We start from the raw sequence: 72089 nt of genomic DNA on the forward strand, positions 1-72089 counted from the left end.
TGTATCCACACATGTATCTAAGTCTTCATTCAACACAATTATAGCATGGATAATAAATGATTATCTTGACACAGGAATTATAATAATAACTATATTTATCATTGCCTCTAGGGCATAATTCCAACAGTCTCCCACTTGCACTAGAGTCAATAATCTAGCCCTCACATCACCATGTGAATTACATTGTAATAAATCTAACACCCATACAGTTCTGGTGTTGATCATGCTTTGCCCGTGGAAGAGGTTTAGTCAGCGGGTCTGCTACATTCAGATCCGTGTGCACTTTGCATATATTTACGTCCTCCCCTTCGACGTAGTCGCGGATGAGGTTGAAGCGTTGTTTGATGTGTGTGGTCTTCTTGTGAAACCGTGGTTCCTTTGCTAAGGCAATGGCACCCGTGTTGTCACAGAACAAGATTATTGGATTGAGTGCGCTTGGCACCACTCCAAGATACGTCATGAACTGCTTTATCCATACACCCTCCTTAGCCGCCTATGAGGCAGCCATGTACTCCGCTTCACATGTAGAATCAGCTACGACGCTTTGCTTGGAACTGCACCAGCTTACCGCACCCCCGTTAAGAATAAATACGTATCCGGTCTGCAACTTAGAGTCGTCCGGATCTATGTCAAAGCTTACATTGACGTAACCTTTTACGGCGAGCTCTTCGTCACCTCCATACACGAGGAACATCTCCTTAGTCCTTTTCAGGTACTTCAGGATATTCTTGACCGCCATCCAGTAATCCACTCCTGGATTACTCTGGAACCTGCCTGCCATACTTATGGCCAGGCTAACGTCCGGTATAATGCACATCATTGCATACATGATAGAACCTATGGCTGAAGCATAGGGGACGGTGCTCATATGCTCTCTATCTTTATCAGTTGCTGGGCACTGAGTCTTACTCAATCTCGTACCTTGTAAAACTGGCAAGAACCCCTTCTTGGATTGTTCCATTTTGAACCTCTTCAAAACTTTATCAAGGTATGTACATTGTGAAAGTCCTATCAGGCGTTTCGATCTATCCCTATAGATCTTAATGCCTAGAATGTAAGCAGCTTCTCCTAGGTCCTTCATAGAGAAACTTTTATTCAAGTAATCCTTTATGCTCTCCAAAAACTCCATGTTGTTTCCAATCAGCAATATGTCATCCACATATAATATTAGAAACGCCACAGAGCTCCCACTCACTTTCTTGTAAATACAAGATTCTCCAACCACTTGTATAAACCCAAATCCTTTGATCACCTCATCAAAGCGTTTATTCCAACTCCGAGATGCTTGCACCAGTCCATAAATGGATCGCTGGAGCTTGCACACTTTGTTAGCATTTTTAGGATCGACAAAACCTTCGGGTTGCATCATATACAACTCTTCCTTACGGAAACCGTTAAGGAACGCCGTTTTGACATCCATCTGCCAAATTTCATAATCAAAAAATGCAGCTATTGCTAACATGATTCTGACGGACTTAAGCATCGCTACGGGTGAGAACGTCTCATTGTAGTCAACTCCTTGAACTTGTGAAAAACCCTTTGCCACAAGTCGAGCTTTATAAACGGTCACATTACCGTCAGCGTCCGTCTTCTTCTTAAAGATCCATTTGTTCTAAATAGCCTTGCGGCCTTCAGGTAGTACTCCCAAAGTCCATACTTCGTTTTCATACATAGATCCTATTTCGGACTTCATGGCCTCCAGCCATTTGTTGGAATCCGGGCCCACCATTGCGTATTCATAATTCGCAGGCTCATTGTTGTCTAACAACATAATTGATAAGACGGGATTACCGTACCACTCTGGAGTAGTACGCGGTCTCGTCGACCTGCGAGGTTCGACATGAACTTGATCCGGAGTTTCATGATCATCAACATTAACTTCCTCCTCAACCGGCGTCGCAACGACAGGGGTTTCCCCTTGCCCTGCGCCACCATCCAGAGGGATGAGAGGTTCGACAACCTCATCAAGTTCTATCTTCCTCCCACTCAATTCTCTCGAGAGAAACTCCTTCTCGAGAAAAGCTCCGTTCTTAACAACAAACACTTTGCCCTCGGATTTGAGATAGAAGGTGTACCCAACTGTCTCTTTCGGGTAACCTATGAAGATGCACTTTTCCGCTTTGGGTTCCAACTTTTCAGGCTGAAGATTTTTGACATAAGCATCACATCCCCAAACTTTAAGAAACGACAACTTTGGTCTTTTGCCATACCACAGTTCGTATGGTGTCGTCTCAATGGATTTTGATGGTGCCCTATTTAAAGTGAATGCAGCTGTTTCTAATGCATAACCCCAAAACGATAATGGTAAATCGGTAAGAGACATCATAGATCGCACCATCTCTAATAAAGTACGATTACGATGTTCGGACACACCATTACGCTGTGGTGTTCCAGGTGGTGTCAACTGTGAAACAATTCCACATTGTCTTAAGTGAGCACCAAACTCGAAACTCAGATATTCACCCCCACGATCATACCGTAGGAATTTGATCTTCTTGTTACGATGATTTTCAACTTCACTCTGAAATTCCTTGAACTTTTCAAATATTTCAGACTTGTGCTTCATTAAGTAGACATAACCATATCTACTCAAATCGTTAGTGAAGGTGAGAAAATAACGATATACGCCGCGTGCCTCCACGCTCATCAGACCACACACATCGGTATGTATGATTTCCAACAAGTCACTTGCACACTCCATTGTTCCGGAGAACGGAGTTTTAGTCATCTTGCCCATGAGGCATGGTTCGCATGTGTCAAGTGAATCAAAGACAAGTGACTCCAAAAGTCCATCGGTATGGAGTTTCTTCATGCGCTTTACACCAATATGACCTAAGCGGCAGTGCCACAAAAACATGGCGTTATCATTGTTAACTCTAATTCTTTTGGTCTCAATGTTATGTATGTGTGTATTATCACTATCAAGATTCAATATGAACAATCCTCTCACATTGGGTGCATGACCATAAAAGATATTACTCATAGAAATAGAACAACCATTATTCTCTGACTTAAACGATTAACGGTCTCGCAATAAACAAGATCCAGATATAATTTTCATGCTTAACGCATGCACTAAATAACAATTATTCGAGTTCATAACTAATCCTGATGGTAACTGAAGTGAAACTGTGCCGACGGCGGTTGCATCAACCTTGGAACCATTTCCCACGCGCATCGTCACTTCATCTTTCGCCAGCCTTCGCCTATTCCGCAGTTCCTGTTTCGAGTTGCAAATATGAGCAACAGAACCGGTATCGAATACCCAGGCACTACTACGAGAGCTGGTTAAGTACACATCAATAACATGTATAACAAATATACCTGATTTTTCTTTGGCCGCCTTCTTATCAGCCAGATACTTGGGGCAGTTGCGCTTCCAGTGACCCATACCCTTGCAATAACAGCACTCTGTTTCAGGCTTAGGTACAACTTTGGGTTTCGTCGTCAGATTGGCAACAGGTTAGCCGCTCTTCTTTGAATTTCCCTTCTTTCCTTTGTCGTTTCTCTTGAAACTAGTGGTCTTATTCACCATCAACACTTGATGTTCTTTACGGAGTTCTGACTCTGCGACTTTCAGCATCGTAAACAACTCACCGGATGACTTGTTCATCCCTTGCATGTTGTAGTTCAACACAAAGCCCTTATAGCTTGGCGGCAGTGATTGAAGAATTCTGTCAGTGATAGCCTCTTGCGGGAGTTCAATTCCCAGCTCAGCTAGACGGTTTGAGTACCCAGACATTTTGAGCACGTGTTCACTGACAGACGAATTCTCCTCCATCTTGCAAGCATAGAATTTATCGGAGGTCTCATACCTCTCGATCCGGGCGTTCTTCTGAAAGATAAACATCAACTCCTGGAACATCTCATATGCTCCATGACGCTCAAAGCGACGTTGAAGTCCCGGTTCTAAGCCATACAATACTGCACATTGAACTATTGAGTAGTCCTCCTTACGTGTTAACCAATCATTCTTAACATCTTGGTCAGCCGTAGCGGGTGGTTCATCTCCTAGCGCAACATCAAGGACATAATCCTTCTTCCCAGCTTGTAGGATCAACTTAAGATTACGAGCCCAGTCTACAAAGTTGCTTCCATCATATTTCAACCTAGCTTTCTCTAGGAACGTATTAAAATTCAGGGTGACTGTCGCGTGAGCCATGATCTACAACACAAATATATTCAAAGTGGACTTAGACTATGTTCAAGATAATTAGAGTTTAACTTAATCAAATTACTTGCTAAACTCCAACTCAAAAAGTACATCTCTCTAGTCATTTGAGTGGTTCATGATCCAATTCCACTAGCTCAAGTCCGATCATCACGTGAGTTGAGGATAGTTTCAGTGGTAAGCATCCCTATGCTAATCATATCAACTATATGCTTCATGATCGACCTTTCGGTCTCATGTGTTCCGAGGCCATGTCTGCACATGCTAGGCTCATCAAGCTTAACCCGAGTGTTCCGCGTGTGCAACTGTTTTACACCCGTTGTATGTGAACGTTGAGTCTATCACACCCGATCATCACGTCGTGTCTCGAAACGACGAACTGTAGCAACGGTGCACAGTCGGGGGGGACACAATTTCGTCTTGAAATTTTAGTGAGAGATCACCTCATAATGCTACCGTCGTTCTAAGCAAAATACGGTGCATAAAAGGATTAACATCACATGCAATTCATAAGTGACATGATATGGCCATCATCACGTGCTTCTTGATCTCCATCACCAAAGCACCGGCACGATCTTCTGTCACCGGCGCCACACCATGATCTCCATCAATGTGTCGCCATCGGGGTTGTCATGCTACTCATGCTATTACTACTAAAGCTACATCCTAGCAATATAGTAAACGCATCTGCAAGCACAAACGTTAGTTTAAAGACAACCCTATGGCTCCTGCCGGTTGTCGTACCATCGACGTGCAAGTCGATATTAACTATTACAACATGATCATCTCATACATCCAATATATCACATCACATCGTTGGCCATATCACATCACAAGCATACCCTGCAAAAACAAGTTAGACGTCCTCTAATTGTTGTTGCATGTTTTACGTGGTGACCATGGGTATCTAGTAGGATCGCATCTTACTTACGCAAACACCACAACGGAGATATATGAATTGCTATTTAACCTCATCCAAGGACCTCCTCGGTCAAATCCGTTTCAACTAAAGTTGGAGAAACTGATACTCGCCAGTCATCTATGAGCAACGGAGTTACTCGTAGCGATGAAACCAGTCTCTTGTAAGCGTACGAGTAATGTCGGTCCGAGCCGCTTCGATCCAACAATACCGCGGAATCAAGAAAAGACTAAGCAGGGCAGCAAATCGCACATCACCGCCCACAAAAAAATTTTGTGTTCTACTCGAGAAGACATCTACGCATGAACCTAGCTCTAATACCACTCTTGGGGAACATCGCATGGGAAACAAAAAATTTCCTACGCGCACGAAAACCTATCATGGTGATGTTCATCTACGAGGGGGATTTCAGTTCTACGTACCCTTGTAGATCGCACAGCAGAAGCGTTAATAAACGCGGTTGATGTAGTGGAACGTCCTCACGTCCCTCAATCCGCCCCGCGAACCGTCCCACGAACCGTCCCGCGATCCGTCCCACAATACGCTCCGATCTACTGTCGAATGGACGGCACCTCCGCGTTCAGCACACGTACAGCTCGACGATGATCTCGGCCTTCTTGATCCAGCAAAAGAGACGGAGAAGTAGATGAGTTCTCCGACAGCGTGACGGCGCTCCGGAGGTTGGTGGTGATCTAATCTCAGCAGGGCTCCGCCCGAGCTCCGCAGAAACGCGATCTAGAGGAAAAACTGTGGAGGTATGTGGTCGGGCTGCCGTGGAAAAGTTGTCTCAAATCAGCCCTAAAACCTTCGTATATATAGGAGGGAGGGGAGGGGCCTTGCCTTGGGGCTCAAGGAGCCCCAAGGGGTTCGGCCAATCCTAGTCCAACTAGGATTGGAAGGTGGAGTCCTTCCCTTCCTTCCCACTTCCCCTTTTTTCTCCTTTGATTTTCTATCTCCCTGCGCAGGGGCCTCTCTCGGATTGCCCACCAGCCCACTAAGGGCTGGTGCGGCACCCCTAAGGCCTATGGGCTTCCCCGGGGTGGGTTGCCCCCCGGTGAACATCCAGAACCCATTCGTCATTCCCGGTACATTCCTGGTAATTCCGAAAACCTTCCGGTAATCAAATGAGGTCATCCTATATATCAATCTTCGTCTCCGGACCATTCCGGAAACCCTCATGACGTCTGTGATCTCATCCGGGACTCCGAACAACATTCGGTAACCAACCATATAACTCAAATACACATAAAACAATGTCGAACCTTAAGTGTGCAGACCCTGCGGGTTCGAGAACTGTGTAGACATGACCCGAGGGACTCCTCGGTCAATATTCAATAGCGGGACCTGCATGTCCATATTGGATCCTACATATTCTATGAAGATCTTATCGTTTGAACCTCAGTGCCAAGGATTCATATAATCCCGTATGTCATTCCCTTTGTCCTTCGGTATGTTACTTGCCCAAGATTTGATCGTCAGTATTCGCATACCTATTTCAATCTCGTTTACCGGCAAGTCTCTTTTCTCATTCCGTAATACAAGATCCCGCAACTTACGCTAAGTCACATTGCTTGCAAGGCTTGTGTGTGATGTTGTATTACCGAGTGGGCCCCGAGATACCTCTCCGTCACACGGAGTGACAAATCCCAGTCTTGATCCATACTAACTCAACAGACACCTTCGGAGATACCTGTAGAGCATCTTTATAGTCACCCAGTTACGTTGCGACGTTTGATACACACAAAGTATTCCTCCGGTGTCAGTGAGTTATATGATCTCATGGTCATAGGAATAAATACTTGACACGCAGAAAACAGTAGCAACAAAATGACACGATCAACATGCTACGTCTATTAGTTTGGGTCTACTCCATCACATGATTCTCCCAATGATGTGATCCAGTTATCAAGTAACAACACCTTGTACATAGTCAGAAGACCCTGACTATCCTTGATCAACTGGCTAGCCAACTAGAGGCTTGCTAGGGACAGTGTTGTGTCTATGTATCCACACATGTATCTAAGTCTTCATTCAACACAATTATAGCATGGATAATAAACGATTATCTTGACACAGGAATTATAATAATAACTTATTTATAATTGCCTCTAGGGCATAATTCCAACAAAATCTCTGTGCAAATGGCCGACAAATCAACTGCTTTCCCTATCGGCATTTGCGAGGATGTGCCTGTTGTGGTTGCTAATGTCACTATCTTAACATACTTTGTTATCTTGGATATTCCTGAGGACGATGCCATGGCGGTCATCCTCGGAAGACCCTTTTTAAACACTGTAGGGGCTGTTCTTGATTGCAACAAAGGCAATGTCAATTTCCATGTTAACGGTAATGAGCATACGGTGCACTTTCCGAAGAAACAATATCGAGTACATTGCATCAATGCTATCGAAAAAACTTCATCGATACTTATTGGGAGCTTTGAATGCCCTATTCCTTGTGTCAAGATGAAGTATGATTTGCTTGTTGGGGAGATACATATCCCCATTGAGGTAACTTAGTGACTATTCGGAAATTCTCTGTTCCCTTTTGCGATTCGAAAAGGTTTGTCGAGGAGACTTGATCAACATCATTGACGGATTTCTTTCGATGACCATGAGATGGATGAATCGAGGAGTCACAAACCTCTGTTCCAAGCTTTCACCTTCGGTTGCCTAGAAGAAAATGATAGGTTTAGTTTAGTTTTCCCTGTTTTCTGTTTTAGTGTCCGGTAGAAAAGTACCCCGAAAATAAAAGTTCTCCGAACGCCCTGAAAATCAAGTATGATTTTTTCTGGAATTTTTGAAAAATACTGAGATAAAGAGCTTGTCTGGGGGCTGCACCAGTGGGCCACAAGCCGTGACGGCGCGGGCACCCCCTGGTCACGCCACCCAGGCTTGTGGGGCCCACAAGCACCCCCTCCACTCATTCTTGCTCTCATTTGGTTCTCCTACCTCGAGAAAAAAAAATCGTTTCGTAGCTCAAACCCGTGTTCTTGCTCCTCTTGCTGGGATTTTCGATCTCTTTGCTCAAATCACCATTCTCCGGACTGTTTTGGGGAAATTACTCCTTGGTAAGTGACTCCTCCATTGGTCCAATTAGTTTTTGCTCTAGTGCCTTATACTCCGCGTATTATTGCTGCCTTGGTGACCATGTTCTTGATCTTTGCATGCTGATTTTAGCTGGTCCCAAGTAGTTTTGATGCGTAATATGGCCTCTAGGCACTTGTGGGAGTAGTCGCTACGAGTTTCGTTGAGCCTTGTTCACTTTTCCTTAGGGTCACTAAAAATTTCAGAAATTTTCAGAGATAGAAAAGGGAAAAGATGAGGAGGTTCTTAAGAGGCTCTTCAAGCCGTGACCCCAAGGATGATGGAAGTGAGAAGAAGCCCAAGTATCAGGTCCCTCGAGTCGCAGAAGTTCGAGCATGCGAGTGGCCAAGCGACGTGTTCTTACGCGTCGCTGGAATTTATGAGGACTTTTATCACTTGGTGGAAAACGCACGCCTTACCTCCTTCGTTGAAGATAAGTGTCCGCAATACCTCCTCCTCACTAATATCTTCGTACAAAGCTTTAACTTCTATCCGAGGAAGAATCCTCCTATGGTTGAGTTTAAAGTTTAAGATATCCCCCAGCGCATGTCACTCCAGGATTTTTGCAATGTTTGCAAATTACCTTACGTTGGGGATATTCATGAACCTCGTCCACGGGACTTGGAAGCTTTCATCGATACAATTGATGTAGGAGAGGAGAGAGGAGTGTCTTGCGCTAGAGCTGCTAGCATTCATTTTCCCGTGCTTCGGTACTTCTCACTTTTTGTGGGAAAATGTTTGATTGGCCGTGGGAAAGCTGGGTCACTTAGTTCCCCAGATCTTGCGGTCTTGCGGGAAGCCCTTTATAACGATAAAACTTATAGCTTGGGCGTCATAGTAGCTCAACGGTTGAACCTGAACCGTTCTAAAGGTGTTGTCTATGGAGGTATCTATGCTACCCGTCTTGCCAAACACTTTGAGATACCCATTAGACTGGAGGAAGAAGAAGAGGTTCTTCTTCCTAAGAGATATCTAGATTACGATAGCATGGTTCGCCATGACTTTCTTGATAGAGATATAAATAGAAGGATGATTTATAACCTGGTATTTAGTCAGGGTACTCGTGAGACTATTACTTTGCGTGCTCCTTCTTTGTTCAATCTTCATGCAGGCAGATACATCATTATGCCCTCGGACATCTACGCATATTGGGGCTTAGCCCAACCACAGGTGCCCGTGCCCGAGCCACCAGTCGAGTACCAGACGCCGGTTTATCAGTGGGAGCCAGAGGAGCTCACACAGCAGTGGCATCCTCAGTCCAATCCGGAGTACCTCGGAGCTGGTTATTTCCCTCCTTGGGAGTAGACCAACTTAGGCCAAAAGCCTAAGCTTGGGGGATTACGTGTTCTCACCGACTTTACATTCTTGCTTATGCTTTCACTTTGTTAGCCGGTGTTCACACTTTGCCACTGTATCATCCATGTTAGTTTATTTTCTTTTTCTCATTTTCTTTTCGTGTGTCTGTCTAGTTTGAGAAAGCCCAAAAAGATTTTATTTTTCTTCTTTTGCTTGTTGGGAGCTTCCCCATGTAAATAGTTTCCTTTTTCTTTGGGTCAAGGTAGAAGATAATGGTTACAATGTTTAGTGGCTCTCGCATGCATACCTGTTTAGTTGTCAAAGATCCATATTACTTTGTCTTCTCCTTTGTGTTCGCCTGCAAATTCTAGCTTTAGTCCAATGCACGGGAACGCTTATTATTGTTCACATCGTTCGGTCGTGCAAGTGAAAGCCAATAATGACGATATATGATGAAGTGACTGAGCCTGGAAAAACTGGTATGAACTCGATCTATTTTGTTTTTGTAAATATGACTAGCTCATCATGCCTGATTCAGCTTTGTTGTGAGAGAAACATGTTTGCAATGACAACTTAGAGATCATAGTTGCTTATGCCATGCTTACTTAGCTAGGAGCTTATAATGGTTTGTCTTGGATGCCCACATGAATTTTGAGATGACTGTGTTGTAGTATGATAGACCTGCGTTTGTATTCATGAATCTCTAAAACAGATCCTATGAACACACATGATGATGATATATGATTAACTATTCCGGTCTCCCCCTGTATTATTACCTAAATCCCTAATCCATGCCATTTACTACCAGTTGGTCTTAGATTCTGCACAGGTGCACATCATAAGCACTAGCTTTCTACATGATTTCAGGCTTTCTTTAGTCAAGTGTTTGTTTAGATCAGGGTGTGTTTCAGGATGATGTTTCCTAGCATCATGTTGGTTTAATTTGTCTAGAGCATACTATGAATTATTCACTGCATGATACATTTGTCGAGTTTCGCCATCACTTCATTATATCCTTGTAACTGAAGTTTTCATCTACTTTCTGCACGCAGACAACTATGATAAAATCTTCTCTCACATGAAACCAAACACTATTCTTGATTTATCTCATGGATTTTTTGCACATTTGCAATCGCATGGCCTTGATTTCCCAAAGAACAACAACTTCATTGTTGCATGGCTGAAGGGAATGGCCCGTCTGTTCGGAGACTGTATGTTCAGGGAAAAGAAATGGTGCTGGCATCAATACTAGCCTTGTTGTTTACAGGGTATGGTATTTTGAACACTTCCCAACTATCGATTTGGTGTGAATACATGCAGCAATGCACTAAGCACTTATGTATGTTTGCTCCTTTTATGAATAGGATGTTGATGCAAGGGAAACTGTTGTTGCTCTTCAATGGTCGGTGGCTATAGGATCGATGTTCTTGCTGCTACTCTAGAACAGGAGTACAAGTGTGATATCTTTGGGAAAGAGGTGAACCTATTTTCCTCTTCATGACTTTAGTGGTCATCACTGGAATTATCTCAAACACCTGCTCAAAGAAGGTATGACGTTATTCATCTTTTCGCAGCCACCTTTAATCTATACTTATCAATTTAGTTGTCCCCTTTTTACCAGGAAGTGCTTGAAGTGTACAACACTGCATGCGAGGAAGGCAAAAAGGAGTTAACCTAGGCATACGGTGCATCATTTTGCCCTTGCCTGGACATACTCTACAAATGCTATGAAAGATAATACCTCTAGAAGTGAAACCAGGAGTGTTGTGTTGGCTGTACAACTCTGCATGCGAGGAAGGCAAAAAAGAGTTAACCAAGGCATATGGTGCATCATTTTGCCCTTGCATGGACATACTCTACAGATGCTATGAAAGATAATACCTGTGGAAGTGAAACCAGGAGTGTTGTGTTGGCTGGTTGGATTTTTTATGTAAGTTTCTCTGCTATTTTAACTACAACTTTCCGTCCTGATTCTTTCCACGATTGAGTTTTGGGTGGGGATACCGACAGGAGATCAACCGCTCCGTCCTCTGGCAGGTCGCCGCTGCTCGGGGCGTGGACGCACGTGGGGTGGTCGGTCACTGCCAAACGAGGCCGTGCACGCGGAGCACCGGTCTCCTCCCTGCCGTCGTTGACCTCTCCGTGATGCCAGAGACACCCTCGTGTCTCTCCGACACCGTTCTGGTCCTTGACATCTCTCTCCCTTTCAATCTCTTCTTTCTATTTGTTTTCTCAATCTCACATAGGAAAGCTCTTTATCCACTAAAACGCTGAATCATGTGCATATTTGCTACCCTCGAAAAGAAGGATATAAAACCGAACTACAAACCTTTGTAGTAGAGCATCCGACATAAAGGGTTGTGGATCTGCCATTGCTGCATGAACTGAACCAAGGATGTTCATGCAAAGTTTAATCGCAATACAAATCATTTGGTTTGCAAACACACCTGCTATAAAAAGAGATTATTTTCTTGAAATCTTCAACCTACTATGTAAAACAATTCTCTTTTGTATTATATCTGAGATCCATCTCAATTATATCTGATTTTAGTGACACAGAAATGAAAATTGATTTATTAAGTAAGCACTTATCTTTGGATGATACATTTGATTATTCTGGTGTTTCGATTATGTGGTTTGATTTTATCAATCTAAATTGGTCTTTCTTTCGCAGATTATTTACTAAAGCTAAAGGTTTGGGGTGAAGAGTAGAAGGCGTGAAGCCAAATGTTCGTAATCAGGAAGATGACCCGCACGACTCGTGTGAAGAAAATATGTTTACTTTGTTCCACGATCCTATAACAGTGTATTGCTTTATGCAGGCACATTTTATCATTCTTTTTTGTTCTCATTGAAAACTCTATATGGTTGTCATAGATGCTGCTATTACATGCATTTATCACTATTTTTCATGTGTTATTGTAAACAGAACTCCCTCTGTACTGGTCTACTTGTAAATGAAGGGGGTAGTATACAATAAGCTTCATTTCAAGTAGGAGAGCTTTGTTACATGGAAGTTAATTAACCTTAATGCAAATTCAGAATTTAATACCACACGAATTTCACATGCTGCTTTGAACGAGACGTGCGTTGCACATGCATGCTAACTAGTACTAATAATTGTGCACGTGTTGCACGAATAATCTTACGAAGGAATTTCTCCCTTTATAATTAGTATATAACCTTTTTTGAAGAAAAGAATACATGTATGTCACACATCAAAGGCAATGAACCAAATGAGTGTCAACAATAACCGTATACGTGCAACACATGTGAAATGACGGGAAATTCATTTCTTATTCATTGTGGTTATGAAGCAATTTTACCTAGAGTTTGGACAAAACAGAAAACTCGTATTAGTCCTGCCGCTATGGAAATATATGCATTGAAAATTATATTTCTATCTCTTTTTTGTTCAGTGTTGTTAAGAAAAGAAAGATCAATCAAAAAATTTGTAAAATAAGAGTAGTTTATTGATTCATGAAATATACACTAATTCAAAAAAGATCATGCAGTTCAAAAAACGTTCAACTAATTCCAAAAATGTTCCACCAAATCGACAAAAAATGTTCGTCGATTGTAGAAATGTTCGCCGATTCAAGAAAAATGTATTAAAATGTTTACACATTTAAAAAAATGGTTGCAAATAGTATAAAATGTTCATGAATTTTAAAAATATTCATGATTTTAGAAAACGTTCATGAAATTGAAAAATATTCATGGTTTTAAATATGGTCATGATTTTAAAAACATGTTCATGATTTTCAAAAATTGTTTACTATTTCACAAAAGTGAGAGTGATAATCTATCTCGATGATGCAGTTAAATGTGGTCATTGCTATACGAAATTATATATTTTTTTCTCCCGTTGCGGTGCACAGGCCGTTTTGCTATAGCTACTAATAAATCTTAACCAAATAATAAAGTATGGAGTGCTTTTAGTTGTACGTCATCGAAATTGCCCCTAAAGTAGGAAAATATTACCCAGCAATGCTACCTATAAGAGATAAAAATATTTCGCACAGAAAAAATTTGTACTGGGCCGGCCCTGCAGTAGGAACCTCCTATACGTTGTTCTGCGGACTAGTAGAAGACAGAACGCACCTCATTGGTCGGCCCATGTATGACCGACGTGCTTTTCTATATTTCGTTCTTTATTTTTCATTTTCTTTTACGTCATATTATTTTCTATTTAAATAATTTGGTAATTCCAAAAAGTTACGAAAATAAAAATGAGAATTTAAAATTTAAATCTTTAATAATTCATTAATGTTCGTGAATTCAGAAAGTGACTGTGATATTAGAATACTCATCGCATATTTAAGAAATGTTCAGACAAATCTTCAAGAAATAAAATATGTTCATAATTTTGGAAAAGTTCAAGTATTGAAAATATTAATGAAATTAACACATTTTTGCCAGTTCAAAAAATGTTCATGAATAGAAAAAAATCCTAAAAATTCACAAACTATTCGTAATTGAAAAATAGTTCATTGATTAATAAAATTTTCCCGAATTCAAAAAATATCATGAAATTCAAAAAATATGATTAATTTTGAAAAATGTTCCACCAATTGTGAAAACAATATTTGTCAACTGTAGATATGTTCTCGGACTGAAAACAAATATTTTGAAAATGTCCACATTTTAAGAAAATATATTTGGAAATAGTCTAAAATATTCATGAATGCAAAAACATATTCCTGATTTTAGCAGACATTCGTGAACTTGAAAAATGTTCACGATTTCAAATATGTTCACAAGTGTAAAAAATGATCATGATTTAAAAAATTTGTTCATGATTTCATGACAATAAGAGTGATAGTGTATTTCATTAATGTAGCAAAAATGTGGCCATGGCCATTAAAGATTATAATGTTTTCTCTTCCGTTACAACGCAGAGGCCATCTTGCTAGTATACTAATAAAGGGGTTAACGTTTCTTCCTCCATAATTTTCGTCCATCCATATGTGCCTTCTTAGTTTTGTAAGTAACTTACATGAAGAGAGAAAAACCCTTTCGCTACTGTCCCAACTAAGCCTGCTACACCCAAACGAGCTAGCATGCACCTCGCCCGACCAAACAAATCCAACAAACAATAGAGCGTGCAAGCTGACGAGAGGAGGCAAAAAAAAGTCTGCGTGGTATGCCCAAACGAGCTAGCATGGGCAGGCCGACAAGAAAAGGCAAAAAAATTTCTTGTAACAAATATCAAACTCGCGACCCGTCGTCCAGTTCTGAATGGGGTATACAACTGAGATAACTCATGATTCCTTGTAAAAGTAAGGGTCTGGTCACCTATTACATAATCCTACCTTATTGCCTTAGACTCAAATAGACCAATTTAAATAGGGCTACGAGTTGAAATCAATAAGCCGACTAGGAGCAATAGACAAGGGTGAGCAAAGGAGTTAAAATTGAGGTGAAAGATGGATTGTTGATGACCTAATTGGAAAAAGATATGTGAGTGGTGAAATCTTAAAAGAAGGAAGATGGATGGATGATGACCTATGAGGAAAATAATATGCCGCTGGTGAGAAGCAGACGCAACGCGCGCCATCACGTGCATTTCGTAAGAACAAAAGGCCCATCCACAGCGTTGGTGCGGCCCACGTGCGACGAGTGAGCGAGGAGGCAAACCCTATTTGGCGCTGCAGGCGCCCGTTATAGTGCATTTTAGCTAACAGTTTTGGAAAGATTCTAGAAGCTTTTGAAACCGGGTTTTTTCCGGTTCGTTACTCAGGTTTCAGCGGGTTTTATTCTGTTTTTATTTCTTAATTTTTTGGATGTTTTTCAAATTCGTGAATGTTTTTTCCAATTTAATGAACCTTCTTTCAAAGTCAATGAACTGTTTTCCAAATTTGATGATTTGTTTTCTACATCAATGAACTTTTCTCAAATTTCGATGAACTTTTTAAAAAATTTATGAACTTTTTTCAAAATTGATGAACTCTTTTCAAATTCGATGAATTTTTAAAAAAATTAAATGAATTTTTTTCGAAATCGATGAGCTCTTTTCAAATTCGATGAACTTTTTTTAAATTAAATGAACTTTTTTCGAAATAGATAACTCTTTTCAAATTCGATGAAATTTTAAAAAAATTATATGAAAGTTTTTCAGAATCGATGAACTGTTTTCAAATTTGATATTTTTTTTTGAATTTGGTGATTTTTTTTTTGAATTTCATGGACGTTTTTCAAAATTGATGAACTTTTTTCAATTCTATGAACTTTTCTTACAAGTTGATGAACCTGTTTTTGAATTTATGTTTTCTTTTTTCATATAATTTATATTGGGTATATGCTAACGTTTTAGGAAAAGCTTAACTAGGACGTCTTTTATGAGGATGTCAACATGTTTTGATAACTTTTGTTTTCATCGGTACTTGCCACATTACTATTACTTATTTGTCACATTACTTGTTACATAGTTCTCACATTAAATCAACTTGGTTATCAGGTTTATGAATGTCGATATATATAGCCCACTAAAAACTTGATTCATTATACTTGTGCTGGTTTATGCATTTACTTGCTTATTGGTAGTTTTTTTAATACCCATTTTTTAGTTTCACAAAACACTGCAATATTTAAAAAGTATAAAATTATTGTCCCATTAACTATGTATAATTTTTATGACAACTGTACATCCGTAAAATGACAACTATGATAACATAAATATGACAACTAGGAACGACAATAAAAATCAATGGATCTTATTTTTGAAGTTCTCGCCAGGACGAACCTAACCGTGAAGGCGAATCTCCAATCAAATTATTAATCTGTGAGATAAAACATTTTTAAACTTGATAATAAATCTGCATAAGATGTTGGCTAGGACTGAACCATATTGTGAATGGATGTTGTCTATTCTTGACTAGTGTCGCTAGTGCAGACATTTTCCTTTCTTTCTAGAGTAAATGTTTTACATACATACGCTGTTAAAAATGCTTGTTTTTTTATCAGTGAGATACATGCAACAATACAAGTTTTTGTTGTCACTACATTCCTAAACCTAGAAGCCGTACTTGTATAAATTTTTCATCCCTGTTGTGCGGTGGTTAGCGAGCCGCGGTATTGGAAGGTAACCATGCGGCACCGCTACCTAGTGAGCTTCAACTTTTTTTTCCGAAACATGGACGATGTACTAACTGTGCCATGGTGGGCCGTGCCGGCCCATGCTGGTTCCTACACGGGCCTTGCTGTTGTCCAAGGTGGCGCCACATCAGCCAGGGAAATGGACATGTGTCCACTTGTCATCACCTCCCCACCTCCTCTTGCCTCTTCTCTCCAAAGCTGGCCAAACGGGCCGTGCTTTTTGGGCCACCCCGAAAGCACGCCAGCCAGACACGCCACGGGTTAATCGGATTGTGCTAGGCATGCAACCCGTCTCAGGCCGTGCCTGCGCCTGAGGGTTGGGCACGCGGGCCGGTACGGCATGGCCTGTTTATCATTTTATTATTTATTTATATATATATAGAATAAAAAAAATCTAATAGGTCAAAATCGGCTCAAAACATAAAGCCGGTCCAAAAAACAACCTAACAGGTTAAAATCGGATCAAATAACAACCTAAAATAAAAAAACTAGCAGGCTAGCGGGCCTGGCGTGCCTACGGACAGGCCCGTATAGCGTCCGTGCCGTGCCTGGGCCACGAGGTTGCGCCGGTGGGCCGGCACGGCACGACCCGGCTAATAATCGGGCCCAGGCGTGCCGTGCCTGGCACGATTGTGGCGGGCCGGCCGGCCCGTTTGGCCAGGACTGCTTCTCTCCATCCCCGGGCCCGCCCCTCCTCCTTGGATGCACCCGCCGGATTGGACGCGGCTAGATACAGGCGGCGCCGCCCGCGGCCAACAGCCACCGCGGCGAGTCGCCGGAGTCAACCTCGGTGCTCCGAAGCCGCAGCCTCGCCCCCGCCGGCGACGGAAGCGCCTTCGACCTCCTCTGCGCCGGCTGATCAAAGCCTCTCTCTTTCCAAGCATATTTCGCGCACGCTGTGGCCACAAGCACGGCCTCCGCAGGCCGCGCTGGACGTGCCGCTGGCGGCAGCGCTCGCAGGCGGACACGAGTCATCTCCAGAAATGTCCCCTGTCCCGGAATCGAGCTCACGCCCCCAGCCAGATCCGTCCACCCCGCCGGCCAAGGTCTCCCCCACCCCAGCCGGCGCGCGGGAGGGCATCCGGTGCTGCTCGACAGAGCTCCAGTCCCGCGGTTGCAGCTGACTTCCTGTCAGAAACTTCGCACATCTATCTCTGGTGACCAGCACATAGGTTCCGACAGGTCAGCGCAAACTAGAACCAACCTGCTTTCTCTTGAACCCTTCCTACAGTATTTTGTAGCCTTATATTTCATGCTAATTATTGTATACTAGCATGAAAATCAAATTATCAGCAAGGAATTAGCTAGACAGTTCCCATGCTAATGACTAAAGTCTGCAAAATGCAACAACATACATTATTATTAATTGCCGACAGAATAAGAAATATATGGTCTTGTAACTGAACGAAGGGTGATTCTTAAGTTCTGTGAAATTTATGTCAAAGTTAACTGGGACCAAATATATATCCAACAACAAACATGGTGAACTCTGCTACAGCAGAAAGCCATCAAATCTGATATGCATGAAATTAAACTCATATATTACTCGTATATCACAAGTACAAATTAACAAGAGAAGATATTTTTTTTAACAAGAGAAGATTTATTGAAAGCACTTTATCATCTTCAGGAGATGAGTCCATAAGCCTCTGCAGTCTGGCATCCCATATAGCAAGCAGGCGCACATGGAATCCACCATTAGCAAATAAACATGCCAGATGATCAAAATACAGCTGCTGAAGCAACAGAAGCGGTGTCTACTTAAAACACCAAAAATGATAACCTGACACTCAAAGCAAACCACAGTTCTGTCCCGAGCAAGATTAAAAAACACGGCTACTCCAGTCAAAACAATGGCATCAGGGATCTTTCAACTGAGGCACCAATGCGACCCATCAACCTCTTTAATGAAAAACCTCATTTTCTATCAGAGACTGGAACCGTGAGCCCAGGCGCTGTTTGTTTTGTAGGCCTCGTTTCTGCAAACCAGACAATGGAAATAACCAATGTGACAATTTTAAAAACATAGTAGTAGGGTCAGTAGGGAAGATATTCTAAAGACATCAGCATTCCTAGATTCCCGTGTCGTCCAAACTAGGCAACATCTCCAGCAGCCATCAGATTTCTGACATCTCAAGTAAACTTCAGAATCAAACTTCACAAGAAACAGGAACGACCTGAACATTCAGTACGCATAGAAAGAATCCAAACTTTCATGCTTTCAATACCAACTCAGAGGCACATTATCAGACTTCTCCTCACTAGCTATAAAAACAGTATGTCTAGCAGCTTCTAAATGTACAACCACTTGAATGCATTTATTTGCCTCAAGAATATTACTTCCAGACTTGACCGCAGTTTTACTAGCTATGTCACTAAGAAACATTGGAAGAATCTAAGACTGTTGGAATGTGTAAATTACCTGGGACATCCTCCAGGTTCTTACGCTTCACCCTATCAACAACCTTGTCCATTGAGTTGCCTTCACCGGCAGTCCTAGCCCTCTTTCTTCTATTTCCATCAACTACCCAATGGACATGATTTGTATTAGCCTGACCAGTGCACCAAGTGGTATCTTCCATCTGCTGATCTACTAAACCTATCACTCCTTTTATCTCCTGTTCAAAACCTTCCTTGTTCATCAGAGGGTCCAGACAAGTTTTGCTAGCAAAATCCTCTAGGATATCAATGTTATCCGTGTCTTCTTTATCATCTTCATCATGTTGCTGATCATCATCACCAGCTTGTATTGCAGAAAAGAAAAGTATCACATGGATGCGTGAAGAGGAATATATATAACTCAACATCAATAGTTAGCCAAAATACCAGCAATTAAGCAAAACAAGATGCACAACGCTTGATTACCCGACTGTTCAGTAGAAATGGCATCATGGGGCGCTGTCACTGGTAACGTTGTATCAGTAGTTGGTACCGCAGAGCTCTCAGAATTGTCTGCAGGGTCGCTTCCCATATGAACTTCTTCGGCCGTCTTAACAAACAATAGCTTGGGACGTCTGGGATGTTTTTTTGCTTCTTCTTTCCACTCATGTTTTGTTTCATCACTCACTCCATCATAGAGGGAGACCTCCTTAATACGTCGCAGGGACTGGATTGTTGTGCCGCAAAAGCCATTTAGATCCTTACATAGCAGCTGGAGTGACTCGAGGAGCGGCAGAGCTCCCTCTTGGACTTCCAGCTCAGTCATGACTTCCACCACAATGCATAGGCGTCGCAGGCTTCCAAGTGCACCTTTTACGATGACGAGTTTGGCCAGTTGAGATGCAATCAGCTTCAGGTCCACCAAGCAGCGCACTCTGCTCAGTGCGGCAAGAATATCCCCACTCAGCTGATGAGGGGATGAAAGACATAGTTTAGTAAGACCACCCAGCATGGTTACAAATGGAGGCAGGCTGCCTATGTTGTCCCCTTGTAGCTTGAGCGAGCTAAGATAGCAGGAGCAAGCTTCTTCTTTTTCCAGGGACAAGTTCATGAGCAAGTCTTGGAACCATTTTTCACTGAAATGTAGTGAGAGTGAATGAGCTTTTTTCACGTCGGTGCTTCTCTTGATGAACCCCTTGATGGCCTTTGAGACATGAGTGTAGTTGTTGGTGGTGCCGCTGCTGCCGCTGGCAGTGGGATCCGTGCTATCATTAGTGGATTGCTCGCACCATATTTTCACCTTCGTCAAGTGCTTCATATGCTCCATCAGTTGTGCAAATCCTTGGCTCTTGTTGTTGTCCACAATAAATCCTGCTAATGTTTCCAATTTGCTATTCTCTGAGAACCAAGTTTGTAGCTTATGCATTTTCCGGCCTCCTACACCCTGTTGGAGCTTGAACTTTCCAAATAGATGAATCAGGCATGGCATCTCCATGACTTGTGTGGGCAGAATCTCTATCTTGGTTCTTCTTACATCCAGCGTCTCCAAAAATTGAAGCCTTTTGATCTCTTTTGGGAGAATCGTAACCATAACAGCGGCCCCTAGGCTTAGGTACCTGAGCAGCAACAGGTTGGTGCATATCTCCCTAAGATGCTTGTCCTCCAGGTGGTTACCGCATTCTTCTAGATCCAAAACTCGCAACAGTTCATATTTGGAAAAATCCAAGACAGATTCATGTGCCTTGCCGAAGATTGTCAGAGATCGGACAAGAGATAGATCATTGGCCACTCTGGCACTTGCATCATGAAGGGAGAGCCAACGTATTTTGTTGGGTGGGGGTGGGGGATCCAGCTGATCATATAACAAGGTAATGAAGTTATCACACTTGGACATATGCAGGATGAACTCGAGCATCATGCCATGAGTATGATATGTCTTCACCTGATCTGCACTGTTTTTGTTGCTGGCATCTGTACGCTGGATGATACTCCGGTTGACCAGCTCTTTGAAATTACCGATAGCGACATCCAGAGTATCGCACATATAATCTCCTTGGATAAACCCTTCAGCACACCATTTCCTTATCAAGCTTCCTCTCCTGACTGTACGACCATTAGGGTAGATACCTAGGTATAGCAAGCATGTCTTGACATCATGTTTAACAAGGCTGGTGTAGCTATGGACAAGCACATGCTTCATTCTTGCTAACATCTCTTTTGTTTCCAGATGTGCTCCCAGATTGTGGCACAATGTTGCCCAGTTTTCACGTGTCGGATTACCTGTGCTTTGCAAGTACCGGGCTGTGGTTACAAGAGCAAGGGGTAAACCATCACACTTCTTTAGTGCTTCTGAGCCAAGCTGGTCCTCTTTATCGATGGGCGGATCGTCGTCTTGGAAAACTTCCTTGAAGAACAACTGTCTCGAGTGCTCATTGGGGAGAGTTTTCATTCTGTACACATGATCATGAGCTGCTGAGCTGCTGCAGGCATTTGCTACTGACTGAATGGCCGTCGTCACCAGAATCCTGCCGCTCAACCCCACAAAGGCATCTTTTATATCGTGCCAAAATTCTGTCTGCATGTCATCGATTACAATGAAGAACCTACAAGGAGGAGTACATGATCACACATAATTACGACATTATTAACACAGAGAGATATTTAGTGGACATAAATTTCAGTATATTTTATTTTGTACCCAGGAAGGAAGATGACACTACTGAGCTAGGAGAATTGCTGGATTGTGGCAAAACAATCAAATAAATAAAGGCTGACGTATATGAAGACCAAATCATCAAATAGAGATGGAGTTGACGAAAATTATCAATATGGTCTGGAAACAGCTAGCTTAAATTTATTACCTCTTAGTCCCAAGGTATAGTCTGAGGATTGCACAGAGATTGCTGAGGGTCCCTCCGCCATTGGTGTATGTGGTGGGGATGCCAAGTTGCCGGAGTATCTCCTCGAGGACATGGCTTGCGCCCCTTTGCTCGGCTGTACAAACCCAGGCCCGTACCTCATATTGGCTCATCATACAATGGTACACATGCCTAGCAAGGAGAGTCTTGCCTATGCCATCGAAGCCAACAATAGATATCACCTTGAGTTGCTCCTGCTGCTGGATCAGTTCCAGAAGCTCATCCCGGGGAGTGTCCATGCCCACAGGGCTGCGAGCTGAAAGGGTGTTGTCTATGGACATCTCTGTCGTTGTTTCAGGTGCCCATGCAACTGCCAATGATGATGCGGAGGAGGAGGTGCTAGCACCAACGCTGGCTTTGCAGTAAGTTTCTCTCATCCTGGATGAATCCTGTGATATCTTCTTGAGCTCACGGATCGCCACAGCAAACTCGTTGCGGACCGTCCCCGTCTTCACCCGGTGGACAGCCTGACGGATCCACGACGTCCCGGAGATGGCCACCCTGTGCATGAAGCGATCGATGCAATCCTCGATAGCATGCGCCAACTCTCGTATAATTTGGATCCAGGCCCTCTGCACATGATCACCACCGGTGCCGTTCCTCCAGCGACGGTCATCGTCTTGCTGAATAGTGGCAGAGATCAACGCAAACTCGTTTCTGATGTAGGTGATGTCATGCTCCAGGTTCTGCCGGAGCTTGCGGTTTCCGTCTAAGAACTCCAGGAGCTTGGGCGCAATTCTGCCCACAAAAGCGATGGCCGCTGCAGCCTCCATCTCCCTGGCTGCCACCTCTGTCTCTCTCTCTCTCTGTCTCTCTCTCTCTCACTCAGATTGGAAGATCAGACCATGGAATTTCATGGCGACAGAAAAGAGGCCAGGAGGACACAGGAGCAGCAGCAATGGCCAGATCAAGGTAGGTAGCTACTAGTGCCTGCCTAGAGGACATCTTACTGCATCTTAACATCCCTGATTAGTCATCCCATCCACGCCTCCTCCAATCCACTGGAATTTTTTATATATGTTCTACCAATAATTTATTCGCGTGGTAGCATCACTGCGTCTCCATCCATTGATCCATTTTAAATGATGCACTAGTTAAGCTGCTCCCTCCAATCGAGATCCACAAAAGCTCAAATTCCAGGCATGGACTTGATCTGTAAAATATAGCTCTGAGTACTAGTTCGTATTATCATTTATTTACAAAATGCAATAAAGTTGAGATGTTATGTAATGTAAGTACTTGCCGCGAAAATCTGCACACATATGAACTACAAGTATCCGATACAAACATAAAACATCATGTTTTTGTGAACTGAAGGGATTTTATTTCTTTAAACAGAGATGAAGGGCTTGTCTCATTGAGTTAGTTAGTTAAGGGAAAGTTAATGCACACGAAAGAAAAAAACATAGAAGCCCACACTCCAGGATAATATCTCCCAAATGCTTAGCCCCCACAGGAGCCCAATTTGGCTCCTCATTCTTAATGTTTGCTAGTAGGACCAGGGTCGTAGCTGATAGCTGTTTCTGTTTTATTGTATGGAAATTTGTAGGTACATGAGAGGAAATTTCCTACTAATAGTCCAAGATTCAAGACAGAGCCACGCACATGATGCCAACCAACCAAGGTGGTACAGCACTAGCAGGTAACTTTATTTTATTTTATTGTATGGTGGTAGCAGGTAACCCTTTCTATTTGTTTGTACTGAACTTGTTGGAACATGATGTCAGTCCCAGCATCTTTCTCAATTTTTTTTGTTATGTATTTTGATTAGGTGTCAGTAGCTACCAGCACGACGATGCTTAACTATGCAAGCACGGCTTAGTGTTCACCTAACAGATACCAATAATTGTTTGAAACAAAATATTCATCCATAGAGCTCTATGTTTTCATTAATTGTTCATGTGATTTATACATGCCAAGTTGCTTCATTTGCTTAATCTGACCGACATCGTCCAATAGGGTTTTGTTATCGTAATAAATTAGCCTTTTATTATTGTAATACGTTAGTTGTGTGCATTGCCATGTAGAGAAGTAGTAGACCAAGACTCATGCAGCTTGGTGGGATACATAGTAGTATTACATAATTACATAGTCCTATCCAGAGAGAGTCATGCACGGTTACTTTGCAAAGAATCAATAAAACATCCATTTGAAAACCAAGTTTAGACAAACACCGGATACGCCATGGACACAAACACACATAGAGCGGAGATCCAGGATAAAGTAATAAGATATTCAGCGAAGAAGGAAAAATGCTAAAAAAAACAGAAAGACATGAGGTGTCAAGTTAGGTTGTACTTGTTTTTGGAATCATAAATTTAGACACACACTGGATCTCATCTGCCTCGAGCAACGGATGCAAAGCCACATATGCTTTGATCAAACCAAACCATGCATAAACTATAGTAATACCCCATGCCTTTTGATTCTGTAAGCACAGTAGAGAGAGATAGAGAGAAAAGAGGGAGGGAGGGTGGGATCTACAGTGGTCAGATGTCTTGATTTGAGATGGATTCTCGGATGGGCATTTCGCTGGGTGCCATGGGATCCCTTATTTAGGAGCTTGACACGCCCTCACATCCTGTTGGGGCACAAGAAACTAAGTTCTGATTGATGGACCTCACAGAGAAGGATAAGGAGGAGCCGACGAGGAAGAGGAGGGGGGCGAGGAAGCTGCTTGATCCTGTTAGGACAGTTGGGAAGAAGAAGAAGAAGGAGAAGAAGAGGAAGAGGAAATCGTTGGTGCTGAAAGCAGCCGAGAGGGTTCTTGAGGAGGATTGCAACAGCGTCTTGTTTGACGATCCCACCACGGCCACAGGTGAGCGCGCCCAGAAAGCCTCTCAATCTCATTCCCGCTAGTACTCTTAATTACTAACTAATCATGCATGTTCTTGCTGTTTTAGTTTCTGATCCTGTTACTGAAGCAAGTGCTAGATATGCTTTCAAGCAATCTGTTGCTTGACAGCGAGTTAAAAACAGCACCGTTCTCGAGGAATCTCGCTTACTCACATCATCTGATATCTTGATGTTGTTTGGTAAGCGTTGCTTGATCCATCTCCCAACTTTGATTTCTCTTAATTTCTCTTATTTTCTTTGACCTCTGTCTTGTGTGCGCTTGATTAAGTAGATAGTTCAGTGAGTGCTTCGTTGGGCACCATGAGACCACTTGTCAAGAAGCTCGACATGCTGCTAGCTCCTGCTCGGGGATACAGTACCTTGTGCAAGAGGATCAAGGAAGTGATGCACCTTCTCAAACATGATGTTGAAGAGATAAGCTCCTACCTTGATGAACTTACAGAGGTGGAGGACCCTCCACCAATGGCCAAGTGCTGGATGAACGAGGCACGCGACCTGTCTTATGATATGGAGGATTACATTGATAGCTTGTTATTTGTGCCACCTGGCCATTTCATCAAGAAGAAGAAGAAGAAGAAGAAGAAGGGAAAGAAGAAGATGGTGATAAAGAAGAGGCTCAAGTGGTGCAAACAGATCGTATTCACAAAGCAAGTGTCAGACCATGGTATCAAGACCAGTAAAATCATTCATGTTAATGTCCCTCGTCTTCCCAATAAGCCCAAGGTTGCAAAAATAATATTACAGTTCAGGATCTATGTCCAGGAGGCTATTGAACGGTATGACAAGTATAGGCTTCACCATTGCAGCACCTTGAGGCGTAGATTGTTGTCCACTGGTAGTATGCTTTCAGTGCCAATACCCTATGAAGAAGCTGCCCAAATTGTAACTGATGGCCGGATGAATGAGTTTATCAGCTCACTGGCTGCTAATAATGCAGCAGATCAGCAGCAGCTCAAGGTGGTATCTGTTCTTGGATCTGGGTGTCTAGGTAAAACTACGCTTGCGAATGTGTTGTACGACAGAATTGGGATGCAATTCGAATGCAGAGCTTTCATTCGAGTGTCCAAAAAGCCTGATATGAAGAGACTTTTCCGTGACTTGCTCTCGCAATTCCACCAGAAGCAGCCACTGCCTACCAGTTGTAATGAGCTTGGCATAAGTGACAATATCATCAAACATCTGCAAGATAAAAGGTAATATTAACCCAGTCCCATTATGCTATTTATTTTAGTTTATGTTAACCCAGAAAACATCAACATTTCTATTAGTTTGACCATGCTTTACAAGGCGGTAAAGTAACCTGAAATGAGCACCACCCGCTCTAATGCTTAAGCGACGCCTAAACGCCTAAAGCGGGGAACTATCTAAGGCGCTGCCAGGGTGCTTTGTCACTTAAGCGACACTTAAGCTTCTGAAGCGGGACGCTTTATAAACAATGAATTTGACAGAACATACCTGATATGCATGCAGGTATCTAATTGTTATTGATGATTTGTGGGATTTATCAGTATGGGATATTATTAAATATGCTTTTCCAAAGGGAAACCATGGAAGCAGAATAATAATAACTACACAGATTGAAGATGTTGCATTAACTTGTTGCTGTGATCACTCGGAGCATGTTTTCGAGATGAAACCTCTCAACATTGGTCACTCAAGAGAGCTATTTTTTAATAGACTTTTTGGTTCTGAAAGTGACTGTCTTGAAGAATTCAAACGAGTTTCAAACGAAATTGTTGATATATGTGGTGGTTTACCGCTAGCAACAATCAACATAGCTAGTCATTTGGCAAACCAGGAGACAGAAGTATCATTGGATTTGCTAACAGACACACGTGATTTGTTGAGGTCCTGTTTGTGGTCAAATTCTACTTCAGAAAGAACAAAACAAGTACTGAACCTCAGCTACAGTAATCTTCCTGATTATCTGAAGACATGTTTGCTGTATCTTCATATGTATCCAGTGGGCTCCATAATCTGGAAGGATGATCTGGTGAAGCAATTGGTGGCTGAAGGGTTTATTGCTACAAGAGAAGGGAAAGACCAAGACCAAGAAATGATAGAGAAAGCTGCAGGACTCTGTTTCGATGCACTTATTGATAGAAGATTCATCCAGCCTATATATACCAAGTACAACAATAAGGTGTTGTCCTGCACGGTTCATGAGGTGGTACATGATCTTATTGCCCAAAAGTCTGCTGAAGAGAATTTCATTGTGGTAGCAGACCACAATCGAAAGAATATAGCACTTTCTCATAAGGTTCGTCGACTATCTCTCATCTTTGGCGACACAATATATGCCAAGACACCAGCAAACATCACAAAGTCACAAATTCGGTCATTCAGATTTTTTGGATTATTCGAGTGTATGCCTTGTATTACAGAGTTCAAGGTTCTCCGTGTTCTAAACCTTCAACTATCTGGTCATCGTGGGGACAATGACCCTATAGACCTCACTGGGATTTCAGAACTGTTTCAGCTGAGATATTTAAAGATTACAAGTGATGTGTGCATAAAACTACCAAATCAAATGCAAAAACTGCAATATTTGGAAACGTTGGACATTATGGATGCACCAAGAGTCACTGCTGTTCCATGGGATATTATAAATCTCCCACACCTGTTGCACCTGACTCTTCCTGTTGATACATATCTGCTGGATTGGATTAGCAGCATGACTGACTCCGTCATCAGTCTGTGGACCCTTGGCAAGCTGAACTACCTGCAGCATCTTCATCTTACTAGTTCTTCTACACGTCCTTCATACCATCTGGAGAGAAGTGTGGAGGCTCTGGGTTATTTGATCGGAGGACATGGCAAGCTGAAAACTATAGTAGTCGCTCATGTCTCCTCTGCTCAAAATACTGTGGTTCGTGGCGCCCCAGAAGTAACCATTTCATGGGATCGTATGTCACCTCCCCCCCTTCTCCAGAGATTCGAATGCCCACACAGCTGCTTCATATTTTACCGAATTCCTAAGTGGGTTACAGAACTTGGCAACCTGTGCATTTTGAAGATTGCAGTGAAGGAGCTTCATATGATTTGTCTTGGTACTCTCAGAGGATTGCATGCCCTCACTGATCTGTCGCTGTATGTGGAGACAGCGCCCATTGACAAGATCATCTTTGACAAGGCCGGGTTCTCAGTTCTCAAGTACTGCAAATTGCGCTTCGCGGCTGGTATAGCTTGGCTGAAATTTGAGGCTGATGCAATGCCTAGTCTATGGAAACTGATGCTAGTTTTCAACGCCATCCCACGAATGGACCAAAATCTTGTTTTCTTTCACCACAGCCGACCGGCGATGCATCAACGTGGTGGTGCAGTAATCATTGTCGAGCATATGCCAGGGCTTAGAGTGATCTCCGCAAAATTTGGGGGCGCAGCTTCTGATCTAGAGTATGCTTCGAGGACCGTCGTTAGTAACCATCCAAGCAATCCTACAATCAACATGCAATTGGTGTGTTATAGTTCCAATGGTAAGAGAAGCAGAAAAAGGAAACAACAACCTTACGACGTTGTGAAGGGACAACCAGATGAATACGCCAAGAGATTGGAGAGACCAGCTGAGAAAAGGTACCAATGTTCCTTGTAAAAAACTAAAAATCAGGAAATATGCCCTCCTTTACTTCGACTTAACCTGATTTAATCCTTCATGTTGGTTGTTGTTACTTGTAATCAGGATTTCAACGCCGACAAAGTCTTCTTTGCGTCTGCATGTTCCAGGTATGTTTGCGTGTCAACCTGTCAACCTGTGCTAATGGAAAAGTTTTTGCCATAAGTTAACAGAGTTGCTTCACCAAAGAAGGTGGCACTTACCGTCCGTTATGTTTGCAGAAATTACACCAAAACCTATGCAGATTACAGACAACAATGTTCAGAGGAGGGAGCACATGTTCGATACGGTTCTGACTCGGGGGGACGTGGGGATGCTGAACCGGCTGGTGGTACCGAAGAAGCACGCGGAGAAGTACTTCCCGCTGGACAGTTCCTCCACCCGCACCAGCAAGGCCATCGTACTCAGCTTTGAGGACCCTGCTGGGAAGTCATGGTTCTTCCACTACTCCTACCGGAGCAGCAGCCAGAACTACGTCATGTTCAAGGGGTGGACTGGCTTCGTCAAGGAGAAGTTTCTCGAAGCCGGCGACACCGTCTCCTTCAGCCGCGGCGTCGGGGAGGCCACGAGGGGGAGGCTCTTCATCGACTGTCAAAATGAGCAGAGGTACATGTTCGAGCGAGTGCTGACGGCGAGTGATATGGAGTCGGATGGCTGCTCGCTGATGGTCCCAGTGAACTTGGTGTGGCCGCACCCCGGCCTCCGCAAGACGATCAAGGGGAGGCACGCCGTGCTGCAGTTTGAGGACGGCAGCGGCAACGGGAAGGTGTGGCCATTTCAGTTTGAGGCCTCCGGCCAATACTATCTCATGAAGGGCTTGAACTACTTTGTTAACGACCGCGACCTTGCGGCTGGCTATACCGTCTCCTTCTACCGCGCCGGCACGCGGTTGTTCGTCGACTCCGGGCGTAAAGATGACAAAGTAGCCTTGGGAACCAGAAGCCGCGAAAGGATCTATCCTAAGATCGTGCGGTCGCAGTAGCTAGCGTGCCAACTCTCAAGATTCTAGGATGCTACCTCCTGCCTGTGCTGAAATGTATGATTCATTAAAAAATTCCAGGACAAGAATAAGAGTTCTTGTAAGGATGTCTGCTACCGATTTTTTTTTCTTGAAACGGAGGCAAAATCTTTGCCTCATCTCATTTATTAAGAAGAGAATTGCCCGATTGATTAACGGAAAACCGGGCGAAACCGTTACAACACGTCCACACAGGACACACATGACGACTTGGCAACCCACATAAGAACGCACACGTCGTCGAGGAGAGAACACCGTCAAGGCTGCAACCCGTGTCATCGCCATCACACCTACACAAGGACGACTCCGACTCCACCATCGACGATCATCAATATAGCCCTCATCGCAAGCAAACGCTGAGGCCATGTCGGCCACTGCCAATCACTTAACCGCAGGCGCCAACTACCAGGCAGTTCTGACTCTGTCGACGAGCATTGCAGAAAAAAAGCACTGAGCCTGCACCGAACCAGCGCCAGAACCGACCAACCGCCTCGCCTCATTTCCGTTGTCAAACGACATATACGAATCAACAATGGAATCGTCAAGAACACTCATAAGGGCGCCCTTAAAAAGGGTACCGATTTTCTCAAAAGCTTCCTGTTGTGCAGGAATAAGATCACCCTCAGGCTTGCCCTAGGTGGCGTCATAGCAGTACATGGTTTGAAATCAGTAGACTGCTCTCGTGTGCCATCTCTTATATTGCACCCCCTTGAATAGGGGTGGCTTTAGATGCGCAGCAAAATCATTTGGAATAAATTGCCTATAATCAGGTTTTTTGGATTGTTGAGTATATGAGCAAACTACTACAAGATTTAATCCAAATAAACAATAAATAGATCATGACAGCAATAGTATAGACTACAGCAACGATGCAGACTAGCATAGTAAACGAGCAGATCGAATCTATGACACTAACAAGACATAGGAAATCTAGCATGATCTCAAATAAAGAGGAGAAGATTGCATACGGTGCAGCGGGAGTCGAGCCGCCAACGTTGAGGTTCTCGGCCATGTCGTTGATGAAGAGGTTGCCGAGGTCGGGGAAGTAATCATCATCAAGGAAGTCGTCGCTCCCAGCAGTCGCGTGAGTACGCTCCCCAAAAACCCGATCGCCCCTCTCCCGTACAGGATCACGAGAGGCGGAATTCCGGAGGCCTGCTGTCCCTTCTCGCGGTGCACGCTGGAAGGAGGGATGGAGAAGACTTGGATGGTGGCGCAATGAACTGGAACGGCGGAACAACTAACACACATGGGCCATGATAATTTCGGATTTTAGTTGGGCTTTGGGCCAAAAGCCTACAAGCAAAAATCCAACACTGCGTTAGTTGTGTTGCTAGTCTGATTGTGGTGGTATGGATCTTCAGAAATTTGGGAAGTCTTATAGGAATCATGTACTCTATTACGTTTTTGTATTGGCCAGTTCATCTTTAAAAGAATGTGAGGTGGTTTTTTGGTTATAATTCAGTGATTATTATTTGCAATTGTGACATTTTCGATTAAATCTAATAAATTATGTTCTTATTCTAAGAATAAAGAGTCGATGCATGTTCTTATGGGAGCTCTACACACTGCAGATTTTCATATCAGTTGCACTCCAAACAATGCAATTCACCTGTCAGCAACTTACTCATGGAGCTGCACAGTAAGTTGCTGGATTGACCAGAATTTTCAGCAGTGGCATCGTACGATGTTCAATTCTCACATATAATTTTTCATTTTATGCTTTATAGTTGTTATCAAGCTTTTATTTTGGTAAACATTTCCATGCATTCTTGGGCATGATTTGCATTTCAAGTGCTGCGCGGAAGCTATCCTGTATTGTTTGGTAAGCTACAATTTCCAGTGTTCACCAGAAATGCACTTTGGTGGCCGAGCTACCTGGAGGCCGTTTATCACATCCGCTTTTTTTTTTTTTTGGAAACTATGAGCTTTATTCAACAACAATGGCACCAACACGATCAGCCATCACACTGGTCATGAGGAAACCTGACGGGGAGTCCATCCAACAGTCGGTAACTCCAAGTGTGCTTGCATGTTTCGCACACAAGTGGGCCGGCAGGTTGGCACTTCTTATTACATGTTGAATATCAAAGGAAAGAAAGGATAAGGCTAGCTCATCAATTTCTAAAAGTAACGGCGCTACAATAGAGCGCGAAAAGCGTCGCGAGTGCCATAGCTGTACCATCTCCAAACAATCTGTTTCCATAACCACTCGCGAGAACCCCAGAGCTTTGCAAATATCACCCCATCTCGCAAAGCCAACGCTTCTGCAATAAGAGGATCTGTGACATCAGGGTAAGGCTTATTCCAGGCAGCAACAAATGAGGCAGGAGATCTAGCTAAACCTCCTATTCCACTCTTGTTCTCAATCACTGAAACACTAGCATCCGTGTTGATTTTGACCCAATCAACTTCAGGCGGTCTCCATCCATACCCAGGCAGTGTCTTGGTTTGCTCCAATGGGAGTTCCAAAAGAGCCAGTGTTTCTCTAATACGCTTCATGGACTGGATCGGGTCCATACTCACTCTATCATGTGTTATGCTGTTACGTGATGTCCAGATCGCCCACATGACAGTAACTATTTTAGCCTTGTCCGCCTCAGTAAAACGTGGATCACAGAGGATATCCTTGCACCACGTACCAGGGTGTAGCTCCAGCATCTTGAGGTGAAGCCAGCTTCTCGCTTCTGCCCAAAAGCTTTGCGCATGAGAGCACTTAATCAATGCATGAAGCATATCTTCATCCATACCTTTGCAGACCTTGCATCGCGCTAAGGTTGCTATATGCCTGTGTTGTAGTGTCATTTCCACCGGTAGTATACCCCGAAGGACTCGCCACCAGAACACACGGACCTTGGGCAGCACTTTTAGTTTCCATAGTCGCGTCCACACCTGCTTATTATTCTCTGAAGATTCTGTAATCGTCCCTTCCTCTAGAGCTAACTGCTCGTTACGAGTCACATCCGCTTGTCCTTGCCGTGATGACTGTCACGCGGGTATGCAACTACCGTATTTCAGTTGAGATCGTTGTACAGTTTGCCCGTATTTGGTAGCAAATAAACAGTGACATCTCATGTAGACGAGTCGGCACAGCCGAGCGGGCACACCTGCCACCCCCTACAAACATGTACAGGACAACATGTGCAGCCTATACACTGCTCGACGTTGTTGAAGCCGTAGAATGACTAGGCAAAGATAGATCCAGTGTAATCCTTATACTCACCTAATCCCGAGCCCGTGGAACTCCCTGCTCCGGCCATCGGTGCCGGTGTAGTCGTCGGAGACGCGAGAGAAAAGTGTGGTCGTGGGTGGTGCTTCCCGTGAGCACTGCGCTAACCCTAGATCGGAAGGGTGTGTTGGTGGGGAGTCTGGCGGCGCGGTGAACCTCGTACCGTGCGCCCCGACCCCCACCACTTTATTTATAGCGCAGGTCACAACAGGGGCCCACCAACCATAACGGGTTGGGCGCCCCCGATCAGGGCGCATGGATCAAGGGCCCGGTGGGCCGTTGGGCCCACATGGAAGAGATCAACCTAACATTCTCCCCCTTGATCTCAACTTTCACTTTGACTTTATACTTTTATTTATTCCATCACATATAGGCATGTAGAGCATGTCTCATCGTCACAGCTTAATTGCCGATAGAATCATACAGCTACAACACATCTTTTGTTTTGAAACAAATTCATTTACTTCTGGGCCTCTTATTATCCAGGAATCATAGGTTTTCCATCAAACCCATGCTGGCTAAGAGAAGAAGAGAAGAAGAAAAAAATAAGAAGGAGAAGAAGAGAAAAAAGAAGAATAAGTAGAAGAAGAGGATAAATAAAAATAGAAATAGAAATAAGAGGAAGAAAAAGAAGAATAGGAGAATAGGAGGAGGAGGAGGGGGAGGAGAAGAAGAAGAAGAAGAAGAAGAGGAGAATAGGAGGAGGAGGAGGAGGAGAAAAAAAAGAAGAAGAAAGGAGGAGAAGAGGAGAAGAAAGAGAAAAAATGAAAAGAAGAAGAAGAGAAGAAGAAGGAGAAGGAGGAGGAGGAGGAGGAGAAGGGAGTGTGGCGTTTTGGAGGCCGGGCTACCCGAAGGCCGAAATCTGTGCCGTGGGGCATAGCATTACGATGGGTGCTGCTTGTTTTTTGGGTGGTTATACATTGGCTATTAAATTGCAAAATACACCAGTGCCATGGCTGCGGTGCTTTCGTTATACATGTGCCTCAGTTACTTCCTACTGGGCTGGTTTGAAGGTCGCACATGTGGGCTGGCCACGGTGTGGGTTGGTGAGTCATTACATATTAGTTTGATGGGATAGCTCTACATTTATTTCCACATGGTGCTTATATTTTTTGCCTCGTTACCATTCATCCCCTTCTCCTGGTATAGTTGCACAGGCGACGGATGGCCTAGAGTTCTTCTCTGAGAAATGTGAAAACGGCATTTGAGCCAGTAGCTGCTGTACGTGATGGTATGGGGATATCTGAAAGAGAAATTGCAACTGATTCTGGAGGATTTGGGCTAGGACATTTTTGTCCAGCAATTCAGGCATAGAGTGGCTCGCAATGTTTATATAGTTTTGCAGTGCCGTCGAAGAAGAGGCCAGCCGGCAGTACGAACAAGCAGCTAGAAGGACTAGGTCATGTTCTATCCGCATAGGTTAAGGTCACAAGAGCACTGCATGTCCGCAAAAGGATAATCTTTGAAAAGGCGTCTAGCAAGTCGCTAGAGGAAGAAAACCTGCAGTCCTGCACACACACCCAAGCGGACTTACGTGATTGATGTAGTGTGTTTTATGCTTGAAATTCAGACTTGTAACTGAAGGCATCCGATGTTTGTCGATTGAAAGGAGCACCCTACAGATCTTTGCTGGGTTGTGTGATGTGTCACCGGCGCCCAATTTCGTAGATAAAAACATGTAAGACGCTGATTCTGCAATATCGATATGGTCAAAATATCGTGTGTTGTAGCTGTGTCTAGTGGAAATGTTGTAGTTCTTGTTTTCTGAATTAGCTTGGTCGATGTTTCAATCCTGTTTTTTTTTCTTTGAGAACTTCTCTTGTTTTTCATTTCTCGTTTTTTGTGCGTTCAAGTGTGCGAGCAAAAGAATCAGATATTGCACCATCATTTTTCTGTTTGACCCCTTAGTTACAATGCAACTTTTCCCTACCTTTTTTTTCGAACCGGGCTTTCTCCCCTTTCCATTACTTTCATAACGAAAATACAATGTTTTTGAGACCAGAACCAGAAAGAGAGGGAAAGGGAAAAAAACGAGTTCCTAACAATATCAGGAAACCCACCGTTTATGCCTGTCATCAGGAACACAAACTGCGGGGCGAAAACCTGATATCATCCGATACTACGCAAAAGATCAAAAGTTACACTACCATGAACCAGCACCGCTACCAGGGGTCCCAACAACCATAATCGGACCAGGCTCACAAAAGAGCACAAGATAAAACGAAAGTTTCACCAACTGACATAATTCTAATCATCACCAGGGCACCAAGCTATTTGCACTGTAACCAACAAAGTCCATCGCCAAGGGATCGACATCTTCTCCTGCACTTACCACTCACTACAGGGATCAGCTTCTTTGCCGTCTGCCATCACAGACGGCAAAGAGGACTCCACCAACGACAAAGAGTAATACTAAGACGGCAAAGAAAACTCCTGACGGCGAAAATTCTGCGTCAGCCTACGACATCGGCTTTTTCATAAGAGCAGTCGGCAAAGAGGTCGAGACGGCAGCCGACAGGCGTTGCCTCTGTTAGCCCCTAACGGAGGCTTTGTCGTCTGCCTCTACCTCCACTCTTTGCCGTCTGCCTCCACCTCCTCCCCCCTCCACTCTTTGCCGTCTGCCGACCCCTCCTCCCCCCTCCTCTATGCCCTCTTCTTTGCCGTCAGCCCCCCAGGAAGCAGACGACAAAGAGACTATATGGACACCCAGGGAGCACAGCTGGGTGCCATGTGGCACCTTTGCCGTCGGTCAGTTGATGGCAAAGGCCTTTGTCATCAGCTGGCAGACGGCAAAGAGCCTATATTGTCACATTATTTATTTATTTTTTCTATTTCACGGCACATATATATATAATTCATAGCACATATATGATAAATAGGTCACAACACATATATGATATACATATAAAGCTCATCAATGCCATTTGTTCATCAACGTACATCCCATATATCAAAAGAACCAACACATACAAAATTTAATCCATATATACATACATATAGTTGCACATATATTGTTCATCCATATATACATATACATATAGTTCCACATTGTTCATCAACTCAAATAAAAACGGGTACTAAAGCACTCCAATGTCAGCTTCCATGCATGTAGTACATCCAATCTGCAAAATGGGAATAAGAAAGTTAGAAGAAGAAGAACAAAAACATATATATGACAAATAAGCTAAATTGAAGAAAAAAGAGAAGAAGCAAGAAGAGAAGAAGGAGAAGAAAAAACAAGAATAAGGAGGAGGAGGAGGAGGAGGATGAGGAGAAGGAGAAGGAGGAGGAGAATATGAGAATAAGAAGGATAAGAAGAGGAGAAGAAGGAGGGAAGAAGAAGGAGAATAAGGAGGGCTCCTTCTCCTCCTTCTCTTCTTCTTCTCCTCCTCCTTCTCCTTCTCCTTTTCTTCTCTTTCTCTTCTTCTTTATGTTCTTCCTTTTCATTTCTCCTCTTCTTCTCTTCTTGGAGCTAAGTTAGCTAACTATGTCTCTTTGGAGCTAAATGGGCTAATTATGTCATTATAGAGGAAAACAAGCTAAGTATAGAATATTAATGAGCTAACCAAGGTTCTTATGCCATTTTGAGCTTATAATGTCTTTTTGGAGTTAAATGGGCTAATTATGTCATTGTTGGGGAAATTAAGGCAAGGAGAATATGAAAGAGGGGAAGAAAGAGGAGGAGGAGGAGAAGAAGAAGAAATCAAGAAGAAGGAGGAGAAGGAGGAGGAGGAGGAGAAGGACTAGAAGGTCCTTGGCCTTCTCCTCCTTCTCCTTCTCCTCCTTCTCCTTCTTCTCTTCTTCTTCTTCTTCTTCTTTCTTTTCATTTTTCCTATTTCTTCTCCTCTTCTCCTCTTCTTGGAGCTCAATTAGCTAACTATGTCTTTTTGGATCTAAATGGGCTAATTATCCCATTTTAGAGGAAAACAAGCTAAGTATATAATATTAATGAGCTAACCAAGGTTCTTATGCCATTTTGAGCTTATAATGTCTTTTTGGAGCTAAATGGGATAATTATGTCATTGTTAGGTAAATTAAGGCAAGGAGAATATGAAAGAGGAGAATAAATAGGAGGAGAAGAAGAACAAGAATAAATCAAGAAGAAGGAAGATAAGGAGGAGGAGGAGAAGGACTAGAATGTCCTTGGCTTTCTCCTCCTCCTCCTCCTGCTCCTTCTCCTTCTTCTTCTCTTCTTCTTCTTCTTCTTCTTCTTCTTCTTCTTCTTTCTTTCCATTTTTCCTATTTCTTCTCCTCTTCTCCTCTTCTTGGAGCTCAATTAGCTAACTATGTCTTTTTGGAGCTAAATGGGCTAATTATCCCATTTTAGAGGAAAACAAGCTAAATATATAATATTAATGAGCTAACCAAGGTTCTTATGCCATTTTGAGCTTATAATGTCTTTTTGGAGCTAAATGGGCTAATTATGTCATTGTTGGGGAAATTAAGGCAAGGAAAATATGAAAGAGGAGAAGAAATAAGAGGAGGAGGAGAAGAAGAAGAAATCAAGAAGAATGAGGAGAAGGAGGAGGAGGAGGAGAAGGACTAGAAGGTCTTTGGCCTTCTCCTCCTTCTCCTCCTCCTCCTTCTCCTTCTTCTCTTCTTCTTCTTCTTCTTCTTCTTCTTCTTCTTCTTCTTTCTTTTCATTTTTCCTATTTCTTCTCCTCTTCTCCTCTTCTTGGAGCTAAATTAGCTAACTATGTCTTTTTGAAGCTAAATGGGCTAATTATCCCATTTTAGAGGAAAACAAGCTAAGTATATAATATTAATAAGCTAACCAAAGTTCTTATGCCATTTTGAGCTTATAATGTCTTTTTGGAGCTAAATGGGCTAATTATGTCATTGATGGGGAAATACTCAATGTACGGATACGACGGTTTAGTCTATGTGTCGACAAGTCACGAGTTAACAACGAGTCAATTCCAAAGAGAGCACAAGGAGATGACATGTCAAGATCAGGGAGAGAATGTTAGTGATAATCTTGTCTAGTAGTAGATTAGTTAGTTTTCAGCTCAATTGTTTAGTTCGGCTAGGAGGTGTCTTGGCAGTATGCATGCATGTTGAGTTCGGTTTGGACTTGTACATGGTGTGTGCATCGAGAGTAGAAGATTTTAGCTACGTGTTAGCCATGTCCTAGTGTTAGACGTGTCCTAGTTAGATAAGAGTTGCCAGCAGTCCGGTTTGGACTAGAAATCAAGTTTTACGTAGTCTATGAGTCGGTTGTTCCTGTATATATATATGTGCACGAGGGGCTTCAGTCTTGATACCTTGAGTTGAGATAAAAAGAAGAAAATAAAGAGGGAAAATTAGGGTACGACAAGGGCCCTTGGCTACAAGATTTTGTGTGCGCGTGTTTGTCGTGATTTGATGTGATCGATCCTGTGACGGAGTTCCAACAATTGGTATCAGAGCAAGGTCGAGGAGAAGCTGCGCTTGCCCCGGGGAGGCGACCCGACAAGTGCCTCCGGGCGGGCTATATAGTCGTTGGATGGTGCACGAACAAGGAGGAGCGGACAATGGTCGTTCGTTGAGCGATGGAGGATGAGGAGGTTCAGGAGATCGTCATTCGGCGGAGCGATATGGAGGGAGACGGCGGGCTGTCGTCGGGCAAGGTGGTGGAAGGAGATCATTGATTGGAGAGGTGGTGCCGAGGTGCGGCGCTGGAGCCCATCAAGATCGTTGTCCAGGGGAGTTGGACGAGTCAAAGAGTCGTGCGAGTCGCATGTTCGGGAGTCGTCATGTCCAAGTGCTCGTCTGGGTGACGATTCGTTGAAGTTGAAGTGGTGTGCACGGTGTTCCGTGAGTCATGTCCATGTCCTCGTGGAGCGTCCTGGTTGTGGCCAGTATGGATTCGGTGTGATGCCGAAGGCGGACGATGGTAGTCCAAGCCATCGTAAAGCAAGGAGGTGTGCGAGCAATGGAGAGTGGATCTACTGCAATCAAGTACATGGAGTATGGTGCGGACCGAGTGCAACGCATCGTCCAAGCAATGGCGGTGGCACAACATTGTAGAGCAAGGAGGTTCTACATGTTTCCAGAGGGGTCATACTCAATGTACGGATACGACGGTTTAGTCCATGTGTCGACAAGTCACGAGTTAACAACAAGTCAATTCCAAAGAGAGCACAAGGAGATGACATGTCAAGATTAGGGAGAGAATGTTAGTGATAATCTTGTCTAGTAGTAGATTAGTTAGTTTTCAGCTCAATTGTTTAGTTCGGCTAGGAGGTGTCTTGGCAGTATGCATGCGTGTTGAGTTCAGTTTGGACTTGTACATGGTGTGTGCATCGAGAGCAGAAGATTTTAGCTACGTATTAGCCGTGTCCTAGTGTTAGACGTGTCCTAGTTAGATAAGAGTTGCCAGCAGTCCGGTTTGGACTAGAAATCAAGTTTTACGTAGTCTATGAGTCGGTTGTTCCTGTATATATATATATATATATATATATATATATGTGTGTGTGTGTGTGTGTGTGTGTGTGTGTGTGTGTGTGTGTGTGTGTGTGTGTGTGTGTGTGCACGAGGGGCTTCAGTTTTGATACCTTGAATTGAGATAAAAAGAAGAAAATAAAGAGGGAAAATTAGGGTACGACAAGGGCCCTTGGCTACAAGATTTTGTGTGCGCGTGTTTGTCGTGATTTGATGTGATCGATCCTGTGACGGAGTTCCAACAATTGATATCAGAGCAAGGTCGAGGAGAAGCTGCGCTTGCCCCGGGGAGGCGACCCGACAAGCGCCTCGGGGCGGGCTATATAGTCGTTGGATGGTGCACCAACAAGGAGGAGCGGACAATAGTCGTTCGTTGAGCGATGGAGGATGAGGAGGTTCAGGAGATCGTCGTTCGGCGGAGCGATATGGAGGGAGACGGCGGGCTGTCGTCGGGCAAGGTGGTGGAAGGAGATCATTGATTGGAGAGGTGGTGCCGAGGTGCGGCACTGAAGCCCATCAAGATCGTCGTCCAGGGGAGTTGGACGAGTCAAAGAGTCGTGCGAGTCGCATGTTCGGGAGTCGTCATGTCCAAGTGCTCGTCTTGGTGATGATTCGTTGAAGTTGAAGTGGTGTGCACGTTGTTCCGTGAGTCATGTCCATGTCCTCGTGGAGCGTCCTGGTTGTGGCCAGTATGGATTCGGTGTGATGCCGAAGGCGGGCGATGGTAGGCCAAGCCATCGTAAAGCGAGGAGGTGTGCGAGCAATGGAGAGTGGATCTACTGCAAGCAAGTACATGGAGTATGGTGCGGACCGAGTGCAAGGCATCGTCCAAGCAATGGTGGTGGCACAACATTGTAGAGCAAGGAGGTTCTACATGTTTCCAGACGGGTCATACTCAATGTACGGATACGACGGTTTAGTCTATGTGTCGACAAGTCACGAGTTAACAACGAGTCAATTCCAAAGAGAGCACAAGGAGATGACATGTCAAGATTAGGGAGAGAATGTTAGTGATAATCTTGTCTAGTAGTAGATTATTTAGTTTTCAGCTCAATTGTTTAGTTCGGCTAGGAGGTGTCTTGGCAGTATGCATGCATGTTGAGTTCGGTTTGGACTCACTAGTGGGGACGGGGCCTTTAGCCCCGACCCGTAAGGGGCTTTAGTCCCGGTTCATCAACCGGGACTAAAGGCCTAACCTTTAGTCCCGGCCTTGTTCCAAGCCAGGACTAAAGGTGCTCCACGTGGGCGCCTCGTAGCGCCCTCAGGGGCAGGTCCTTTATTCCCGGTTCGTTACACGGACCGGGACTAAAGAGTTTCAGATTTTGTTTATTTTTAGGTTTTAGGGTTTTAGGGTTTAGGTGTTCGGGAGATTAACGTGATGCCTCGTTTGGTGTTCGGGAATTAGTTTTCATATAATTTAAATAGAAATAATTATGCATATATATATATAAGATTAACTTATCTTACAAGCGAGCATATATATACAATTATATGGAGATCTGAATTATCGGGACTAGAGCCCGTCTATTCGATTACATGGACGAACATCAGTAATGGCCCCTAGCTACACTAAATCGTCCTTTGTCATCTATAGCTTCCGTCCTCAGAAAGGTCGCAAGCTCCTCTGCAACAGCAATCGCGCGTTACTCTGGTAGGACCTTCGTCCTCATGGCCGTGTACTATATAAGAAGAGGAGATGAATATGAATATAAATCATGATAACAAAGAATGACGGGTAAAAATAGAGGTGTGAATGTTCATTGCTTACGTCGAATCTGTGATCCTTGTGCTCAGAGGTAAACGTGCGAATGGTCTCGCAAACATAGTATCCGCATAGATGCGTCCCCCGTGGCCGCTGGTTGCACTTTACGAGAATAGAATATATATAATCAAAATAATAATCTAGCTTCATAAATGTATCGAAAATAGAAGTATATCATACTACTACTTACCTGAGCCGCTTTAAAGGTCAGCTTCTCAGGCTCGATACCGGGAGTCACGCACTTAAACCGCTTCCAAACCCTGCCCGACAAGGATAATGATTTGCTAAGTTTTTCATTAACTGATATATCAGAAAATCATCGAAAGAGACCGATAGAGCTCAAGAATGATTGAAATTACCCTTGGAGCATGTCCTGCAGGCTTTGGAACTGTTCCAAGGGTCTCGATAATGGGTCAAAGGCATCAACTCTTCCCTTATCAATTTGAATGTCCAACAGAATCCAATGAAAGCTGCACATGTATATATATATGTGTGTGTGTCAGTAACAATTACACTTATAAGTGAATGGACACAACAGAGTAAAGACCCTCACCTGAAGTTGTATGGAAACAGTATGTGGTCATAGAAATTTTGATCTGTTAGAAACCTTAGAAGGTTTTCCTCCGTCTCCTTGGGTTTATCAGTTAGCGTTGCTATATGTATTTTATCTGGGTCAATAAACCCAATATTTAGGATGTTCCTACTTTTACAATCCAGAATCTTCATTCTGCATAATAGAGTACAAGTTATATATAGACAATGAATTAAAATAACTAAACAAGTTATATGTAGACAACAAATTGAAAAACTTACAGACAATAGCAACTCATAAGCGATTTGTCGAGGGCGTCGCCATTGTACATCTGGAAGAGTTCATCAAAGTCGATATGAATTTCTTCGGGGCGGCCGTAGTACTCCCGTGGGACACTCACCACGATCATCGTTCTCCCATTCTTTGATTCACTTAAGTACCATGTATGCAAGTAACGCATATTTGTTGGGAGATCATCAAACTTATGTTTGCTGACCAAAGGCGCTCCCATGACAACCTGTGGCTTAGGGGCTACCACAGCCTTGGGTAACCTGTCGTCTTGGGAAGCCAGAATGTCTTCAACCGAGATACCCCATTCAGCCGCCCACTTCTTTGCTAATTCCAAATATTGCCCCTGCACCGGAGGGGGACATTCTCGGTTAACACCCTGAGGGGTGGGATCGACTGTTTGGCCTGTTGTCCAAGCTGAGGAACGTCTGATTTTTTCTTGCTTGTAGTTGAACTTGATTTGCTCCCACTTGCACTTGCACGTGATCTGCTCTTTTTCACTTCCTTCTGCAATGTGCGTGTATAGTCATCAGGCTTATGGTGTAAGTCATACTGTGATGGAAGGGTCGTGAAGTATTTTGCAAATCCTATTTGCTTCTCTGTGTATTCCGGGCGGGGCTCGGGTTCCTTCTTTTTCATTTGCGCATCATGATGTTCCTTTGCTATCCTGGCGTTTTCCTCGGGGGTACGATCATAAGGTCTGATAGGAAGATTAGCATGAGGTACCTTTGGGAGGGGCGACCATTTGCGCTTTGGGGGGCTCCGTCGCTTAGAAATCGTCGGCGGAGCGTTCTTGGTGGCACACTTCCGCTTAGTATCCGGAGCGGGCGGCGGCGGAGACGGACGACCCAAGTCCGGCGACGATGATCGAGATGGACTCGTGTTGTGTTGGCCGACGTCATGTGGAGGGCTTGGAGGTAATGTAGGTGTAGGTGACCTGCGACGACTCGGAGGCGGTGTTGTCCTTGGGGCCGAGCCTGGAAGCTTGATGTAGTTCTTGTCCCATAGGATGACTCCACCCAGTACTTCTCCGAGTGTCCTCTTATCTTCGGGTCCAGCTATGTCGAGCTCCATATCATGAAACCCCGCCATGATTTCATCCACCCCGACTTTAGCAAAGCCAGCTGGAATCTCACGGCCATGCCAGCGTGCATCAGGGCCAGAAGGTAAAGCTTGTCCGTGTTGGAATTATGCCCTAGAGGCAATAATAAATATAGTTATTCTTATAATTCCTGTATCAAGATAATCGTTTATTATCCATGCTATAATTGTATTGAATGAAGACTTATATACATGTGTGGATACATAGACAAAACACTGTCCCTAGCAAGCCTCTAGTTGGCTAGCTAGTTGATCAAAGATAGTCAGGGTGTTCTGATTATGAACAAGGTGTTGTTGCTTGATAACTGGATCACGTCATTAGGAGAATCACGTGATGGACAAGACCCAAACTAATAGACGTAGCATATTGATCGTGTCATTTTGTTGCTACTGTTTTCTGCGTGTCAAGCATTTGTTCCTATGACCATGAGATCATATAACTCACTGACACCGGAGGAATGCTTTGTGTGTATCAAACGTCGCAACGTAACTGGGTGACTATAAAGATGCTCTACAGGTATCTCCGAAGGTGTTCGTTGAGTTAGTATGGATCGAGACTGGGATTTGTCACTCCGTGTGACGGAGAGGTATCTCGGGGCCCACTCGGTAATACAACATCACACACAAGCCTTGCAAGCAATGTGACTTAGTGTAAGTTGCGGGATCTTGTATTACGGAACGAGTAAAGAGACTTGCCGGTAAACGACATTGAAATAGGTATGCGGATACTGACGATCGAATCTCGGGCAAGTAACATACCGAAGGACAAAGGGAATGACATACGGGATTATATGAATCCTTGGCACTGAGGTTCAAACGATAAGATCTTCGTAGAATATGTAGGATCCAATATGGGCATCCAGGTCCCGCTATTGTATATTGACCGAGGAGTCACTCGGGTCATGTCTACATAGTTCTCGAACCCGCAGGGTCTACACACTTAAGGTTCGACGTTGTTTTATGCGTATTTGAGTTATATGGTTGGTTACCGAATGTTGTTCGGAGTCCCGGATGAGATAACGGACGTCACGAGGGTTTCCGGAATGGTCCGTAAACGAAGATTGATATATAGGATGACCTTATTTGATTACCGGAAGGTTTTCGGAGTTACCGGGAATGTACCGGGAATGACGAATGGGTTCCGGGTGTTCACCGAGGGGGGGGGGGGGGCAACCCACCCCGGGGAAGCCCATAGGCCTTGGGGGTGGCGCACCAGCCCTTAGTGGGTTGGTGGGACAGCCCAAGAAGGCCCTATGCGCCATAAGAAGAAAATCAAAGAGAAAAGAAAAAAAAGAGGAGGTGGGAAAAAGGGGAAGGACTCCTCCTTCCAAACCTAGTTGGATTCGGTTTGGAAGGGGAGGACTCCCCCCCTTGGCTCGGCCGAACCCATTGGGGGTCCTTGGACCCCAAGGCAAGGCTCCCCCTCTTCCCCCTATATATACGGAGGTTTTTGGGTTGATTTGAGACAACTTTGCCACGGCAGCCCGACCACATATCTCCACGGTTTTACCTCTAGATCGCGTTTCTGCAGAGCTCGGGCGGAGCCCTGCCGAGATAAGATCATCACCAACCTCCGGAGCGCCGTCACGCTGCCGGAGAACTCATCTACCTCTCCGTCTCTCTTGCTGGATCAAGAAGGCCGAGATCATCGTCGAGCTGTACGTGTGCTGAACGCGGAGGTGCCGTCCGTTCGGCACTAGATCGTGGGACTGATCGCGGGGCGGATCGAGGGACGTGAGGACGTTCCACTACATCAACCGCGTTCACTAACGCTTCTGCTGTGCGATCTACAAGGGTATGTAGATCGAATATCCCCTCTCGTAGATGGACATCACCATGATAGGTCTTCGTGCGCGTAGGAAATTTTTTGTTTCCCATGCGACGTTCCCCAACAGTGGCATCATGAGCTAGGTTCATGCGTAGATGTCCTCTCGAGTAGAACATAAAAGTTTTTGTGGGCGGTGATGTGCATTTTGCTGCCCTCCTTAGTCTTTTCTTGATTCCGCGGTATTGTTGGATTGAAGCGGCTTGGACCGACATTACTCCTACGCTTACGAGAGACTGGTTTCATCGCTACGAGTAACCCCGTTGCTCAAAGATGACTGGCAAGTGTCAGTTTCTCCAACTTTAGTTGAATCAGATTTGACCGAGGAGGTCCTTGTATAAGGTTAAATAGCAATTCACATATCTCCGTTGTGGTGTTTGCGTAAGTAAGATGCGATCCTACTAGATACCCATGGTCACCACGTAAAACATGCAACAACAAAATTAGAGGACGTCTAACTTGTTTTTGCAGGGTATGCTTGTGATGTGATATGGCCAACGATGTGATGTGATATATTGGATGTATGAGATGATCATGTTGTAATAGATAATATCGACTTGCACGTCGATGGTACGGCAACCGGCAGGAGCCATAGGGTTGTCTTTAAACTAACGTTTGTGCTTGCAGATGCGTTTACTATTTTGCTAGGATGTAGCTTTAGTAGTAATAGCATGAGTAGCACGACAACCCCGATGGCGACACGTTGATGGAGATCATGGTGTGGTGCCGGTGACAAGAAGATCGTGCCGGTGCTTTGGTGATGGAGATCAAGGAGCACGTGATGATGGCCATATCATGTCACTTATGAATTGCATGTGATGTTAATCCTTTTATGCACCTTATTTTTCTTAGAACGACGGTAGCATTATGAGGTGATCTCTCACTAAAATTTCAAGACGAAATTGTGTTCTCCCCGACTGTGCACCGTTGCTACAGTTCGTCGTTTCGAGACACCACGTGATGATCGGGTGTGATAGACTCAACGTTCACATACAACGGGTGCAAAACAGTTGCACACGCGGAACACTCGGGTTAAGCTTGACGAGCCTAGCATGTGCAGACATGGCCTCGGAACACATGAGACCGAAAGGTCGATCATGAATCATATAGATGATATGATTAGCATAGGGATGCTTACCACTGAAACTATACTCAACTCACGTGATGATCAGACTTGAGCTAGTGTAAGTGGATCATGAACCACTCAAATGACTAGAAAGATGTACTTTTTGAGTGGGAGTTTAGCAAGTAATTTGATTAAGTTAAACTCTAATTATCTTGAACATAGTCTAAGTCCACTTTGAATATATTTGTGTTGTAGATCATGGCTCACGCGACAGTCATCCTGAATTTTAATACGTTCCCAGAGAAAGCTAAGTTGAAAGATGATGGAAGCAACTTTGTAGACTGGGCTCATAATCTTAAGCTAATCTTACAAGCTGGGAAGAAGGATTATGTCCTTAATGCTACGCTAGGAGATGAACCACCCGCTACGGCTGACCAGGATGTTAAGAACGCTTGGTTAACACGTAAGGAGGACTACTCAGTAGTTCAATGTGCAGTCTTGTATGGCTTAGAACCGGGACTTCAACGTCGCTTTGAGCGTCATGGAGCATATGAGATGTTCCAGGAGTTGATGTTCATCTTTCAAAAGAACGCCCGGATCGAGAGGTATGAGACCTCCGATAAATTCTATGCTTGCAAGATGGAGGAGAATTCGTCTGTCAGTGAACATGTGCTCAAAATGTGTGGGTACTCAAACCGTCTAGCTGAGCTGGGGATTGAACTCCCGCAAGAGGCTATCACTGACAGAATCCTTCAATCACTGCCGCCAAGCTATAAAGGCTTTGTGTTGAACTACAACATGCAAGGGATGAACAAGTCACCGGCGAGTTGTTTGCGATGCTGAAAGTCGTAGAGTCTGAACTCCGTAAAGAGCATCAAGTGTTGATGGTGAATAAGACCACTAGTTTCAAGAGAAACGGCAAAGGCAAGAAGGGTAATTCAAAGAAGAGCGGCAAGCCTGTTGCCAATCCGACGAAGAAACCCAAAGCTGGACCTAAGCTTGAAACAGAGTGTTACTATTGCAAGGGTATGGGTCACTGGAAGCGGAACTGCCCCAAGTATCTGGCTGATAAGAAGGCGGCCAAAGAAAAATCAGGTATATTTGATATACATGTTATTGATGTGTACTTAACCGGCTCTCGTAGTAGTGCCTGGGTATTCGATACTGGTTCTGTTGCTCATATTTGCAACTCGAAACAGGAACTGCGGAATAGACGAAGGCTGGCGAAAGATGAAGTGACGATGCGCGTAGGAAATGGTTCCAAGGTTGATGCAATCGCCGTCGGCACAGTTTCACTTCAGTTACCATCAGGATTAGTTATGAACTTGAATCATTGTTATTTAGTGCCTGCGTTGAGCATGAACATTATATATGGATCTTGTTTATTGCGAGACGGTTACTCTTTTAAGTCAGAGAATAATGGTTGTTCTATTTCTATGAGTAACATCTTTTATGGTCATGCATCCAATGTGAGAGGATTGTTCATATTGAATCTTGATAGTGATACACACATACATAACATTGAGACCAAAAGAGTTAGAGTTAACAATGATAGCGCCATATTTTTGTGGCACTGCCGCTTAGGTCATATTGGTGTAAAGCGCATGAAGAAACTCCATGCCGATGGACTTTTGGAGTCACTTGACTTTGATTCACTTGACATGTGCGAACCATGCCTCATGGGCAAGATGACTAAAACTCCGTTCTCCGGAACAATGGAGCGTGCCAGTGACTTGTTGGAAATCATACATACCGATGTGTGCGGTCCGATGAGCGTAGAGGCACACGGCGGATATCATTATTTTCTCACCTTCAGTGACGATTTGAGTAGATATGGTTATGTCTACTTAATGAAGCACAAGTCTGAAACATTTGAAAAGTTCAAGCAATTTCAGAGTGAAGTTGAAAATCATCGTAACAAGAAGATCAAGTTCCTACGGTCTGATCGTGGGGGTGAATATCTGAGTTTCGAGTTTGGTGCTCACTTAAGACAATGTGGAATTGTTTCACAGTTGACACCGCCTGGAACACCACGGCGTAATGGTGTGTCCAAACGCCGTAATCGTACTTTATTAGAGATGGTGCGATCTATGATGTCTCTTACCGATTTTCCATTATCGTTTTGGGGTTATGCATTAGACACAGCTGCATTCACTTTAAATAGGGCACCATCAAAATCCGTTGAGACGACACCATACGAACTGTGGTATGGCAAAAGGCCAAAGTTGTCGTTTCTTAAAGTTTGGGGATGTGATGCTTATGTCAAAAAGCTTCAACCTGAAAAGCTGGAACCCAAAGCGGAAAGGTGCATCGTCATAGGTTACCCAAAAGAGACAGTTGGGTACACCTTCTATCTCAAATCCGAGGGCAAAGTGTTTGTTGCTAAAAACGGAGCTTTTCTCGAGAAGGAGTTTCTCTCGAGAGCATTGAGTGGGAGGAAGATAGAACTTGATGAGGTTGTCGAACCTCTCATCCCTCTAGATGGTGGCGCAGGGCAAGGGGAAACCTCTGTCGTTGCGATGCCGGTTGAGGAGGAAGTTAATGATGATGATCATGAAACTCCGGTTCAAGTTCCTGTCGAACCACGCAGGTCGACGAGACCACGTGCTGCTCCAGAGTGGTACGGTAATCCTGTCATGTCAATCATGTTGTTAGACAACAATGAACCTGCAAATTATGAAGAAGCAATGGTGGGCACAGATTCCAACAAATGGCTAGAGGCCATGAAGTCCGAGATAGGATCCATGTATGAGAACAAAGTGTGGACTTTGGAAGTACTACCCGAGGGCCGCAAGGCTATTCAGAACAAATGGATCTTTAAGAAGAAGACGGACGCTGACGGCAATGTGACCGTTTATAAAGCTCGACTTGTGGCAAAGGGTTTTTCACAAGTTCAAGGAGTTGACTACGATGAGACATTCTCACCCGTAGCGATGCTTAAGTCCGTCAGAATCATGTTAGCAATAGCTGCATTTTTCAATTATGAAATCTGGCAGATGGATGTCAAAACGGCGTTCCTTAACGGTTTCCTTAAGGAAGAGTTGTATATGATGCAACCCGAAGGTTTTGTCGATCCTAAGAATTCTAACAAGGTGTGCAAGCTCCAGCGATCCATTTATAGACTGGTGCAAACATCTCGGAGTTGGAACAAACACTTTGATGAGGTGATCAAAGCATTTGGGTTTATACAAGTGGTTGGAGAATCTTGTATTTACAAGAAAGTGAGTGGGAGCTCTGTGGCGTTTCTAATATTATATGTGGATGACATATTGCTGATTGGAAACAACGTAGAGTTTTTGGAGAGCATAAAGGATAACTTGAATAAAAGTTTCTCTATGAAGGACCTAGGAGAAGCTGCTTACATTCTAGGCATTAATATCTACAGGGATAGATCGAAACGCCTGATAGGACTTTCACAAAGCACATACCTTGATAAAGTTTTGGAGAGGTTCAAAATGGAACAGCCCAAGAAAGGGTTCTTGCCAGCTTTACAAGGTACGAGATTGAGTAAGACTCAGTGCCCAGCAACTAATGAGGATAGAGAGCATATGAGCACCGTCCCCTATGCTTCAGCCATAGGTTCTATCATGTATGCAATGCTATGCACTAGACCGGTCGTTAGCCTGGCCATAAGTATGGCAGGTAGGTTCCAGAGTAATCCAGGAGTGGATCACTGGACGGAGGTCAAGAATATCCTAAAGTACCTAAAAAGGACTAAGGAGATGTTTCTCGTGTATGGAGGTGACGAAGAGCTCGCCGTAAAGGGTTACGTCGATGCAAGCTTTGACACAGATCCGGACGACTCTAAGTCGCAGACCGGATACGTATTTATTCTTAATGGGGGTGCGGTAAGCTGGTGCAGTTCCAAGCAAAGCGTCGTAGCAGATTCTACATGCGAAGCGGGGTACATGGCTGCCTCGGAGGCGGCTAAGGAGGGTGTCTGGATGAAGCAGTTCATGACGGATCTTGGAGTGGTGCCAAGAGCACTGAATTCAATAACCTTGTTTTGTGACAACACGGGTGCCATTGCCCTAGCAAAGGAACCACGGTTTCACAAGAAGTCCAAACACATCAAACGACGCTTCAACCTCATCCGCGACTACGTCAAAGGGGAGGACGTAAATATATGCAAAGTGCACACGGATCTGAATGTAGCAGACCCGCTAACTAAACCTCTTCCACGGGCAAAGCATGATCAACACCAGAACTGTATGGGTGTTAGATTTATTACAATGTAATTCGCATGATGATGTGAGGGCTAGATTATTGACTCTAGTGCAAGTGGGAGACTTTTGGAATTATGCCCTAGAGGCAATAATAAATATAGTTATTATTATAATTCCTGTATCAAGATAATCGTTTATTATCCATGTTATAATTGTATTGAATGAAGACTTATATACATGTGTGGATACATAGACAAAACACTGTCCCTAGCAAGCCTCTAGTTGGCTAGCTAGTTGATCAAAGATAGTCAGGGTGTTCTGATTATGAACAAGGTGTTGTTGCTTGATAACTGGATCACGTCATTAGGAGAATCACGTGATGGACAAGACCCAAACTAATAGACGTAGCATATTGATCGTGTCATTTTGTTGCTACTGTTTTCTGCGTGTCAAGTATTTGTTCCTATGACCATGAGATCATATAACTCACTGACATCGGAGGAATGCTTTGTGTGTATCAAACGTCGCAACGTAACTGGGTGACTATAAAGATGCTCTACAGGTATCTTCGAAGGTGTTCGTTGAGTTAGTATGGATCGAGACTGGGATTTGTCACCCCGTGTGACGGAGAGGTATCTCGGGGCCCACTCGGTAATACAACATCACACACAAGCCTTGCAAGCAATGTGACTTAGTGTATGTTACGGGATCTTGTATTACGGAACGAGTAAAGAGACTTGCCGGTAAACGAGATTGAAATAGGTATGCGGATACTGACGATCGAATCTCGGGCAAGTAACATACCGAAGGACAAAGGGAATGACATACGGGATTATATGAATCCTTGGCACTGAGGTTCAAACGATAAGATCTTCGTAGAATATGTAGGATCCAATATGGGCATCCAGGTCCCGCTATTGTATATTGACCGAGGAGTCAATCGGGTCATGTCTACATAGTTCTCGAACCCGCAGGGTCTACACACTTAAGGTTCGACGTTGTTTTATGCGTATTTGAGTTATATGGTTGGTTACCGAATGTTGTTCGGAGTCCCGGATGAGATAACGGACGTCACGAGGGTTTCCGGAATGGTCCGTAAACGAAGATTGATATATAGGATGACCTTATTTGATTACCGGAAGGTTTTCGGAGTTACCGGGAATGTACCGGGAATGACGAATGGGTTCCGGGTGTTCACCGAGGGGGGGGGGGCAACCCACCCCGGGGAAGCCCATAGGCCTTGGGGGTGGCGCACCAGCCCTTAGTGGGCTGGTGGGACAGCCCAAGAAGGCCCTATGCGCCATAAGAAGAAAATCAAAGAGAAAAGAAAAAAAAGAGGAGGTGGGAAAAAGGGGAAGGACTCCTCCTTCCAAACCTAGCTGGATTCGGTTTGGAAGGGGAGGACTCCCCCCCTTGGCTCGGCCGAACCCCTTGGGGGTCCTTGGACCCCAAGGCAAGGCTCCCCCTCTTCCCCCTATATATACGGAGGTTTTAGGGCTGATTTGAGACAACTTTGCCACGGCAGCCCGACCACATATCTCCACGGTTTTACCTCTAGATCGCGTTTCTGCGGAGCTCGGGCGGAGCCCTACCGAGATAAGATCATCACCAACCTCCGGAGCGCCATCACGCTGCCGGAGAACTCATCTACCTCTCTGTCTCTCTTGCTGGATCAAGAAGGCCGAGATCATCGTCGAGCTGTACGTGTGCTGAACGCGGAGGTACCGTCCGTTCGGCACTAGATCGTGGGACTGATCGTGGGACGGTTCGCGGGGCGGATCGAGGGACGTGAGGACGTTCCACTACATCAACCACGTTCACTAACGCTTCTACTGTGCGATCTACAAGGGTACGTAGATCGAATATCCCCTCTCGTAGATGGACATCACCATGATAGGTCTTCGTGCGCGTAGGAAATTTTTTGTTTCCCATGCGACGTTCCCCAACAGTCCGACGGCCACCTTCATGGATATGTTCTTGAATTTCTGATGGAGTTCACATGATGTTGACTCCTTGATTCCATCCATGGGGTAGCCGGGACCGCCCTCTATCATTCTTCGTGCATCGTCGGGCGGGGCCTCAGATTCAGCCACGCTACTTTTCCGCTTAGATGGGGTGCCGGTAATATCAAATGCAGGATCTTCCTCGCGCGCTACTCCTCTAAGCTCATCAATCTGCTTCTGTTGCTCGTTAATCCTGGCAAGCAACTGGTTGAACTTGTCATTCTCCTCATCCTGCTGCCGCTTCTTTGCTCTCTCTCGGCTTCTGTAAGTGTCTTGGTCTCTGGCAAACCCAAGCCACCACGGTAAGAAGGACCGAAGCCTCGCGTTCGTCCTCCATGTTCGTCATTGCCGAGGACCAGTGTGAGCAAATCTTTCTCCCTATCTGCAGTGAACTTTCTTTTTCCCTCCTTAATTTCTTTCACTATCCTTTTCCAATTCTCCCTGGGTATCCTAAGATCGTCACTGCAGATGAGGTTCCCTGTTTCTTCGTCGTACGAACCACCATGCGCAAGGAACCAATTTCTTGCTCTCAATTCCCACTCATCACGGAGTTTTTCAGGTACGATGCCTTTAGCTAGCAGATCTTGCTCTTTCTTATCCCACTTTGGGATGGCAGTCTCATAGCCCCTGGCCCCAGCTTGTGCTGATATTTCTTCTTGTCGGCATTTATCTTGTTCTTTTCTGATAATGCCTGGGCATCTTCTGACTCCTTGTACTCTTGAAATGCCTTCCAGTGATTCGCCTGCTTGGCTAGATACCCCTCGAATACTGACACTTTATTTGTCTTCAGATAGTTTTTCCATAGCTTCTTCTTCCAGCTACGGAACAGTTCGACCATCTTCTTTAGAGTCCACTGCTTGACTTTGGCCCTCAGTTTGTCTGCGGCGTCTTTATTCTCACATTCTGACAGGTTGAAATGTGACATGCGATCATTCCAAAGATTATCTTTGTACCTTTCGGCGACATAGTCACTATCGGCTGCCCCTTTGCGCTTGTTCCACTCCCGAACGCTGACCGGGACGTGATCCCTAACGAGAACTCCACATTGCTTCTTGAATGTGTCAGCATCATTCTTAGGAAGCTTGGGTTCGCTCGTAGGCAATATCACCTCAAAGGTGTAATGCGTCCGTGCATCCAACTTTCTAGTCGGGCCTCGTTTCGTAGCTTTGCTCGATGTGGAGGCCTAAGAGGGAGAAACATTCGTCAAATGAATGTATATGTATACAATATAGAGCTATCTCCAATATTTTGCACATATTACAAGTGATTGTCGAACTTCATATGTATACCTCGCCGGACTTTATTATTTCTTCACCGGCTTCTCCACCGGCTTCTCCATCAATGGAGCTATCACCTTCTCCGTCATTGGACCTATCTCCTGCACCATCGGCTTCATCTTCGTGTTGGTCGACCTCCATTCCATATCCAGAGGGGTTTAGATATAACGACGGAGATTTAGCTGGTTCAACGTTGGGGCCGTCTTTGATTATATCTTCGAGAAGTTCTTCCTCTTCGAGGTTCGTGATATGTGGATCCATAGTTCTGCAAAAAACGGACATTTGATTAACTAATAAACTAACAAACTATATAAGAGGGGTTGGAAACTTCGAAGTGTCGTTTTATATAGGAGGACCTTTAGTCCCGGGTCTTGGCTAGAACCTAAACTCTAAAATATGTCTAACGGATTCTCTTAACCTTTGTATCAAAAAAGAATTATTCTATCAGGAACTCCGTTCCAAAACAACTTTAGTCCCGGGTCGTGGCTCCACCCGGGACTCCTAGATTTCTGCATAGTATTCAAAGTAGGCGTACTTTTCCAATTTGAGCATTCAATAAGCAAAACCAAATTGTAAAATAAAGTAGTATTCAAATTAGCATGCATTCAATTATAAGCAAATACATCATCTCTTTTGTCCGTACATCGTCGAATATTATCATTAATACTCCTCGAATACTATCATACATATAGCATCACTAATACATCTAGAACCGTAATGCCCGACGGGTATCGGCACGGGCGGTGGACACCCAAAGAGAAGGAACCATCACAGGATCATAGCTCCAGTGAGATCCCCGAAGAACCTGCCAGGTATGCTCGAACCTGCCCTCCAACGCAACCATGTAGCGACGGACGTGCTCATCCTCCTTCTGACACGGTGACGTACCACCTCCGACGGTTCCGGAAGCCTCGGCACCCTCACTGGCCCACGCGACCACCACCAAACAAGGATCGGGTCAACGACGGGCTGGCTCCTCACCAACCTACGCCCCCCGGAAGGTAGCACCTCCCAATACCAGCCGGGCGGAGCCCAGTCCCGGACAGGGCCCCTCTGATCAAGCAGGTGTCCTCCGCTGAGTCGACGACGAGGATGCGGGATAGGCATCGTAAAATGAACTAAAAAATAAACTAGTTCTATTAATTTTCTTGCTAAAAATAAACTATTAACACTTAAGCATATACAATAGCAAAATTAAACTATTAACACTTAAGCATATACAATAGCAAAAATAAGCAATAATCTAAGAAATACTATTAACACTTAAGCATACACACTATACAATAGCAAAATTAAATGACAAAAAATATATTTCTTCTTCTTGTAACCCTAAACTAATTTTTCCTCTTCTTCTATTTCTCCTCTTCTTCTACTTATTCTTCTACTTCTACTTCTCCTCTTCTTCTACTACCTCTCCTCTTCTCTTCTTCTACTTCTCCTCTCCTCCTCTTCTAATTTTTTCTCTTCTTCTACTTCTCCTCTTCTTCTATTTTTCCTCTTCTTCTCCTCTCCTCCTCTTCTTATTCTCCTTTTTCTTCTTTTCTTCTCCTCCTCTTCTTATTTTCCATTTTCCTAATCTTATTTTCTTATTTTTGTTCATATTTCTTCTTCTTGTAACCCTAACCTAATTCTAAATATTACTAACCCTAATAATCTAGCACAAACCTAATAACAATAGGAATTAAATGACAAAAAAATCTTTTTCTTTTTCTTCTTTTCTTCCCTTTTTCTTCTTTTCTTCTTTTCTTCTCCTTTTTCTTCCTTTCTTCTCCTTTTTCTTCTTTTCTTCTCCTTTTTCTTCCTTTCTTCTCCTTTTTCTTCCTTTCTTCCCTTTTCTTCTTTTCTTCTCCTTTTTCTTCTTTTCTTCTCCTTTTTCTTCTTTTCTTCTCCTTTTTCTTCTTTTCTTCTCCTTCCCTTTTTCTTCTTTTCTTCTCCTTTTTCTTCCTTTCATCTCCTTTTTCTTCCATTCTTCTCCTTTTTCTTCTTTTCTTCTCCTTTTTCTTCTTTTCTTCTCCTTTTTCTTCTTTTCTTCTACTGGCCGGAGTGTTGGGGAGGAGGGGGCGGGGGGCTTATCGGTCGGAGGTGTCGACGGCGCGTGGCGAGGAGGACGGCGACGCGCGGCGAGGAGGGCGGCGCACGGCAAGGAGGACGGTAGGCGGCGGCGAGGAGGACGGCGGGCAGCCTGACGGCGTCGTCGAGGTCGTCGGTGTGCCGCGCCGGGCAGGAGAACGAGAGGAAGAAGAGAAATGGATGATTTGGGTTGGAATTTTTCTAAGTCCCGCTTATATAGGTGGATCTTTAGTCCCGGTTCGGGGCTCGAACCGGGACTAAAGACCCCCTTTAGTCCCGGGTGGAGCCACGACCCGGGACTAAAGGCCCTTTTTCGGGCAGACCAGAAGGCGGGAAGCAGGGGCCTTTAGTCCCGGTGCGGAGCTCTACCGGGACTAAAGGGGGTCTTTAGTCCCGGTTGGAGCCACGCACCGGGACTAAAGCCCCTCCTCGGCAGGCGAGGGGCTTTAGTCCCGGGTCGTGGCTCCACCCGGGACTAAAGCCCCTCCTTGCCTGCACGATAAGTTTAGTCCCACCTCGCCCAGCGAGGGGGAATAACACTTGTTTATAAGCCCCGTCGCAGCTACTCCATCGAGCTCCTCTCTAAAGCAGGCTTACGGGCCTAAACTGACTGTAAATTAAAAAATTGAAACTATATTTGAAATTGTGGAGTGAATTCAGGTTTAAGTTTCTTTACAAATTCTCATATAGTTTCAATTTTTTTCTATTTTCAATTAAAAACTATGTTTTATTAAAATTCTTTTTGCATATTTGAGAATTTGACAAAACCATGATAATGAAAAGTGTTTGAAATTGAATAAATAATTCAAAACTATTTTCTATTTTCAAAAGTAATTATTTTGACTATCCAAACTATTAACTATTTTGTTATTTTCAATTATAAACTATGTTTATTAAAATTCTTTTTGCATATTTGAGAATTTGACAAAACTATGATAATGAAAAGTGTTTGAAATTAAATAAATAATGCGAAACTATTTTCTATTTTCAAAAGTGATTATTTTGACTATCCAAACTATTAACTTATTTTTTTGAGCTAGTTGACCCTGAAATTGAAAAGCACTACAAACGAACTCTGAAAATGTTGAAAGTTGGCATGCTATCATCATTTCACCCACATAGCATGTGTTAAAAAGTTGAGAGGGCTACGACAAAAACTGGATGCACTTCGTGTACAAAACGGACAATCTCTCTCGAAGTATCAGCGTTTCGAACGAGAACTCATCTCTTACAAAGGGATTTCATTTTTTGAACTTATTTGGACTCCATACTTTTTGTTTGTTCAAAATGCACCATTCAAAGGCACATCACAAAATTTCAACAATTTCTGACTTCATTTGGTATTCTTCGTGCATTTACTTATTTGTTTTGAGCCAGTTGACCCTGAAATTGAAAAGCACTACAAATGAACTTTGAAAATGTTGAAAGTTGGCATGCTATCATCATTTCACCCACATAGCATGTGTTAAAAAGTTGAGAGGGCTACGACAAAAACTGGATGCACTTCGTGTACAAAACGGACAATCTCTCGCGAAGTATCAGCGTTTCGAACGAGAACTCATCTCTTACAAAGGGATTTCATTTTTTTGAACTTATTTGAACTCCATACTTTTTGTGTGTTCAAAATGCACCATTCAAAGGCACATCACGAAATTTCAACAATTTCTGACTTCATTTGGTATTCTTCGTGCATTTACTTATTTTTTTTTGAGCTAGTTGACCCTGAAATTGAAAAGCACTACAAATGAACTTTGAAAATGTTGAAAGTTGGCATGCTATCATCATTTCACCCACATAGCATGTGTTAAAAAGTTGAGAGGGCTACGACAAAAACTGGATGCACTTCGTGTACAAAACGGACAATCTCTCTCGAAGTATCAGGGTTTCGAACGAGAACTCATCTCTTACAAAGGGATTTCATTTTTTTGAACTTATTTGAACTCCATACTTTTTGTGTGTTCAAAATGCACCGTTCAAAGGCACATCACAAAATTTCAACAATTTCTGACTTCATTTGGTATTCTTCGTGCATTTACTTATTTTTTTTTGAGCTAGTTGACCCTGAAATTGAAAAGCACTACAAATGAACTTTGAAAATGTTGAAAGTTGGCATGCTATCATCATTTCACCCACATAGCATGTGTTAAAAAGTTGAGAGGGCTACGACAAAAACTGGATGCACTTCGTGTACAAAACGGACAATCTCTCTCGAAGTATCAGGGTTTCGAACGAGAACTCATCTCTTACAAAGGGATTTCATTTTTTTTGAACTTTTTTGAACTCCATCCTTTTTGTGTGTTCAAAATGCACCATTAAAATGCACATCGCAAAATTTCAACAATTTCTGACTTCATTTGGTATTCTTCGTGCATTTACCTTTTTTTTTTGAGCTAGTTGACCCTGAAATTGAAAAGCACTACAAATGAACTCTGAAAAATGTTGAAAGTTGGCATGCTATCATCATTTCACCCACATAGCATGTGTTAAAACGTTGAGAGGGCTACGACAAAAACTGGATGCACTTCGTGTACAAAACGGACAATCTCTCTCGAAGTATCAGGGTTTCGAACGAGAACTCATCTCTTACAAAGGGATTTCATTTTTTTGAACTTATTTGAACTCCATACTTTTTGTGTGTTCAAAATGCACCATTCAAAGGCACATCACAAAATTTCAACAATTTCTGACTTCATTTGGTATTCTTCGTGCATTTACTTATTTTTTTTGAGCTAGTTGACCTTGAAAGTGAAAAGCACTACAAATGAACTTTAAAAATGTTGAAAGTTGGCATGCTATCATCATTTCACCCACATAGCATGTGTTAAAACGTTGAGAGGGCTACGACAAAAACTGGATGCACTTCGTGTACAAAACGGACAATCTCTCTTGAAGTATCAGAGTTTCGAACGAGAACTCATCTCTTACAAAGGGATTTCATTTTTTTGAACTTATTTGAACTCCATACTTTTTGTGTGTTCAAAATGCACCATTCAAAGGCACATCACGAAATTTCAACAATTTCTGACTTCATTTGGTATTCTTCGTGCATTTACTTATTTTTTTTTGAGCTAGTTGACCCTGAAATTGAAAAGCACTACAAATGAACTTTGAAAATGTTGAAAGTTGGCATGCTATCATCATTTCACCCACGTAGCATGTGTTAAAAAGTTGAGAGGGCTACGACAAAAACTGGATGCACTTCGTGTACAAAACGGACAATCTCTCTCGAAGTATCAGGGTTTCGAACGAGAACTCCTCTCTTACAAAGGGATTTCATTTTTTTGAACTTATTTGAACTCCATACTTTTTGTGTGTTCAAAATGCACCATTCAAAGGCACATCACGAAATTTCAACAATTTCTGACTTCATTTGGTATTCTTCGTGCATTTACTTTTTTTTTTGAGCTAGTTGACCCTGAAATTGAAAAGCAGTACAAATGAACTTTGAAAATGTTGAAAGTTGGCATGCTATCATCATTTCACCCACGTAGCATGTGTTAAAAAGTTGAGAGGGCTACGACAAAAACTGGATGCACTTCGTGTACAAAACGGACAATCTCTCTCGAAGTATCAGCGTTTCGAACGAGAACTCATCTCTTACAAAGGGATTTCATTTTTTTGAACTTATTTGAACTCCATACTTTTTGTGTGTTCAAAATGCACCATTAAAAGGCACATCGCAAAATTTCAACAATTTCTGACTTCATTTGGTATTCTTCGTGCATTTACTTATTTTTTTGAGCTAGTTGACCGTGAAATTGAAAAGCACTACAAATGAACTCTGAAAATGTTGAAAATTGGCATGCTATCATCATTTCACCCACATAGCATGTGTTAAAAAGTTGAGAGGGCTACGACAAAAACTGGATGCACTTCGTGTACAAAACGGACAATCTCTCTCGAAGTATCAGGGTTTCGAACGAGAACTCCTCTCTTACAAAGGGATTTCATTTTTTTGAACTTATTTGAACTCCATACTTTTTGTGTGTTCAAAATGCACCATTCAAAGGCACATCACGAAATTTCAACAATTTCTGACTTCATTTGGTATTCTTCGTGCATTTACTTTTTTTTTTGAGCTAGTTGACCCTGAAATTGAAAAGCAGTACAAATGAACTTTGAAAATGTTGAAAGTTGGCATGCTATCATCATTTCACCCACGTAGCATGTGTTAAAAAGTTGAGAGGGCTACGACAAAAACTGGATGCACTTCGTGTACAAAACGGACAATCTCTCTCGAAGTATCAGCGTTTCGAACGAGAACTCATCTCTTACAAAGGGATTTCATTTTTTTGAACTTATTTGAACTCCATACTTTTTGTGTGTTCAAAATGCACCATTAAAAGGCACATCGCAAAATTTCAACAATTTCTGACTTCATTTGGTATTCTTCGTGCATTTACTTATTTTTTTGAGCTAGTTGACCGTGAAATTGAAAAGCACTACAAATGAACTCTGAAAATGTTGAAAATTGGCATGCTATCATCATTTCACCCACATAGCATGTGTTAAAAAGTTGAGAGGGCTACGACAAAAACTGGATGCACTTCGTGTACAAAACGGACAATCTCTCTCGAAGCATCAGGGTTTTGAACGAGACTCATCTCTTACAAAGGGATTTCATTTTTTTGAACTTATTTGAACTCCATACTTTTTGTGTGTTCAAAATGCACCATTCAAAGGCATATCACAAAATTTCAACAATTTCTGACTTCATTTGGTATTCTTCGTGCATTTACTTATTTTTTTGAGCTAGTTGACTCTGAAATTGAAAAGCACTACAAATGAACTCTGGAAATGTTGAAAGTTGGCATGCTATCATCATTTCACCCACATAGCATGTGTTAAAAAGTTGAGAGGGCTACGACAAAAACTGGATGCACTTCGTGTACAAAACGGACAATCTCTCTCGAAGTATTAGCGTTTCGAACGAGAACTCATCTCTTACAAAGGTTTATTAAAATTCTTTTTCCGTATTTGAGAATTTGACAAAACTATGAAAATGAAAAGTGTTTGAAATTTAGTACATTCCATACATGCATTACATAAAAGGTTTAATACATTATTACATTATTGCACCAATATTCCTATCTATTATTTCTGTTTTCTTGTGGGTCGTAGCCATGGAGAATCTTCATCATTCAGTAGGATGCTTGGGTCAGTTTTCACTTTGAAGGACGGAATTTCATGAAACTTATTATAATCTTCTAACATGTCTGTCTTGTCATCTACTCCCACGATGTTTCTTTTCCCTGAAAGAACTATGTGGCGGTTTGGCTCATCGGACGATATCTTCTTTTGCTTATTTCTTTTTCTCGTTTTTGTAGACATGTCCTTCACATAGAAAACCTGAGCGACATCATTGGCTAGGACAAATGGTTCGTCCATGTACGCAAGATTGTTGAGATCCACTGTTGTCATGTCGTACTTTTGGTCTACAACTACCCCGCCTCCTGTCAGCTTCACCCATTTGCACCGAAACAAAGGGATCTTAAAAGTAGGTCCATAGTCAAGTTCCCATATCTCCTCTATGTACCCGTAATATGTTTACAAACAGTGCCCATTCTCGTCTGTTGCATCAAAGCGGACACGACTATTTTGGTTGGTGCTCTTTTTATCTTGGGCAACCGTGTAAAATGTATTCCCATTTATCTCATACCCTTGGAAAATACATATAGTCGAAGATGGTGGCCTGGCCAAACAGTACAGCTGATCTCCAACAGTGTCGTCATTCATGAGATGTGTCTGCAACCAACTACCGAAAGTCTTCTCGTGTTCCCCTTTAATCCAAGAGTCAGCCTTCCCCGGGTTTTCGGAGCGTAGAATATTCTTGTGTCTCACGATATACGGAGCCACCACGGTGGAATTGTGTAGAACTGTGTAGTGTGCTTGAGAGAAAGAATGCCCGTCCATACATACTTTTGCTTTCCTTCCTAGTGTGCCTTTTCCTGTCAGCCTACCCTCATACCGAGATTCAGGAACACCAATCGGCTTAAGGTCAGGAAGAAAGTCCACACAAAACTCAATGACCTCCTCTGTTCCATAGCCCTTGGAGATGCTTCCTTCTGGCCTAGCACGGTTACGAACATATTTCTTTAAGACTCCCATGAACCTCTCGAAGGGGAACATATTGTGTAGAAACACAGGACCGAGAATTCTAATCTCTTCGACTAGGTGAACTAGGAGGTGCATCATTATATTGAAGAAGGATGGCGGGAACAACAACTCAAAGCTGACCAGACATTGGACCACATCAATCTGTAACCCTGATAGACTTTCTCGATCGATTACCTTCTGAGAAATTGCATTGAGGAATGCACATACCTTCACAATTGCCAGGCGAACATTTTCCGGTAGAATTCCCCTCAATGCAACCGGAAGCAATTGCGTCATAAGCACGTGGCAGTCATGAGAATTTAGGTTTTGGAATTTTTTGTCTTTCATATTTACGATTCCCTTTATATTCGACGAGAAGCCAGTCGGGACCTTGATACTGAAAAGGACTTCAAAGAAGATTTCCTTCTCTTCCTTAGTAAGAGCGTAGCTGGCACGCCCTTGAAACTGCCCTGGATGCATGCCATCTCTTCCTTTATGACGTTCCTGGTCCTCCCGTGCTTCCAGTGTATCTTTTGACTTCCCATACAAGCCCAAGAAGCCTAGAATATTCACGCAGAGATTCTTCGTCAGGTGCATCACGTTGATTGCCGAGCGGACCTCATGGACTTCCCAGTAGGGTAGCTCCCAAAATATAGGTTTCTTCTTCCACACGGGTACGCGCTTATCAGGGCCGTTAGGAACAGGTTGGCTGCCAGGACCCTTTCCAAAGATTACTTTTAAATCTTTGACCATATCAAATACTTCAGCACCAGTATGGATGACAGGCTTCCCCCGGGGTTCTGCCTTGCCATTGAAATGCTTGCCTTTTTTCTTTAAGGGATGCTTGGGCGGAAGAAAACGACGATTGTACGGGTACACATTCTTCCTACATTTGTCCAGATATATACTTTCTGTCTGATCCAAACAGTACGTGCATGCATTGTATCCCTTGTTTGACTGTCCTGAAATGTTACTAAGAGCATGCCAATCATTGATGGTTATGAAAAGCAACGCTCGAAGGTCAAATTCCTCTTGTTTGTGCTCGTCCCACACACGTACACCTAGTTCGGCCCACAACTGTAAAAGTTCATCAACTAATGACCTTAGGTACACATCAATATCGTTGTCGGGTTGCTTTGGACCTTGGATAAGCACTGGCATCATAATGAACTTCCGCTTCATGCACAACCAAGGAGGAAGGTTGTAGATACATAGAGTAACGGGCCAGGTGTTGTGACTGCAACTCTGCTCCCCAAAAGGATTCATGCCATCTGTACTCAGACCTAACCATAAGTTCCTTGCGTCAGCTGCAAATCTCGGGAACTCTCTCTCAATTTTTCTCCACTGCCGACCATCAGCGGTGTGCCTCAACTTATCGTCTTTCATACGATCTTCCATGTGCCATCGCAACAACTTCGCATGATCTTTATTTCTGAACAGACGTTTCAACCGTGGTATTATAGGAGCATACCACATCACCTTGGCAGGAACCCTCTTCCTGGGTGGCTCGCCCTCAATATCACCAGGGTCATCTTTTCTGATCTTATACCGCAATGCAGTGCATACCGGGCATTTATCCATATTCTCGTACTTCTCACCGCGGTAGAGGATGCAATCATTAGGGCATGCATGTATCTTCTGCACGTCTAATCCTAGAGGGCAGACAAGCTTCTTTGCTTCGTACGTGCTGGCGGGCAATTCGTTCTTTCTTGGAAGCATCTTCTTCATCAGTACCAGCAACTTTTCGAATGACGAGTCAGTCACACCGGTCTCTGCCTTCCACTTCAGCAATTCCAGTGTGCTACCCAGCTTCTTCTGGCCATCTTCACAAGTTGGGTACAACAATTTGTTGTGGTCCTGTAACATCTGCTCGAACTGCAACCTCTCCTTTTCTGTGTCGCAAGCTCGCCGTGCATCAGAAATGACCCGGCCAAGATCATCAGCGGGCTCATCTGGTTCCCGTTCTTCATCCTGATCTTATTCTTCATTGTCTTCCATTGCGGTATCAGCATACTCAGGGAACATAGATCGGTAGTTGTCATCATCGTTCTCTTCTTCTTCATCGTCGTCTTCCATCATAACCCCTCTTTCTCCGTGCTTGGTCCAAACATTATAGCCCGACATAAAACCGGACCGAAGCAGAAGGCTCTGAATGACTCTTGAGGAAGTGTAATCCTTCTCATTCCGACATTCAACACATGGACAAAACATAAAGCCACCACCATGCTTGTTCGCATCGGCTGCATCTCGAAAAGAATGCACGCCTTCTCTGTAAGCGGCTGTGCGTCGATCATCGTACATCCATGGATGGCTCATCTGTGTTATACGACAGTATATCAAATACAATCACGATCCTAAAAATTAGTACCGCACGGTCTAAACGAGGAAATATAGTTGCTAACCTTTTAGAATAAGTAGAAATAAAGAGGAAGAGGTTTAAGCGTGGCTCAGGCATCTCATATCGTAGTTGTGTTCGGTGAACTGAAGCGGCATCGCTCTAACACACATTTCAACAAACACCTCTAGTGCATCAAAAAAAGTGGAGAGCTAGCACATACCCACAATCCTCCATCCAAGAAAAATGCAAGGAAGAGGGGAGAGGGGGGCTGTGCTATATATAGGCAGAGGACTTTAGTCCCGGTTTGAGACACAAACTGGGACTAAAGGTGGCGCACATGCGGGCTTCACCCCGCGTAGCCCTTTAGTCCCGGTTTGGGACATGAACCGGGACTAAAGGCTCCTTACGGGCCGGGACTAAAGCCTCGAGGGAGGCATTGAGAGTTGGGGCGACATGGCCAGGCCTTTAGTCCCGGCCCAGAGGTAGGCCGGGACTAAAGGGTCCCGGCCAAAGGCCCGTTTTCCACTAGTGACTTGTACATGGTGTGTGCATCGAGAGTAGAAGATTTTAGCTACGTGTTAGCCGTGTCCTAGTGTTAGACGTGTCCTAGTTAGATAAGAGTTGCCAGCAGTCCGGTTTGGACTAGAAATCAAGTTTTACGTAGTCTATGAGTCGGTTGTTCCTGTATATATATATATATATATATGTGTGTGTGTGTGTGTGTGTGTGTGTGTGTGTGTGTGTGTGTGTGTGTGTGTGTGTGTGTGTGTGTGTGTGTGTGCACGAGGGGCTTCAGTCTTGATACCTTGAGTTGAGATAAAAAAAAGAAAATAAAGAGGGAAAATTAGGACACGACAAGGGCCTTTGGCTACAAGATTTTGTGTGCGCGTGTTTGTCGTGATTTGATGTGATCAATCCTGTGACGGAGTTCCAACACTACATTGCAGCGCTTCCGACGACTCCGGTGCCGCATGGTCACCTGACGGATGTGTCAGGGGGCGGGTGTCGTGTTGCTCTAGAATGAAATCAGATGAGGAACAGAGGAAGACGTGAGACGGGGCTTGCTTGGATTAAACAACAACATAGCGTCAGATCGAACGGCTACCCCGACAGAGAAATCATCTGACTGATTTGTAGCAACCGTCTTTTTATTATATTGTAACTATATAAAGAAGCAGTACTATCGGTTACATTTTTTATTACAAAGAAAAGGAACAACCATTAAACAGAACTGGTTACTTACGATTACACATCTTATTCTTAGAAAATACAATTGCTAGAATAGAGTATAAAGCAAACAAAAGATAGAGAAACATAGTACAAGGTGCAAGGAGTAAGAGGTAACTTTTGCATCTCACACGCCGAGAGCTTGCTGTACGTCTTTAAATCAAGCGCCTATTTCCTGCCTGCAAGCAATACTCGACGACGGTATTCTGTGAGAGCCCAGATAGGGAAGACATTCCTGTAATGGGAGTAACTGGCCATGGCAGTTTGGAGAAAAACTCCAATGATCTCCTGTTGTTGACCGATCTTTTCATCAGCGCAATGCAACATTATAAATAATCATTACACCAAAAGGTAACAGTGCATAAACTAACTATGTTCGGAATAGGAGTTTCCGTGTAAATAGAATAACACATGTACGTACTGTCATTTCAAATCATCAGTGGTTGATACATGGTCTCTGACCATATTCAATACAATGCAAAACTATGTACAAACATAAGCACGCAACATGGTCAGTGTTCACACGCGTATTATATTTAAACATGCCGAGATAAAAATAAATAGGAGACATGTGTGAGGCCACCATCTTTTATTCTACATTCTATTCATGGTATGTTTAGCAAACATAATAATATCATATCTATAAGATTTGTTTGTTTATCATGAAACTTGTGGTGCAAAGAACAATAGTACTTTGGTCCAATGTTGGTTTATATAAGAAATAAGAAATGACCCTCATCCATTCGTAAACATCGATGTATTCATCATGTTCCAACCATTTATCTACCTAGGTGTTGTTCTACCTATATGTGAGCACCATGGGATGGATCTATTTTGATTAACGTTGAACATGCACAAAAAAACATCAAGATATGCTCAAATGAAGAAGCTTCACGGTTGTGTGAAGCTTGCCTAGATGGGTCTTAATATGATCATGATGGTTTAGCTTCCTCACGGGCCATATAACATGTTTTGTGAGGTGGAATGTTCGACTCACACGCGCTAATAAGTTAGGATAGTTTCCAATTTTGGAAGGATTAGTAATCCTTCAACTATAGGAATCTTGTTATTTAAGTTAATATCCACAAGATTGCCATGAATCTTATCAACATCGTCCAAACCAAAGGCTTAGTGATGACTAGCTCTTTAATGAATAATTTAACTTGCCAAGGAAAATATTAGTACATGTGAAATCCAACATATTTCCTCTAGCATTCATTGTAGTGTAGAACCAAGAATAAGTGAGGTAGAATAAAGCACTGATGCTCGTGTATCCATGGAGATTATTACCATCCTAGTTTACAATTCAGTAATATCCCTTGGTATGTCCCAATGGTAGTAAAAATACCTTTTTATGCACAACTATTACTTACCTGTTGTGGAAATTCTCCATCATCCAATTGTAAATTTAGCAAAACCTTTGCTGCTCGATGTAGAGGCATTGGATCTCTTTCCTCCTATAACAACACCTTGAATTAGTTTACTTTGCGAATGTACACGTCTTATGGAAATCTAGAAGCGAAACAGAAAAAAAAACTGACCTGTCCTGCATCAATTAGTGATAGCATGGCCCATGCAGTGTGTGTACCATGAGGTCGATTGCCTTTAAGATTTGTGTAAACCTGAGTCAATGTAATTCATAATATGATTGGTCAGCTCTCTGTTACAGGGTTGTTAATTATACTCTAGATTTAGGGCCTATATAGTTGTATTGGTGTTTAGAACCTTATCTAGCACAATATCAGATTCCTCAACCCACAACTATAAACGGTTAGCTATAGAAAATCCAGAACCCTAAATACCACCTTCAAACAAATTGATAGATTGACAAATTGATAGATCGACTTCAATGTTACCTCGTCATGACTTGACAGATAGCTCTCTCCCCAGCCACCAGAAGGAAGCTCTTTTGACAAGAGAAAGTCACAAGCCTTTCTGATCGCAACACTATTCTCGAATGTCTTGCCAACAGAAACTAATCCTGCCACACCAAACCATGTGGCATACGTGAAACAAATACCCCACGAACCATACCTGTTAGGACATAGTTTTTGAACAATAAGAGCAGAGTAGAGATATTATATAATCAATGTATTGTATTTGTAGTTATGTATGGATGGTGTCCTCATACTAACCATGAACCATCACTTCTTTGAGAACTCTCAATGAAATCAGCGCCTTTTCTGATACAATTTTCCACCTCTTCCTTGCGGTGCCCGGGGTTAAGTTCTCTGAATAATGCTAGACACTGAATTGATGACGATGTACATTCGACATACCTGCCAATTCAGATTTATGTGATTGGAGATTTTCATATAAATGAAAAAAAGGAAGTGTATATATAAGAACTGAACATCAATATGTTATCTCATCTTACGGGTATTCAATCATAACGCGCCCAAATGAGTCTGAAGGATTAAAATCCTGAACTTCAACAAAACATGTCAGTATAGATAAAGTAGTCACATTGATGAAAGTAGCTTTGCTTTTCAACAAAGCAAGCATGTAATTAGAGAGATAGTCAGACATATTTTAAATTTATATTTGTATATGTGCAATATATTTAGCAAAGTTCATAGTCAATTACCGGTATAACTTTGCATGCTATATTGCAATACTTGAGATTGTACGAACCTGGGATACAATTCTAAGTTCTGGTGCAGTGTATTTGGTTATATTTGTTTACCTCATGTGCTTAACTTCTGCTTTATTAGTATATTTAGGTAGATTATTAGTGATATGCTTTGGCTGTTGTTGTACATCTAACAAATCCAGCTTATGTAATACTCGTGGTTTGTGTGTTTTGTGCTTACATAAATACATCACCGCTTGTGGTGCGCACCAATGTGTGCCCATCTCTTTCTATCTTCAACGCTTTCATTTAGTGATGAAATCAGGGCAAAATATAACTTGCTAAATTGGGAGATATGCATACATATCAACACAAGAAAGGAGGATCCTGAAAGAAGTCAATTTCTCACCTCCAACCATGCATAAGACCTTACGAGTTCAAATGATGAAAATCCACCATCCTTATTCTATAAAGTTAATCAACACAAACATATCAGATAAATGGCTCATCAAGGAGAAACTGTTGATAAAGAAATTTCATGAACTTAAATGTTCCAACATAGAAAATTGGAAAGACTGTCTATATGCGGTCATCGTAAATTGGATTCTATCCCCTTCGTGTTTGATCTGACAAAAGTAAATTACAAATCACTATACAAGACAAACTTTGGGCACCACATGCGGCATGTGTTTCTATGAGTCATGTTTAGGATCACATAGTATGTGTTGTAGACTTGTAAAGGATATTGCAACACACATATCACTTTTGATTTGTTTTATTTTATGAGATTGTGCCATTTTAGTTAGACAACAATCAGCGCCCCATTCGGTAAAAAACTACATAATAAAATTGAAAGAGAAAAATGAAAAAAAAGGATATCGTGTTTCGAATGTGCACCACTCCATGTCCATATGTAAGATTGGAGGAGCCTACCACTTGAGGAGAAGGTTCTACTGTTTATGTTGTATGCAAGAAATAATAACTATATGATTTGTTGGACAATTACCCACCACTATTTTCTCAACATCTTTATTAGACCCACTCTGTGAATTGAGATCCCTAACTCTACCCCCACGATATCCCAACACTGCAGCCGCTCCTCTCGCTCTCACGATTCCATACATGGTCTCCGGCTGGTCTTCTACAAAGAGGAGTCGGACGACTTTTGTTATGCCACTGTGAGTGTTGACGTTGGCGAGGAACAATCGAGATGCACCACCCTACTAGCCATCTCTAGTTAACGCAGTTACTTGAGCTTATGGTGGCATTGGATCGGTGACCCTATTCCCTCCTCCTTGATCGATTAATAACGTAAAACCACTGATGATGCAATCTCACAGTGTCGGGAAGCCATGATTCCCAAATGCTATATTGTTTGATTTGATATGATCCTCTAGAGCAAACTTCATCCGTTCTAATTGTTTATCCGCATGTTACTTAAAACTTTGGTTTTTTTGCTTCTCTTTTCGTGAATTCAGAATCAACAAGATGTGGGATTGTGACATTAGCAAAGTGTAATACCCCATCATATTGGACGCCAATAATATCAATGGTTTGGGCCCAAGAGACCCAACAGTGGAAGTGTAGTTGTGGGATTAGTCCCATGTTGGTTATTTAGGTGGGTAAGAATCATTATATAACCATCACGGTTCCAATCAACCTCATGGTTAACCCATTTAAACGAAGTGAGCACGGAAGAATAAAGGGAGTGCTACACATTAATTTGCATGCTATCCTACGTGAGGGCTGGGCGGTAAGAAGATCATGACCGCATGATTGTTACAGTGGTATTAGAGTATAATCACGGTACAGTACGAGAGGGGATCCTAGGTATCCACTTGAGGTATATATGGTATGCTACCAAGGGTATCAGCTCTTAAGGGGGTAACTGTAACACCCTAGTTATTGAAAGCACGTAACAATTATGGTTTGGGCCCAAGAGGCCCATAAGTGGAAGTGGGGTTGTAGGATTAATTCCATATTGGCTATTTAGGTGGCTGAGGGTTAGCATATAACCCTCGTTGTTCAACCAATAGAATGTTTTTAGTTGAATTGAGGATGAAAGCATAGGAGGAGTGCAATGCATGACCTTGCATGCCCACATGGGGGCTGGGGAGTAAACAAATTTTGGACGCAAGGTGGCATTACACTTAAAGGAATATAGTATCAGTGTTAGAATGCGTGCGAGAGAGGATTATATTTTAGCTAGTGAATATGCTTTTCCTTGCAGGAGCCATTGATAAATTATTAAAAACTGTTGTATTTTTACCAAAATAATTTGGTCATATTTGAATCATTCATGGCACATTAACATAATTGGGTTAAATGCTCAGCTTAGCTCTTTCTTTAATATATTTGCAATGATATTTTTAAATTCTATATTTGTGTTTAGTGTCGCGTACTTACTTTCTATGCTATTTACAGTATACATCTCATGATCAACATTCAAGGTTATATACAAAATGTATTTATTCTTTGTGACGAGAAGGCAACCTACATATCCAGAATATTATGTGGAAATCAAGAAGGAGATTGGAAGTGTTTAATCAAGTCGTGTACTGTTCTTTTATCTCTTAATTAGATAGGGAATATAGTAGTTTGAATTATGGATAGCTTAAGCATTACCAAGGCCGCTTAAGCATTGCTTATGCGATAGGGAGAGCTCCACCGCTTTGCTTTCAGTTAAGCTATTAATAAAGTGTTTCCCCAGTTTTTTGAATAATTATGTGGCCATATGAAATGTTTTACTTGTTTTTTGTATCTTTTTATGTTCATTACCCAAAAGTACAAATGCCTATGATAGCCCAGGCGTAGCCTAGGAATGCCTAGACACTAAGCGTTGCCCAACCGCTCACTTCATTCCTCCGCATTTTTGAACACCGGTGACAAAGGTAATCAATATAAATACATTTAGGTTAAAAATAAATATTTATGTGATGTTAAATCTAGCGGTGTGTGTGTGGTGTCACAACACCGCAATACATTTTCTTCTCTACAACAACATTTATTAATGTCAACTAAATTCTTAGCAAAACCGTCCACTTATGATATATGTTGCTGCAGGCTTTAGCCACACTTTTGTGTGCATACAACAAACATATAGATGTTTTGCTAGTTTGTGGTAGTCCATGTTGCGCTATTCGTCACCCTGGGTGAGGATTAGTTATTCTTCACCCCCCCTCTATATATATCTGTGTGTGTGTGTGTGTGTGTGTATTTCTATGGCATTATAGCAGAGCAATCCAGAAAGTTGTTATCCAGCGGAACAGAAGCATAAAAGTTCTGACATTCCACTAGTTTTGTCGTGCCTCAGAGACTCAGTAGCGAGTATGCACAACATGTTCAATATGTTTTCAATTTAAAAGTGAATGCGTGGTTTAAAATCTGACTATTAACTATATTTTGTGTAGAATGGTAACATAAGTTCGAATGATGCTTACCATGAAAGACATCAGAACATTGATACCATCATATTGCCTATAAATTTCCAACGGTTTTCCAACGATTTCAGGAGACATCTTTGATAACAACAGACACGCCTGCATGTAAACGTGATACCATCAATACGTAAGAAAATCACAGAAATCTATTAAGATCAAAACAACAAGAACGGGTAGTCAAAATATGAAATGAACAGTTGGTCCATATGAGGTTCTAAGAACTAAGATCAACAAACTACTTTTACAGGCTATAATAGATAGTGATATTACTTCAATTGGGTCAGGTCCCGCCTGAACTGACTCTATAGTGTGTGATGCACGTGGCTACCCTGCAAAAGCAAATATAAAAATTTGGAGAAACCAAAAATTGGCCACCATCCCCTGTCTATTCCATCATAAATTTCGGCTGCAACCTCCTAATCTTATTGGAGTCGTTGTTGGTAGGGGAATCCCCTCCTTGCAAGTAGTTTTAACTGATTCTACTCCTAACCCGGTGAGTACAATATCTTAGTTTACCAACTTCATTGGGTTTCAAAAGGATTTTTATGTATGTTGTTTCCCCTTAACACGTACTCCCTTTGTTCCTTTATATAAGGTGTATTTGTTTTTTGAAAACTCAAACGATTGCATGTTTCGTCAAGTTTTTAGAAAAAATATATCGGTATTGACAATAGAAAATTTATATCATTTGATCCATCATGAAAAGTAGTTTCATATTTTATCTATTAGATATTGCAGATGTAGTTATTTTATTATATAATCTTGGTCGAACATTCAAATGGTTGACTTGCATGGAAATCAATACAACTTATATTCTGGAACGGAGTAGGTTAGAACAACAAGATTATGAGCAAGGGTACACGAAGGAGCTGAAATTAAGGAATAGGCGGATAAGGAGAAAAAGGTAATTTTCTTTCATGGCCCCCATGTGGGTCCCTTCTAGAATTAAATTTCATGTGACAATGAGCTCGGTGCTGTGCAACAACTTTAAATTCCATTTTTTTGAATTTTTTGAAACTTTAAATTCCATGTTTGTAGTAATGATGCCTAGGGAAAGTTTCGTATCTAAACTAATAAAGAGTGAATCCATGTGACTCTTGTTTTCACTGCCTACATCCTATACCCATCAATCTAGAGGTTTGTATTTATATGAGAGCATCCATCTAACCACATGATTGGAGAGGACCCACCGGATGAAGAAATTCCTTCACTCAGACTTTTTCCACCCACCCCATGCCTAGCCCCATCTGTAACCAGATGGTTTAATTTCATTCCTATAAACCCCTGCCATCGTTAAACTTATTTTTAAAATTTCTTTCC

The 72089-nt window shown here is 42.9% G+C and overlaps 3 protein-coding genes across 4 annotated transcripts in view; 1 reads left to right on the top strand and 2 right to left on the bottom strand.

Moving 5' to 3' along the window:
• The first annotated feature begins 17307 nt into the window (after window positions 1-17307).
• LOC123395124 (disease resistance protein RGA5-like) lies at window positions 17308-29445 on the top strand. Of its 2 annotated transcripts, none has more exons than XM_045090059.1 (8): window positions 17308-17752; window positions 23417-23509; window positions 24494-24685; window positions 24771-24902; window positions 24995-25916; window positions 26194-28296; window positions 28403-28446; window positions 28558-29445. In XM_045090059.1, the coding sequence occupies exons 4-8, from the start codon at window positions 24893-24895 to the stop codon at window positions 29316-29318; spliced, it is 3840 nt and encodes a 1279-aa protein (XP_044945994.1). In that variant the 5' UTR covers window positions 17308-17752; window positions 23417-23509; window positions 24494-24685; window positions 24771-24892; the 3' UTR covers window positions 29319-29445. The 2 variants fall into 2 exon arrangements, with proteins under 2 accessions (XP_044945994.1, XP_044945995.1); XM_045090060.1 differs by lacking the exon at window positions 17308-17752 and adding an exon at window positions 22693-22779.
• Window positions 17993-22640, bottom strand: LOC123395125 (disease resistance protein RGA4-like). Its single transcript, XM_045090061.1, has 4 exons — window positions 21811-22640; window positions 19436-21552; window positions 18993-19313; window positions 17993-18549 (listed from the first exon to the last, which is right to left on the bottom strand). Exons 1-4 carry the CDS (start codon window positions 22638-22640, stop codon window positions 18488-18490), a joined length of 3330 nt encoding a protein of 1109 aa, XP_044945996.1. The 3' UTR covers window positions 17993-18487.
• A 35218-nt stretch (window positions 29446-64663) lies between the features above and the next one.
• LOC123399555 (parkeol synthase-like) overlaps window positions 64664-72089 on the bottom strand; it is a 21301-nt gene continuing 13875 nt past the window's right edge. Inside the window, exons 6-13 of the mRNA XM_045093957.1 lie at window positions 70770-70868; window positions 67739-67795; window positions 67135-67181; window positions 66893-67036; window positions 66614-66791; window positions 66299-66379; window positions 66131-66214; window positions 64664-65045 (exon numbers count right to left, since the gene is read on the bottom strand). Coding sequence (XP_044949892.1) covers window positions 64926-65045; window positions 66131-66214; window positions 66299-66379; window positions 66614-66791; window positions 66893-67036; window positions 67135-67181; window positions 67739-67795; window positions 70770-70868 — 810 coding nt within the window. The 3' untranslated portion in view covers window positions 64664-64925. The remainder of the gene's footprint in view (window positions 65046-66130; window positions 66215-66298; window positions 66380-66613; window positions 66792-66892; window positions 67037-67134; window positions 67182-67738; window positions 67796-70769; window positions 70869-72089) is intronic.

Source organism: Hordeum vulgare, chromosome 5H (assembly GCF_904849725.1).
Source record: "Hordeum vulgare subsp. vulgare chromosome 5H, MorexV3_pseudomolecules_assembly, whole genome shotgun sequence".
NCBI lineage: Eukaryota > Viridiplantae > Streptophyta > Magnoliopsida > Poales > Poaceae > Hordeum > Hordeum vulgare.

Excerpts from the sequence above, each read along its gene's own strand:
- LOC123395125 (XM_045090061.1), bottom strand. The coding sequence starts at position 22,640 with ATGGAGGCTGCAGCGGCCATCGCTTTTGTGGGCAGAATTGCGCCCAAG. Across the intron at positions 21,553-21,810 it reads CTATACCTTGGGACTAAGAG|GTTCTTCATTGTAATCGATG; the intron begins GTAATAAATTTA and ends TCCTCCTTGTAG. Across the intron at positions 19,314-19,435 it reads CATTTCTACTGAACAGTCGG|CTGGTGATGATGATCAGCAA; the intron begins GTAATCAAGCGT and ends CTGCAATACAAG.
- LOC123395124 (XM_045090059.1), top strand. Across the intron at positions 25,917-26,193 it reads AAACATCTGCAAGATAAAAG|GTATCTAATTGTTATTGATG; the intron begins GTAATATTAACC and ends ATATGCATGCAG. Across the intron at positions 28,447-28,557 it reads TTTGCGTCTGCATGTTCCAG|AAATTACACCAAAACCTATG; the intron begins GTATGTTTGCGT and ends TTATGTTTGCAG.